The 72089-nt window shown below is 35.7% G+C and overlaps 1 protein-coding gene and 1 pseudogene across 1 annotated transcript; one reads left to right on the forward strand and one right to left on the reverse strand.

The window, feature by feature from the left end:
• Positions 1-30383: 30383 nt before the first annotated feature.
• On the forward strand, positions 30384-34724 carry LOC113303069 (ACD11 homolog protein-like). Its single transcript, XM_026552056.1, has 4 exons — positions 30384-30810; positions 33252-33424; positions 33639-33784; positions 34289-34724. The coding sequence occupies exons 1-4, from the start codon at positions 30580-30582 to the stop codon at positions 34393-34395; spliced, it is 657 nt and encodes a 218-aa protein (XP_026407841.1). The 5' UTR covers positions 30384-30579; the 3' UTR covers positions 34396-34724.
• A 460-nt stretch (positions 34725-35184) lies between these two features.
• Positions 35185-40110, reverse strand: LOC113303071 (annotated as a pseudogene).
• Positions 40111-72089: the final 31979 nt, after the last annotated feature.

Here is a 72089-nt window from a genome sequence, read left to right on the forward strand (position 1 = left end):
ACATGTAAACATTGTTCCCTAGGATGAAATCCTCACCTCATACCCATACATAATCACAATAGCATTCAAATGATTATGGCTATGTATTATCTACAAATTTTAATGGTTAAGCAATAAACCTCGTATTGTATTCCTTAATACTATGTCTATCTAGAGTTCAATTATGCTTCGCAGTTGTGTTTTCAATATGCACGACTTGAAAGATACGTTAGGGAATGAAACAGTTCAAGTCAAATATCACTAACCTCAAGTGGAAGGATAATTGTTGTCGTTGTAGCTCCTTGATTCTTCACATCTTCAAGACTTCGCAATACTTGTAATGTCTCATATCCTAATACTTTCAAGCTAACCTATACGAAGTTGACTCTAGTACATAATCAAGCGACTCTTAACATGAGTTTTCATTCACTAAAATATGACAAACAAACTTGACATACCAACGCTTGGTGTGTTCAACCGAGCAATGCTCTAACAGAGTACTTTGGATACAAATTAATGTTTCATGTGATTTGTTAATGTCCAAAGAAATCCTTCTTTTCTTTTGAAAGTAAGGTCGCTCTTGTTGTTCTTTCGGGAATGAAATTTTATGGGGGAGAGTTCTTAATTGAACTTGTGCCTAATTGCCAAACCTTTGTGGTGAATGCGGCTGTGGAATATTGTAGGGGTTATCTTGTATCTTTATAAATTCCTTGATGAATGCATTTAGTTTCGGATATATGATGCCATCTAAACAAGTTGATATGTTGTTCTCTTTTGGTCATGAAGCATCTCTATGGAAATTTCATCAGGATCCCACTAGTTTTCGTACCTTTGCCAATTTTTATTGAAAAAAAGGGGGAGAATTAATGTGTAGTTCACACTACAAATACATATGGTTTACGGATCATTATGTAAGGAGGAGTGGTTTTCATGTGAGATGAAGTATTGACTAAGGGGGAGTGATACATATCACCATAGTATTGTTGTCAAAGTTGGGATACTATTGAACTTTGATGTTATGTAATAATACTATGACACTGTATAACAATGATTGAGAGCTATTGTTTTCTCATTGTTATAGCTACGAATATTCAACAACTATGATGCTGAGTTTTAACACGTTCAGAATCATTGGAGTACTTGGAAGCGGCGAATATTTCGAGTAATGTTAAAGAACCAAGGAAATCAAGCATTTGGATTGAGAGCTACAAAGTTTATCTATTTTGTATTCCATATGTATTGATAGTTTTGTCACTAAAATGGAAAAAGGGGGGAGATTGTTAGAGCAGTACTCAGTCGAACTCGCAAGCGTTGCTATCTCAAGCTTGTCATCAAGTTTAGTTGTCAAAACTATAAGTCTTGATTTCTATTATACTTATAGCTAAGTCTCGGATTAGGATAGAAAGTGTAGTTGAGCATTAGACTTCACGGCATTCATCGATTGAAGACGAATAACTACTAAGGGGAGCTTGTGGAACTTCATCAACAAAAGGTATGTGGATACTTGAACATATCTATCACTCAAAAGTCTATCTACTCTATTTCTTATTTGAGACAAAAGTCGTATAGCTATATAGACTTCATTTATACACATTTGTTATTTCGAGCTGAGTTTAACTCGCTTACATATTTCTCAAAATATGTGTTGGTAAGCTTTCGCTTTAACCAAGTTCATCTTATACTCTTAACGAAAATCAAAAGATGATCATATGAAAATAGCATGGTAACATCTTACATGATTTGTGTGATACAGTCATTTGATGTAGACTCAGCATGTTTCGTATTTATTATTTCAATAACTTGAAAATTTCTTTGATGCTAATAGTTAGTGAAAACAACTATTGTCATCCTCTAAGAAAGTTTCAATGATTGAAATAGAGTTTATAACAAATGGATTTAAGCATAGTATGCGTACTTGCATGTATGTAATCCATGTCCGGGAACCATGGTATGCATACCTGTACGCATACTTATTGGTTTTGAGAAAGTCCGGGAACCTGGTATGCAAACCGGTACGCGTACTGGCGTAAGGTTCAGGTCCGGGAATTTATGATGAGTTTTGGATGGTATGCGTACCAGTTCACGTACTGGCGAAACCAAAACTTGGTCTGGCTACTTAGGTACGCATACCTAAGTGGATGATGTTCTAAAATCGGTTTGTTCATGAACTAATACATTTATATAATAAGGAATGCAATATTTTTCAAACAGTGGCTATAATGTTCATGATTTAATTCGAGTGAATCAAAATTGATTTTGATTCAATTGTATATTGTACATTTCTATGAGAATATAAACAATTGAACAACTCTAGAACTAGTTTCATTTGAGTCATTTGAACTAGTTATGATTAAGATGAATAAGGTTGATATGAAAGTATTCATATGGCTAACTTCGGTTAACTATTGTTGAGCCAACAAGGTGTACACGTTTAGGTACGGTTACTCATAACTAAATGAATGTACATTTCATTTGTGTGTAACAAGCTAAGTTCGATCTAACGGTTGAAAGATATTAGCTTGAGTCTAATCAGGTTTTCATCTAACGGTGAATATTGAATGCTTTGTTACCAAGGTAACATTGATTGCAAATCCTGATTTGAAGACTATATAAAGGAGAACTCTAGCAACTGGGAAACCTAGTTACGACCAGAGTCGATTCTCCTTTAACCTTAGGTTTTTTACGAAACCCTGTAGGTTAACGACTTAAAGACTTCATTGGGATTGTGAACCCAGACCCAACTATTTTCTCTGTAGTTGCGTGATCTGATCTTGCATCTTTTATGGTGATTGAGTACTATCTTCTTTAAGATTGGCTCGAGATTTATTCTCCGGTAGGCAAGATAAAAAGTAATCACAAACATATTCTTGTGATCGTTTGTGATTCCACAATATCTTATTTCTCTACCATACAATTAAGATTATTGTGAGGCGATTGATATTTTTAGGCTGTTCTTCGGGAATATAAGTCTGGTATATCAATTGGTTCATGTTCACCTTGATTTATCAAAAGACGGAACAAAACTCATAGGTTTATCTGTGGGAGACAGATTTATTTATACAGTAGACTTTTCTGTGTGAGACAGATTTGTTTATTAAGTCTCTGATTTTGGGTCGTAGCAACTCTTAGTTGTGGGTGAGATCAGCTAAAGGAATCAAGTGCTTAGAGTCCTGCTGGGATTCAAAGACGTAAGGAGCGCAACTTTACGTTGATCAGTGTGAGATTGATTATGGATCAACTACATTCCAGTCCGAAGTTAACTTGGAGTAGGCTAGTATCTTTAGCGGCTTAATACAGTGTGGTGTTCAAATCTGGACTATGTCCTGGGGTTTTTCTGCAATCGCAGTTTCCTCGTTACAAAATTTCTGGTGCCTGTGTTATTTCTTTTCCGCATTATATTTTGTTATATAATAGAAATATCACAGGTTGTGCATTAAGTTCAATCAGTTCTTGAATACGGAATTTGGGTTGTTGATTGAATTGATTGACACTTGGATATTGGTCTGTGATACCGTCGAAGTTATTTCTCTTATTCAACCGGGCTCGCAAATTCGTATTTGTTTGATTGCGGATTGAATTGAGAAATCGAGATACAAACTCTTGGATATATTTCCATTGATTAAGTCTGACTGTCTAGTTGATTCTCTTGGAATTATCTTGGAGTTTGTCCATACAGATTTCTAAGCGAAATATTGGGTGTGGTTGTTAGACCCCCGCTTTTTCAGTGTATTAATAATTTTGTAAATGCTCAGAAGTATCAATATCTCCTTATTTACAGTCAACAATTTAGAGAGGTTCTACTGTAAGAGCAAGTCTTATGGTGGAATCCAACCTATTCCAAGTGTGGGAAAGCTGTGGAATGTCAAATCTAGTGACTTCTAAGTTGGCGTGTTCTACGCTTTTTGTAAGACATGTTCTATAGTATGGTGGAATGCTGGGTGTAATCCAGAAAAACGGTAATCAGATGAGCGTCCAACACTATTCAGAATAGCGTGCTAAACGACGAAATATGTTAATCAAAATAGTGTCAACGCTATTTTTATTAGCTTCCGTTGGGCGCTATTCTTAGTAGCATTGAACGCCGTTTTAAATCGCATTCATCGTCCATTTATTTAAATAATTATTTTGGTTCATATTTTTCTAAAAATTGAAATAAATATACAACTTAAGAAATTCAAAATAAAATTTTAGACCTGAAATTAAATATTTAAATTAAATTAATTTAAACCAACAACATAAAATCATGATATGTTTTTCATTTCATAGATCAAAATTACATGGATTGAAACAACTAAAATTTAGAATTAAATTACACTTAAATAACTAGAATTAAATATTTAACTAAACTACATTTGAACCAATAAACTTAAAAAGCATGATTTAATTCAATTTATCTGATTTTCATTCTCAAGCTTCATCATCGGTATGACCGCGGGATTTAAGCTCCGGGAAGGTTCTTAAGAATTTAGTAGACTTGATCATGTGTGAATTCTCTTATCTTAAATTCAAAATATAGTGTTTTGGCATGCGCCTCCTACAAAATAAATAAATATAATCTCTCATATTTAGAAGATCAGTGATTTAAAATAACTGAAAATAAGAGGTCTCACTGAATAATACTTACAACTTCTTCTAATCCATCCTCCTGTAGGCATACTTTTATAAATTGACTGTATGATGCCTATACAAATTTTAGTTTCATTTTTCATCGTTACAAACCTATTTTATATACCATGCCTTGTTCTTCCGTTTTCATTTCCAAAATATTCTACAAAGGATTGAAACATCCTCTCCCAAAAGTTGTTGATTGTATCATGTCCAACAATTGGATGGATGCTAACTCTCGACCAAGCTATTTTGATTGCCAAATCTTCATTTGTATTGTATGCCATACTTGCAATGGATTGAAAGAAGGTTTGAAATAAAAAAATTAGAAGAGATAGAAAACAAAGAAAATATTGAGATTTTAGGATGATTTAGTTTGAGCTGAAGAAGCCAATTTATAGAGAAGATTTAAAAAACTAGTCGTTGAAACGTTATTTTGATTAACGTTTTTTATGATCCGTTGATTAAAAGGAGCCGTTGGAAATCAAATGGATGAGAAGAAAACGCTATTCAGAATAGCGTTAAGACTTGATAGACACATTTTTGTGACCGAATTGTCCTTAATTTTCAGTATTGTTGGTACTCGATTTTCTACTTATTATGATGTTTTATGTGTTTGTAGGTATTTTTGGAAAATAAACATTTTTGGAAAATTCGGCTCGAAAAGTGGTATAGGCACCCGGAGGACACATGTTATTCGGACTCTCTGTTTTGGATAAGGGGCACCCCAAGGAGCCAACTGCTAATCGCTCCCCATTACTGGTTAAGGGAGCTCTATCTTCTTCCTTGATTTGAAAAGAAAAATTGACGGGAAATTTGGTATCAACGGTAAAGGATTTATTATCTTTAAGATAAAAATATCTTCTTGCCTTACAAACATGAAGTTTTGAAGAAAAAGGAAGTTATCTTGTATTAAACAAGAAAGATATCCTTAGAAGATCATATCTTGGATTCTGCGAATTAAAGAAGATATGGGTTTAGTAAAGACATATATAGAATAAAGAGAAGGAAAAATTCCAGAAGATATTTTTAATTAAAAAGAAGAAGATTTTGGAGTTATGGAAGAATATATTTGAGTGTTGTATATTTGTGTGTATAAATAGAGAGCTAGAGAGCACCTTTGAGGGGAATTTTTGGGAGAGAAAAGAAAATCACTGCTTTAATAATTTTCTCACATTTTCATCATTTGTAAACCACTTTTTGAGCCATGAATAAATATTTTAAGTGTGTTTTCGACGTGATGAGCTAATCCCCAACACTGGGACGACGGAGGAAGACAAGTGTCATACATGGGTAAAATTATTTAATTCTTTTTAAGACTTTTGCGTTAATTTTAATTGAAATATGATTTGAATTAATTGGTTGTCATTTAATTTGATGAAGTATGCTTAGCTTAAATGTTTTGATACATCATGCTTAGGATTTTACAACTAATCTTTTGAGAATCTACCATGGCAAAATCAGAGTCCATGTTAATTTTATTTATTGAGCTTTAATTGTTGAGAATAAATAAATCGAACCCTATGTTAAGAATTCGACGAAATCCTAGTCCCAGTAACTCTCTTCATCTTGTGACAATATTTTGTATATATGTTTCTTTTATTTTAGTTTATTAATTCTAAAAATCAATCTCATCAAGTCCGAGTGAACGACAACTCTATTTACCACTATATAAAAATCTCATCAAGACTCAAATTTTTGGCGCCGCCGACGCGGGCTTGTTTATAGATTTGTTTTTAGGTTTTATTTTTATTATTTTTGTTCTTTTTTACGCCTTTTGGTATTTCTTGTTTGTTTTCAGATTTGGAGCTGAGCTAAAGAAAAAGGGAGAAAGTGTTGAAAACAAAAGCGAAACCAAAGAAGGAAAGAAAAGAGGAATCCAAAAAGAGTGAAGAAGAAGATTTTTTGTATATAGATATTTTATTTTATTTTATTTTTAGAAACTGTAAATAGAGAATTAATTTTTGTAATTTTTTATTTTTGGACCTTTTGAACTTTATTTTTGGAACATTGGACATTATTATTTTTAAAACCCTAAGGAAGGGTTTATTTAAATAAAACTGCTGCAGGGAAGAACGACAGTTACGATACTGTCTCGGCCCCTCAGGTTCGTATACTGACATTGGAGTCGATGGCCTGAGTCGACTTCAACGGTTCATCGCCCGTCTGGTACGGGAGGTAAGACTCTACCCACCCACGAATCCCATGTCAGTGGGTTTTATTTTGTGTTAAGAATGTCGAACTGGTATTATAATAGCCAATACAACGAATATCCAACTGAACAAAATGGACATTACTACTTTGACCATAGTGTGAATAGTGATTAGGAACATCAACCTATTTAAAGTTGCTCATACCATGGTGAGCCCATTATTATTCGCACACCCCCGGGTTATACGAGCAAAACAATCCTCCTATTTTTCTAAAAGAGTCTCTCAAGAGTTTCAATGGGTCAACACAGAAGTTTCACTTATTTATTAAGGAGACTTATAATATTCCGCTTCCAGAAGAGTCCATAGAGCAGTCAACTAAGATGTCTCTAGAAGAGTCCCTCAAGCAATTTACTGAGAGTACAAATAAGATTGTGGAAAAATTTGCTCAAGATAGTCTTAAATTCCAATATAGTGTTCCAATACCACCCTTGAAAATATGGATAGTTTTTATTCACATAATCAAGATGACGAGGTTAGAATTGGTAACACTACTTGTTTAGATGAAGTTCGATCATTTTCATATAATGATGATTATGATGAGGATAGTATTGATGAAGAATCTGAAATATGTAGGCATAGTGATCAGGAATTTGTTACTCCGGTTGAGCTTTATAATGATAATATTATTTCTAGTACAAATCCAAATAATTTTAATAATAATTCACCTATTCAAAAGGACGAGGATTTGACTAGAAATATCCCTGTTTTAGACGATGCAGTTTTTCCTTTTCACGAAGCCAACGAAGGTTTAGAGGAACGAGTTTATTTTGAGTCTAGAGATTTAGAAACAATAGTCTTAGACAAAGAAAGTGAACTCATAGAGATGAGTGAGGATGAACCTGACTTAGAAGAATCAATTGACCATTTCCAAGAATCTGATGACCTAGAAATTAGGGAAGTTGTGACTAGTCTTTCTAGAGACACTGAAAACTCTAAGTTTGGGGGTGATTATCATTCTATATGTACTTTAACTCTTAGAAAGGTCCCTCAATTGGGAATTGATATATGTGCCTCGACCGTTGTGCCAGATTACTGTCATACTAGCTCTCCCGAACCTAATAATGTCCAGGAAGAAGTTCAGTTGTTAGAAACCCGTCCTCTGGTTGATGTGGTTTACCCAGGCTATGATACCCAGATTGATTTTGTTTTCCCACCAAAAACTTTTATTCCAATTGTGGGAACATATGAGTTTCAGATGTGTCGGTTATTGAGTTTTGAGACTAAACCTAAGTACTTTAGGGGGTTAGAATCGACACATTTGTTTACGATTGACCACCACTTTCATCGTGGTCAGTTGTGTGAGTCAAAACTGATTGACTTTAAGGGTCCGCAATTATTTAGGTTATTATTTTGTGCTTCTAAGTTTTTACTTGAGTTTTTCCAGAATCTGATACCTAAATCGGATCTTAGCTACGAGGAAATGCAGTCCATGAAAATGTTTTATGTAGACCCAATTATAGAACCTGAACCTGAACCACATCTAGATGTAGTTGTCTTAAACATGAAACTAGACAAGGTTGTGCTTTATTTGTTAATTTTCTTGGCATGTTGCAGATTCCTTTTACTTGTGATAACTCTATTTGGTTTTGGTGATCCGCAGTTATTCCGGCTATTACTTTATGATTCTATAAGGTGACTGATCCTTTCTTGGTCTGGCTGAAGACGTTAAACTTAGAAATTCTTGGAGGTAACCCAATCTCATGCAACACGGTAATATCTTTCTTTAACTCTTTTGCTTCAAATGGTAACAGTTTCTCCTTGTTCATATGCTTTTAATTTTATCTTTAGAACATTGAGGACAATGTTAGATTTAAGTTTGGGGGTATGGGAGAAACTTTTTAGTTGCAATAAATAAACTCCAAAGTCTATAAATTTATGTTTATTAAGGATGGCACTAACCAATCTAAGTGGATGGAAGCATCTTGGTCATAGGAGTTGAGGAACCAATCTGATTATATGGAAACATCTAAAGAGTCTATTCATAAAAGCACGGAGCTCGGGTGTTAGAATTTAAAAAAAAAACATGGTAGTTTCGCCATATATCGTTGAATCCTTTTCACCTTCTGTTTTTATTTTCTTATAAGTGATTGGGTGAAATAGAGTGATTGAGATTCAAAAAAAAAAAAAAGTCGAGACCAGACCATCAGACCAACCGAAATAAATTCAATAAAGTCGACCACTGGAGCCCTTGTATATGCCAGTTGTGTTGACCTAGAGTTAGGATTATCACCCGCTGGTTCCCTTGTATATGCCAGCTGTGTTGATATTAGTCAGACCGGTATCTCAGTCCATTAGGACAGGTTCACCTTAGTCAACATCAAAACCATCTATGTTTTTCTCTACATCCATCTTCTTAATCTTTCTATGTGATTGGTTGACTCCGGTTATGATGTACAGAAACTATCTGAGTAGAGATTTGTCACTTATATGAATTTTAGTATGCTTGAGTGCAAACTCGTGTACATCAATTGGAATTTCGCAACAGGGTACTTCCTCCTGTAATCAATGAGAGTATGCCAACCAAGGAGATTCTTTAGTGCCTTCCAAGGTTTTGCGTAGATAGCTAGGGTCCGGAGTAAAGGTTTTGTGGGTACACCTCTGGTAAACCCTCCGGAGACAACACTCCGCCGCTAGGGCCACCTAGCGGTTTAACGGCTTGTTGCACGTGCTAAGTGTAGTCATTTTTATTTTTCTTGATTAGATTTGCTCGAGGACTAGCAAATAATAAGTTTGGGGGTATTTGATAGACACATTTTTGTGACCAAATTGTCCTCAATTTTCAGTATTATTGGTACTCGATTTTCTACATATTATGGTGTTTTATGTGTTTGTAGGTGTTTTTGGAAAATTCGGCTCGAAAAGTTGGTATAGGCACCCGGAGGACACATGTTATTCGGACTCTCAGTTTTGAATAAGGAGGCCTAACTGATAAGGGGCACCCTAGGGAGCCAACTGCTAATCGTGCCCCATTACGGGTAAAGGGGGCTCTATCTTCTTCCTTGATTTGAAAATAAAAATTGGCGGGAAATTTGGTTTCAACGGTAAAGGATTTATTATCTTTAAGATAATAATATCTTCTTGCCTTATAAACATGAAGTTTTGAAGAAAAAGGAAGTTATCTTGTATTAAACAAGAAAGATATCCTTAGAAGATTTTATCTTGGATTTTATTCTGCGAATTAAAGAAGATATGGGTTTAGTAAAGACATATATAGAATAAAGAAAAGGAAAAATTCCTGAAGATATTTTTAATTAAAAAGAAGAAGATTTTGGAGTTGTGGAAGAATATATTTGAGTGATGTGTATTTGTGTGTATAAATAGAGAGCTAGAGAGCACATTTGAGGGGAGTTTTTGGGAGAGAAAAGAAAATCATTTGTTTAATAATTTTCTCACATTTTCATCATTTGTAAACCACTTTTTGAGCCATGAATAAATATTTTAAGTGTGTTTTCGACGTGATGAGCTAATCCCCAATACTGGGACGACGGAGGAAGACGAGTGTCATACATGGGTAAAATTATTTAATTCTTTTTAAGACTTTTGCATTAATTTTAATTGAAATATGATTTGAATTAATTGGTTGTCATTTAATTTGATGAAATATGCTTAGCTTAAATGTTTTGATACATCATGTTTAGGATTTAGAACTAATCTTTTGAGAATCTACCTTGGAAAAATCAGAGTCCATGTTAATTTTATTTATTGAGCTTTAATTCTTGAGAATAAATAAGTCGAACCCTATGTTAAGAATTCGACGAAATCCTAGTCCCAGTAACTCTCTTCATCTTGTGACAATATTTTGTATATATTTTTCTTTTATTTTAGTTTATTAATTCTTAAAATCAATATCATCAAGTCCGAGTGAACGACAACTCTATTTACCACTATATAAAAATCTCATCAAGACTCCAACCAGAATGGTGCCCGAAGCTATTCAGTATAGCATTTTCGTCCAAAATTATACAGAAAACTACCCGAGTTTTTCAATTCTATACTTAAATTTTTCTAGTCTTTCTCATTTTTTCCTCTTCAACAAATACATTTTTAGATTCATCTCAAAATTGAAATCAAATCAAAAGAAAGATATAATGAATTCATCTCAAAATTAAAAGAAATATATAATGAAATTAAAACTGGATTGATTCAAATACTTCAACTACATTGATTCCACTACTTTAAATTAAAAAAAAAAAAAAAAAAAAAACATAATTGAAACCACATAACTCAATAAACATTGATTCCACTACTTCAAATTAAAAAAAAAAAAACATAATTGAAATTACATAATTCAATAATGTCGAACATTAAGATTACTAGGATAACCAAAGTTTACACCAAGTGTTCTAGGAGGATAACCATGTTTTTCCAAAATCCTATTCAGCTTATCCAATACAAATTGCTTCTTCCGTTCCGGCAAGGTCTCAACCTCTACGTCCAATAATTCGAGTTCGTGTTTTTCTAAAGCCAAATCCACGGATTTCTTATTTGTCTCTGCAAGAGTTTGTAATTATTCTTCTTGTGTATCTTTCCAACTTATTTGCATTCTCGTCACTAAAATGTTTCAATATACGGTCGGTTCCATCGTTGATAGCCGATATCTCCGAAGTTTCCATTTGTTGAGATCTTTTCCCCGGTCGTCGGCGAGGGCCCTCCTCTTCATGCCATCTTGGGTCGCTCCTTGCCAGAACACTACTTGAGGCATCACCACTAGGAGCTTCCAATTTCGGTTCTTGATGTTGGGTATGATCAATTTCTTCGGGATTGAATCCAGGAACATGCTCTTTGAAAATTAAGTACACCTCTTCATTTCTAAATGGTTTTCCATTATGAATACTTCTATATTTTAATCTCGCATTTCTCTCCTACAAAAAAAAAAAAAAAAAACAAAAAAAACAAGCTATAAATGCAACAATAGAATATATTGATATACATGTAATTTATAAGAAATATAACACTTACGAAGTCCTCAATTCCGCATCCGCTTGCATTGTTTTTATGCATATTTCTTAAGATACCAACAAAAACTTTGACATCTTTTTTCAAGGTACCAAAGCTATTTTGCAATTTATGAACGGTACTATCATTCTTATTCCACAAACTGCTTACATAAACTTTGAATACCCACTCCCAAAACTAGTTGGATTTTTGATCAACTCCGGCAACACCATCAAGTGTAATGCTTATCCAAGCTTTGGTGATGGAAACGTCTTCAGCTGTTAAATATTTTGCCATAGTGAAAAATAAAATTGGATTAAAATAAGATATGCAATGAAATTTTGAGAAGATGGAGAAAAAAATCTTGCGATTGAAAGGTTTTGGGATGGTTTGGTTTGAGCTGAATAAGCCAATATATAGAGAAAATTCGAAAAACTAGCCATTGAAAAGATACTTTGATCAGCGTTTTTTTAATTATCTGTTGATTAGAAGGAGCCATTGGAAATCCAATGACTTAGAAGGAAACACTATTCTTAATAGCGTTTGGCGCTATTCTCAATAGTGTTTTCCTCAAAACTCATACAAAAATAGAGACAAGTCCTTCAGTTCCATATTTAGTTTTTTTCTTAGTCTTCTTCTCTTTTAAAAATAATGTAAACCATGACAATAATAATCCAACGAAAATCATAATATTTCATAAATTTAAAGTTTAGAAATCATAGTATTGCAACCAAGTTACGAACATATTGAAATTTCATTCAAAATCTTAGAAGAAAAAAAAACGATTAAATTTATTCTTATGGGTAAACATTGGTTGGATCGATTTTACCGTCTGATTCGTCAAGATTATCTGCCGTAGGAGGAGGATATTTCGGTGGCATTTCACCATCTCTGATACCTAGTCCATGTCGTGTCTAAATGTGTTATAGTAGATCTTCGCGGAGTTGGAGATAGGCCTCATCATTCCTCAACACGTTGTATGACCTCGGTATTCTAGTAACTTGTGGAATTGGTTAATTCACGACTTTACCCCAATCTAAGCCACGTTTTTCATTCTCAACGACTATGTTGTGCAAAATCATACAAGCCTTGATAATAAAGTTTATATCCTTCATATCCCGATACATAGCCGGATTTTTTGTTATCTGGAACTTGTTTTGGAGAGTTCCAAAATCCCTTTCAACATCTTTTCTCTTTGCTTGTTGATATCTATTGAGCAGCGTATTAGCATGCTGATTTGGAAGGAGAGTTTTGAATGATTGCAAGATACATGACAATCGAAGATATATATTATCCGCCAAGAAATAACCCATGTTGTAGTTGTGTCCATTGATGCGGTAATTACAAGGATCTTCTAAACTATTAACCATCTTATCAAAAAGTGGTGATTGATCCAAGAAGTTCAAGTCATTTTTCGACCCTGGCATTCCAAAAAAACCATGCCAAAACCACCGATTATATGATGCCACGACTTCCAAGATCATGCTGGTTTTTTTTTTTCATGTCTGGGGAACGTACATGCCCATGCTGTTGGATAATTTTTCCATGGAAAATGCATATAATCAACACTCCCAAGCATCCCAGGAAATCCTCTAGCCGCATTTTTTGCCAATAATCTTTCGGTATTTATTCTCTTGTAGGAAGTCGCATGTACCTTGGACCAAAGTGCCGAAGAATTATCCTAGTAAACCTCTTCACCTACGTATAGACGGTCGATGCTCACATACAAACATAATCATCTGTGCTATCATCGGCTATACCTTTACACAAACATTTCATCACGGCATACATCTTTATATGGAGAGGGTTGCAAAGTTTTCCGGTGCAATAAACTTGAAAATCAAAAGAAGGATCCGCAACAACAATCTCACTTAGAATACGTAAGAAAAGAGGTTGATACATACCTAAACGTTGGTGGAACTTTATGGCCCCAAGTACTATTAGGTCCAAAGTATTCATGCATCATTCTTGCATCTCCATCCTCTCGGAGCCTTTCCACCATTTGTCGCGTTAATACTTATTGAGGCACCCGTTGTAAGAGCCTATGGATTCTTTGAGTCATATATTGGTACACCAAAATTGCTCTTTGCTCGCTATCATCACCAATGGTAAGATCGACACCATATATCATTAGTACACACCTCCGTAATGGACTGTCATCGTCCATTTTGCACCTGTAAACAAAACTCAAACACTATATATAAGAATTTCATTATTTTTTAATTCATACATTCTATTGAGAAAAGACATTCATTAAGGAAAATGCTTTGCAATAACCATTTTATAGACTTTTGCATAACATAACATTCTAATAAGTAAAAATAAAAAACACCGCTACTATCCAATATAGACATTTGTATTCTCAAAATACCATAGTAAACCCACTACTCATGTTGATCATATCCCAAAATCCTATTCATATCAGCTTCATTAAAACCCTCACTAGTTAACAATTCAGTGAATTGTGTATTTTGAACTATTTCGTCTGATGCAACATAGTGACCATGTGTATCATCTAGTGCAGCATCATGACTTGTGGCTGGTGTTTTACGGCTTAACCGTTGGGAATTTTCTCCAAGATCATAACATGATTCTTCCCCCACGTAGTGTGATTTCCCAAGAGCATGTGCACGATCTCGTTCATACCAAAACAACAATCAATAGTGGTGAGAATTTTTAATGTGTAAAGAAAATCATAAAAATATGGAAAACAAAATAATTGAAGAAGTTAAAACAACAAGTTACTAACCTTTGTTCCCAACTAACATTATACATAATTGGAGGAGGTCTTGGTGGTTGTAAAGGCACATGAACAAGGTTTCCATTACTGTTTAAACATTTCGCCTGCCACTGAATTTTTGGAAATTCTGGTGAAAGTCATGAGACGTTGTCATACGGATACCTTGATGGATATATTGGGGGAACCTGTAGATTCACAACAAATGTTGGATCTTGAGTACTTGCAGCTCCAACTCCATCTCTATTATCTTGACATTGGATGTCTGGAAGCAAAAAAAACAATATATTTTCTCTTCCACCGCACCTTATAAGCGGTCTCATCAACAATTGTATAGTATTGTCCTTCTACCACATCAATAGGTTCCGGGACGTTAATAAGGTTTCCAAACATTCTCGTGGACTTCTTGGAATTATTATATCTCCTTTCATTTGCCTACAAAATTGTTCACCAAGATAAAATATACTAGTTTCGGCTTCCGGATCATAAAAAACCACTCCTTGCATGGAGAATTCACGAGCATGTCTTTTATCAGGATGTTCCCCAAACATACTATTTGACCATGGTTACCATTCCGTTCCACTAGTATTCTCAACTCAATTTGTTGGCGAGTTGTAGTAAGAGATTTTCTAGCGTTATCCCTTTGCAACTCCTTATATTTTCACGCTTAAATATCATATCTGCAGGCCATACATCAAGGTCTTCATTGAACAAAGGCGTCAAAGTACAGAAATATGTAAAACCAATACTCTAAAATCATCCGCATTCCACCAATGTTTTTTCCACCTCTAGTAATCGAATTCATGTCATGATACAAACGACTAAAACAAGTCGAACCCCAATCATAATCACCAATTGCATTCAAATCACACAAGCATTCCATCCACCCTTTGAATGTGCCATTAAAACTTTTGAAATCACCCATAGTAAGAAATATCGATTCACATGCTCCCAATTTTCTCCATTGATTGGATTTTCCTTAATATATATTGTGATACAACTAATATGAAAATACGATTTGTTCTTGCGGTAATTTTGATATCCATGCAAAGGGAACATTAAAGCATCCTTCATTTCTTGATTTTCTCTATGAGCCCATCCACCTGTAACGGTGTGTCTCGAGGTTTTACAACCATTTCCAATATGAACGTCGAATAAGTTAAAGAAATCCAAAGGGGTGAAACCAATTCCAAAGTTTGGGAAACGAAATGAATTAGTGGTATACCACCACCTCTCTAAGATTCCATAAAATAATTGTTGATCATTTATCTTCGTTCTTATTTCAAAAAATCTGGCAAGCCCGTACCTTTGAAGAACATCTCTAGCATTATTATTCGTCACCACAAGATCGTAAAAATCGTCTAGTTGTTCACAATTACTTCTAAACTGAATGTCATGGGATTTATAAGCTGGGTTTATACGTTTAGCAATATATTTCTCTTCCCAATCCTTTCCACTCAATTGCATATAATCATCCATAATCTACATGGGACCATCAAATGAAAGTAAGAAAGCATGCAAAGTAACTATGTTGATCATCTAAACCCTAAGTTTTCATGTTAAATTCGCTATATTTGGGGTTCAACAATCATCTATTTTTATCAAATCATGAAAAAAATTCAAAATAAAAGGAGAACACAAATTAACTTACCTCTCTTTGGATTGTCAACCAAATTGAGAAATTGAAGTATGATTAGATTCTTTATCAACCAACGAACAAACCCTTTGAAGAAATTGGTTTGATTTGATTCATGGTGGTGAGAAATCAAAAGGGGAGAAACTATGGTTTTTTTTCTTTTGGAGAAGAAGAAGAGAGTTGTGAGTGATTTGGAGAAGAGAGTGGAGCCCGTCGGTTTTCTGTAAGGAAAAATAGAAAAACGCTATTATTATTAGCGTTCAATGCTATTCTAATAGCGTTTGGCGCTGTTTTCATTAGCGTTTGACCGTTGACAAAGTCAAGGGCAATTCATACTAGCGTTTTTTGTAGGCTATTCTCATTAGCGTTCAACGGTTCCACCACTACACTCGACTTTCCAGAACCATTCCAAATGTTTAGGTGGCGTAGAAGATGGATTTTCTCCACCATAAGACTTGCTCTAATGCGTGGAAATTCGCGATGATTCACCTTTCCTCAATGAAGTGGGCGAGGGCACAAGTCATTAAATGTCGATATGTGTCCTGATTGTTTTGAGTCGGCCCAGATCAATACTCATCTTGAGCCGCAAAACAATAATATGAGTTTAAACCAAGGTTTGAAAAACACCCGTTTTTTTCTGAAAAAACGGCCGTTAAAATGGTCACACCCGTATACCGTGACCGTGAGGGTCTCCGAACCCCATGCCTATATAACGCCGACAAATAGGAAATAATGATAGTTTTTTAGGAATGTTTTTCCGTTTTAACACATGTTATAACTGTTTTTCTAAAATTGAATTTTACATTTTTTCCTTCTAAATAACATTTTAACGCGAGTTTTTTAGACCATTTTTCCCGTTTCCACACCAGTTACAACCGTTTTTTTAGAAAAAAAGAATATAAAAATATATTTTTACAATTATTTATTTTTTAAATGAAAGAATAAAAAATTACAATAAAAACTTTGAAAATAAAATAATAAAATAAGGAATGCGCGATTGGGGGATATAAAAAACAATTGGGGGATAGAGGAAAAAGACAAAAACTGGATTCAAATATCAAATCAGGGTCACTCCTTATCTATTTTTTTAAATTCCTAATCTACCCCTCACTAATCAGGTTTAGTGGTTAATTAAAATTAGGAAAAATCTTAAATATTTGTTAAATGATTAGTGTGTATTTTTATTTGAATTTTGGTGAGTGAGGTAAGAGTAGAAGGGGGGGAAAATATTTGAGAGGAAATTTTTTTTTGGTGAAAATGGAAGATGATTGTGAAGAGAGAATTGTTGCTGCTGAATCTTTAGCTCAACTACAACAAGGAGCTTATCTTGAATCTTCAGCCAATGACAACAACTCACAATTGCAATTTTTTGTGGAACCAACACCTTTGGAACATGAATTTTATGAGCATAAAGTGTTTCGTGAAGAACCAACCCAAGAGAGTAAACTAGCTCAACATATAAGCACTCCCAATACTCAGGTAAAGTTGCGAATAGGTTGAAAAATTGATCTTTTTTCTTTGAATCCACCATTGTTGCTGCTGTAAAAGCTCGATACCGACATGGTCAAAGTATGAATACCATGCCGGAACCACAAGTACCCGCATAGTATTCATACTACGACCATGCCGGAACCTTGATATCCCCCATTTTGAAACTAAAACCGCAATAGTATGCAAACAAATTACTATGCCGGTACAAACGTTATTTTTTACTTACCACAGAATATTCTACGGAATATCCTACCGGCATGGTTGAATTCTAAGGTTACCATGCCGGTACTGCATGAAAAACATACATGAAGCAGTGTCTTCCGAAGCTAAATACTGACATGCAAAAATTATCTATAGTTTCAAGCCGGAACTTTGTACCGGCGTGGAACCATGGATAACAAAAGCATGCCGGAACACATTCCGGCGCAGTTAAAATTTAACATACCATGCCGGTACCTACAAAAAAATATACAGGAATGAGTGTTTTGCAAAGACAAATACCGGCATGGTATAGTAAGTATGTGCCACGCCGGAACCGCCTACCAGCGTGGTCACTTAGATTACGATCATACAGAACCATTATTTCCGGCATTGCTTTTAAATATATTGAGAATGCTGGAAGCATCTCAAAATTGGTCTTCAGTTCCGGTGCAGTTAGACTATGCTGGGATTGTGATCAAGCATGCCGGAACTGCATACCGTCATAGTATTAAATTTTTCTTTTTTGGAACTAATACATTTTCTTTTCGTTCGATCCTTAGGTTGTGACATATATTAATCCAAAAAATGCAAAACCGCTCGGTCGGGATACGTCGGAATACTATAAAATGCCTCCGATATGTTACCAACGATTTCTTTTCACCTAGTATCTTGAATATTACCAATGGATTGCTTTTAATGAACCTTATAATCTCCCATTGTTGTATTTATGTAGGGAATAAAAGATCCAAAGGACGCAATTGCTTGGGATAAAGAGACTTCTCTTAAGAACATGTATGTGTTGGTGAGGAATACCCAAGGTTCAAAAATCCGTTTTGAGATGGTTTGCGAGAGAAGTGGTCAATACAAGGAGAAGAATAGCCACAAGAGAAAGGATTATGTATATCCAAATAAGACTAATATGGTATACAAGACTCATACGAGGAAGGATATTTTCCCTTTAAGCTTGTATTCTGTTTAAATGACAAGAACAATGAATGGGATTGTGAGTTTTCGTTCGGCGGTCATAACCACCGGGATCCGAAAGATTTTACTGGTCACTCCCTAGTTGCGAAGCTAAAACCTCATGAAATAGAGGATGTAAAGAGATTGACCAAAGCATTTATCAAACCGAGACAAATTCTCAAAGGCTTCAAGTAAAAGGATAAGACGAACGTGTCTTCTCTAAGTACAATTTATAGCTCCACAAGCAAGTATTAGAAGGGTGGAATGGGAAGGGAGGAGCGTTATGTAAGAATTTGAGAAGATAGTTTAGGATCACAACTACACGCGTATCGTTAAAAGAGGGACGGACAACAAGCCCCTTCAAATATTCATTTCGCATCCTTTGCTTTCACAATTATCTCATACATGTTGTGGAGTTCTTATGATGGATTGCACCTACAAGACAAACAAATAAAACATGTCGTTGTTCAACATCGTGGGGCACACATCGGACAAGATAACATTCACGTTGGCTTGGTGTTTAATGGAAAACGAGAGGGACTATAATTATCATTGGGAATTACGACAATTGAAAATGTTCTTCAGGGAAAATAAACTTCCGAGGGTCATCATAACCGATCAAGATGACGCATTAATGAATGCAATATCCGACGTCTTCCCGGATGCACAAAATTTCCTATGTACATAACATATACGTCAAAGTGTGATAAAAACTTGTCATGCCTTGTTTGAACCCACAAAGGAGGATATTAAGAAGAGAATGATTGTTCAACTAGAGGAAGATGTTCGCAAGAACAAACTATCACCTGAAGAAGAAGAAGAAGATGTGAGAGGCAAGATCAAAGAGAGAGTGGACAAAGAGCACGAGGAAAATCATAAAAAGTGGTTGGAATTTCTAAGAGATTGAGAGAAAGTTTATTGGTCTCTTACCGAGGATATGTATGAAAAGAGATTGGACAAGTTTATTGCCGATTGGAATGAAGTTTATCCGACTACAGTCTGGTATTGTCGGACTCAATGGTTGGATAAGTTCAAGGAAAAATTTATGCGTGCATGGACAAACCGATATAGACACTACGGGAATGAAGCAACTAGTATAGCGGAGACCGCTCATGGGAGATTTTAAATATTTAATCCGGTCCGACCAAGGAAACGTGGTTACGGTCACCGAGGCAATGGAGCAATACTTTAAGAGTGATATCGATAGGATCAAGAAGGCTTTTGAGAAAAGCTCAATGAAAAGGATGAATTCATATTTACCATATGTTAAGTTTCTCCAAGGAATAAATTTCAACGTCTCCCAATGGGTAATAAAACATATGATGAGACAAATGATATGAGAGATACACTACGGCAAATCGGGTGATGTGTGTATTTGTCCCGACATGTATTCACTGGGTCTTCCGTGTCGTCATATGCTTGTGAAGTATGAAGAAGTGATACCTATTGAGGTTATCGATCCGTTTTGGAAGCAACTATCTTTCGACCCTCCCCCTATGGAAGATCTCGGACAATCACCTTGGGACACGAATGAAGCAAAGGAATTCTATGAAGCTTACTCACGTGGCAACTCGGTTAGCCGGAAAGTCTTGTTGGGCCAACTAAGGCTAATTACATGCGCATGGACAACACAAAGTGAAGATCCAAAAAATGGAGATCCTCCCGGTAGACCACAAACCAAAATATCAAGGAGAAAACAAAGGAAAGAATTGAAAGAAATAAGTCAACGTGAAGATGAACTCCGTGCAAGTAAGAAACGAGATCTAACCGGATGTGAGATTTCGGAAGCAAGGCTCGCGGAAGCGCCGGTTCCAAAGAAAAGGGGTAGGCCGAGGAACGAACTGCTATCAAGTCAACAACAAACGACGGATCTGTATCCACACCTATAGTCGATGTAGCGGAGGTTCCAAAGAAAAGGGGTAGGCCGCCAGAGGTACCAACATCGAGCTACCAAGAAAAACAAGGTGAGCATTCTGTATCCATACTTATAGTCGATGTAGTGGAGGTTCCAAAGAAAAGGGGTAGGCCTCCAAAGGCACCAACGTTGAGCTACCAAGAACAACAAGGTGAGCATTCTGTATCCACACCTATATTCGATGTAGCGGAGGTTCCAAAGAAAAGGGGTAGGCCGCCAAAGGTACCAACATTGAGCTACCAAGAACAACAAGGTGAGCATTCTGAAGCCCCACCCATAGTAAGTGATAGCAAATGTAAGCGACCCATATATAGTCAACAACAACACCATGGTGAAAACTCCGTAGGCACGACCAAAGTTTATGTAGTTTCGGTTCCAAGGCGAAGGGGTAGGCTAAGGAAGTACAGACTCCCAACACATTTATTGAAGACATTGGAAATGTAAAGATTGCATAGGATGGATTGGATATAATTAAGCTAAAAGTTGGTGATATGAAGATGTTTAAGGATTCCAAAACAGGTAAGACTTATAGACATTACCATACCAAAATACATTCTTATGTAGAGCAACTTCCTGAGGTTATTCGCGAGTATATTGTGTATACAGATGATGTCGATTGAGATGGAAATTGTGGCTATCATGCCGTGACCGAACAATTAGGAATCTTCGAGACGGCGGTTAGTAGAGGAATGACACCATGCCGATATGCTAGAAAGAGGATTGCCGAACAACTTGTGAAAAACAGGAGCTTTTATGAGCAATTGGTTGGTCAAGGCAAGGGGTTTGATGATATGTATGCTCAAGTGTTAGGACCCGAGCAGGAGATGAAGTTTCTTCCTTCTGAATATTGGATGAGAATGCCGCTTTGTAGGCATCTAGTAGCGGATACATTTAATTGTGTTGTTCATTATTTTACCCCCACCTTGGAAGTAACATTTACACAAAAGTGGCAAAAATGCGAAGGATCCCTTAAGAAGAGAAGAGTTGTTTTGGCATTCGTGGACGGTAATCATTTCTTTATTCTAAAACTAAAGGAAAGTTGTCCATTGCCACCTGTTTGTGGGATGGTTAAAAATAAGGATCTAGATCCCAATATATGGAATGGATAGATGGCATTGTATGAGGAGAATCACCAATTTTGGGATGCGTTGGCCTTATCAAAGAAACCTCTCCAAGAGGAGGAGATACAACTTCATAAGTGTGGAAGCGATGAAGAGTAATTTGGATATATGTGGTTCACTAATACGCAACATTTTGTTTTCTTTCTGGAAGTGTGAATTGTAAACATTAAATCATATATTGATGCCAATGACGGCATGATTATGTTTCATTATGACAATGTCGGGAGTTAGGTGACGGCGTATAACTTACCTTTTGAAACAGTGCCGGAAATCCTGAAAAACATCCAGAGATATTAGTAAATGTTCCGGCATTGGAAGTAGCATAAAAACAATGCCGGTACTCAAACTGCCGGTATGGTTGGAAAAAATACATTCAATGCCGAAATTCTGCAACTGTTGGGATTTTGAAAATTCTTAGTGCCGGCATTGATTTTATCCCTTTCGAACATGCCGGTACCTAAGAAAAACTTGGAAATTTGTTAAGTTTTGGCACATTCAAACTCTGTAAAATAGGTAATTTGACACTGGTTTATCAACATAATAAATCAAATAACAACACTAGATTGTATAAAAGGACAAACTCCAATTTAAGAGGTTCCAAACCTAAAATAAATCGAACATAAACCAAATCAAGCAAATAGTTTAGCAAGACACACAAACAAACACAATGTTCAAGACACACAAACAAACATAAATCAACACTAGATTGTTCAAGACCAAACTAACACTATAAAAGAAACACACGATCACTCGGTCCTTGGCTTCTTGTGTGCCCTCTTCTTCTTTTCGCCCCACAATTCTTTTGCCTCTGGATCTTCATTTTTTTCAAGCTTTTCCTCGACTTTCTCCATTTCTTTCAGGGTTAACACATCTCCTTTCTTGTTCTTTTTCTTAAAGAACTTTGGCAAACTTCCTATCCGTTGACGTTGTTGTCATATTTTTAAAAATATAATTAGTATGTGTAGACTTATATAAGTTCATAGATATAGATGGAAAGAATAGGAAATGAACAAGAAGTACATACCAACAACGTAAGGATCTTTTGTAGTCCGGGAACAGTAAGTTCAGCCGCAGTTGTGGAGGGAGGTGCTGCTTGTGGAGGATTAAAACTCAATGCCGGTTTTCCTGAATTTTATACAGATAATTCTAAAAAAATCAAGGGAATGAAAACCGGCACAGTATGTAAACATATCGACATTGCCGGCACGGTTCCGGCATGGTAAAATAGAGATATTCTACGCCGAAAATAGGGGAATTTTGTGCAGAGTTTTTAACAGAAGAAGCAAATAATGACGGCATGGTATTGATCAAATATACAAAACCGGCACAGAAAACCGGCATAGTATTCAATTAAGTTCATATGCCGGTAGGTTCATGCAATAAAATAGGGATACAACACATATAATCCGGCATGATTTTCAAATTGAATTCTACCGCAAATCAAACATGTAACTGAATTTAAATTGACTAAACTTCAATTTAAATTTTTTCGTTTACTGTGGTAGAAATACTAAACAAGCAAGTATGGGATAAACCCTAAAAATACCTCAATTCAACATAGACATCACTTACCGCATCAAATTTGTTACTTCCGCCTCACCAACAAACTCTTCAGGCACTTGTTGCTCTTTTGATTTCGATTTACCACCATCATCAACGGATTCTTCAGGATTGGGAATTGGTTTTTCACGAGGTTTGCGACGACCCATTGTCTTTGGTATATAGAAGATGAAAAAAAGGGAGATCGAATACAAATAGAGATTGAATACTTTCCTTTCTATAACCGTCACTTAAATAGAATTAAGGAGTTTGTAACCGACGCATAAATGGTATTAAGGGATTTGTAACCGTAAAATTAGTGGGATGAAGGAGTTTGTAACCGTCACATAAGTGGAATTAAGGGGTTTGTAACTGCCACATAAATTGAGTTTGTAACAGTCATAATTCCGGCATGGACAAATGGTACAATTCTATGCCGACATTCTGACAATAAGTTTAAATTGTGTCTAAAATGCACGCACTCGTAACGATATAGTTTTTGGTTCTTTTTCAATGCCGGCACTGGAAATAAACTCAAGTAAAACAACAACATTAACCACATAATCTTAAGGAAATAAATAACATTAACCCAAACAGTCCCTCATGCTAATCTTAAGGAAATAAAATTAGAAACATTAACCGCATAAACAACGTTACACATGAAATGAAATATCTTAAGATAATTGCAATTAACATCATTTCTTGGGACGAGATTCAAGAAACAAAGCAGCTTCGAAATTCCTAAAAGGCTCTTTTCTCCACTTGGTATATGCGTCCTGAGCTTGATACCTATTCCCTCTGAATCTTGCGAGAAACTCGTTGTATTTGCGACATAATTTTATGAGGCAATTGTTCGATTCGCTACAAGCACATTCCCGTAATCCATTTTGCGTTTCTTGCACTTACCGTCTGCAGACTTCAGCATATAAGGACCATCCTCAACAAGACCCCAAAAAAGGTTTGAAGGGCGGTGATCTTCTGGGAGATACGATACTATGTAGTAATTTTTAATCCATTGGATTTCTTCCTCAACATCCGCTTCTATCTTCGCTTGTTTTACACGTTCGTTTATCTCTTTAGTTTCTTTGCAATATTTTGCTTCTATTGCTGCCTCTTCTTATTCTCTTTTCCTTCTAAGTATCTCTACTTCAATTGCGGCAAGTGACTTGGTGGTTTTCTCCTTCCTTCTAAGTTTTTTTAGTATAATGGGAATTGAGTTGGTGGTGGATGATGATTGATTCCCTATCGGAGTGGATAATTTGTTCTTCTTAAGTTTTTCTTTTTCCATGGCAATGATGAAATCGGTAGTTGGTGATTGATTTACCATAAGAGATATGTGTTGGAGCTTACCTATTTTTTTTTAGGTATCAAGTGCAGTGGGTGTATCCACTTTAAATAGATGAGGACACAACGGCTCTTTTCCACTTTATCATTCCGGCATGGTCAGTAACTTAGATCCCACGTCGGAAATGATCTTTAGTGGTTTATGGTTTAAAAAAATAGCCATTGTACATCGAATGTTAACTTCCGTCGGTGAACGGAAGATATTCGACCATGCCGGCAGTGCGTACCGGTATAGCTTAACGTTCGATGTTTATGCCGGTACAAGTGAATTTCTTTACAGAGAAATATACAACTATTACCGGCATGGTTGAACAACATGGTTCAGCGCCGGTACGTTGTACCGGCATTGAATATATAATTGCCACCATGCCGGTATTTTTGAATTTAAAAAAAAAACGGCTAATTTTTTGAAAAATAAAACCGTTGGAGATTCATTTCTATATAATACCCCCCATTCCTTTAGAAAAATCTACACAAAGCACCCACCAAATAACAAAAATCCTTCTCTCAAGAAAGCAAGCACCAAAAAATAGATCAATCAAGCACGGTTAAAGCTTCACAAGCGATGGGAGATTCATCATCAAGCTATATTTGCAAAGCAAGTAGATTGAACATTACTAACAATATGTGGACAGTTAAAATCTTCACTAATATGACGCATAACTAATATAACCTTCTCTTACAGAATCATCATTGCAGGTGTCAAATTTGCAAGTCACCTTCTCATCTAGCCATGGACTGTCTTTTTATTTATTCAAAGTGTAGAAGTTGTGATGGGACACGCCGGTTTTGGATTGCAAAAAATGATGATACTGAAAATGGAAGAATGTTTCTAAGGTGTTTGAATCACCCAAAGTGCAATGAGTTTCAATGGTTTGACAAAGATGTTGAACTAGCATAATCAAGAGAAAACCACAAGGGCCAATGCAAGCCTATCGATGGGTGTGATGGGTGTTATATGAAGGGAAAAGAATATGTTGAAAGAGATGAAGAACCAATGAAGATGGTCCTTGACACCCCCATTCCGGACGATGTCTTTGAAGAGATTCGGGAAAGGCTCAAACGTTCCGCAATTGTTGAAAAGGGATGGAAATAGATTATGAGATCATCTCTAACCAAATTTAATCCATTCCATGTTTTTTAGTATGTTTTAATTTAAAGTTTCAAATCCAATGTAATAGATTACTTAGGAATGAAATAAAAGATCATTCGAAATGGATTTATAATCAAAACCGGCATTGTAATTTTATCCTAAGCAATGTTCCGGCATAGACTTAATCAAGTTTACACTGCCGGTTTTCTGACAACTATGAAAATCTGAAAAAATCATAATTCCGGCATAGATTTTTGAATATACTACTATGCCGGTACCTTCCAATATCTATACAGGAACATGGAATTTTTACCTTTTAGTTCTGGTATGGATTTATAAAATAATTTCATTGCCGGTACCAAAAACCGGCATGGAACCATAATCATCTTTCATGCCAAAAACGGTACCGACGCTGTAGAACCTAAACTTATCTATGCCGGCAACAGTCGTAAATAAATCTTACAAAGATAACATTTCACTAGAAATCTAAACATGTTCAACATAAACCAAACAACTGGATTGTGCTTAAATGTTCTTAATCCAGGTATCATAAACCAAAAGCAAACCAAACAGCTAAAGAGTTAATCATGAGTACAAACGAAAACAAGTTCGGAATTGTTCAAGACGTAACAACCACTATCCAAATAAAGAAACACAACTAAAGAGTTAATCACTTGGTCTTTTGCTTCTTTTGGATCGGTTTCTTCCTAGTTTCCCCGAACAAAACTTTTGCACTAGGGTCGGTTTCTTCAATTCTATCAAGCTTTTCCTCGACTTCCTTAATTTCTTCAAGGGATAACACTTCTCCTTCTTGGTACTTGCAACCTAACATCTTCTTCAACTTTCCAAGCCGACATCAAACACATAATTAGTATATATATGCTAATATAAGATTATGTGTACATTAAACGACTAAGAAATTAACAATACTTACTAGCAATCCAACGGTCTTACTAAGTTGGGTCATCGTAGGTGGTGCCACTGCATGAGTTGGAATGGGAGGGTTTTCTTGGGGTGGAACTTGGACGTCATCCGGGCGCACGACATAAGGATGTGACCATTGCAGGTAATCTTCCATGTAGTCTGCATCAACTTCATCACCGTTTTCCGCAATCTCCCACTTACTAATATCTACCAAACGACGTGGTTCCATTTCCGTACAATGTGTTGGTTCAGGATTTGGATCATACTCCACCTGCAACCTATTGGGAGTTGAAAAGCACCGTGAAAGGTCAAAAACATAATCTTGAGGAGAGGTCGACTCAAAAGGTGGTAATTGCTTATATCCAAGTTGCCGCATCACACGTCGAGGATCATCCACAACGTATCCCTTTGGGTGGAACAAAGGCCCATGGTAAAATGCAACGTTACCAAACCTCAAAAGTTGGTGGTTTCCTCGATCCTCCCTGTAAGGGTCGAACACAACATCTTTGGTACTCATCGCGTCCAGAGCCAATCTCATATCGATCAGTCGATGATTGTTACCGGGCTTCAGAATATTGTTGAACTCATATCTCTTGGATCTAGGATCCTCGGAATCGTCAATGTGTGTGATCTTCAAGAAGGGGCAGTCCTTGAACAATGTTGGGAAGTGTTCATAAGCCCACACATATACCAGTGTGGAATGATACATATAAGAATCAGTAAATTTTGTTTCTAAGTTCATGATAAGGGTACATGTGAACAATATACATAAGAACATAAGTTTAAAAACAAAATTACCTGCAGTAGAGTGAAATTCCTGACAAATTGGTTTCTTTTAGCCTTAGAGGCCCTTCTCATCTCCGTCATCAAATGTGTCATTACCACGGTGCCCCAAGAATAGTTATAGACATCTTCCAACGGATCCAAGCACTGAAGGTAGTTTGCACTAACTCTGTTGCCACTAGTGTCAGGGAATACCTTAGTGCCTAAGATGTATAATAGGTACACAACGGCTGTATAACGAATTTGCACAGGGTCCCATCCATCCTCCAAACTTCTTTCCTTTGTTTTTTCAAACTTCTTCTTAAGCAGCGTCAGCTTGAATGTCTTTGTCCTACTAGACTTGGATATATAGAAGCTCTCCACAGAAGTTTTGTAGTCCCAACCAAACAACTTGTTAGTCAGAGCGTGCAACTTCGACCATTCTAGGTCCAGACACTCAACTCCTTCTGCAATTTATTTTCCGATAACATTCAAGCCTAGAATGTTCCGAGCATCTTCAGGGATGAAGGTCATCTCCTCAAAAGGGAAGTGCATGGTATCAGTTTCACCATGATACCTTTCGGCGAAGCAATTGACAGTCACAGAATCAGGCTTCACATAATTTTGAACCAAAGCATATAGACCAGAATCCCTTACTATTGTTTGGACCTCTTCACATTCCTCAGACAAATTCCAACCATCCGTGGCTTGGTTTAGGCAAACACGCACATCCTTCTTATGATCCTACAGTTAGGAGACAATACAATTAAGAGATTTTACATAAATACACAACAATACCTATGCACAAGATAAAAAAATGCTTACATATGTTTGATAGATAGTACGATCCCACGAGTCCTTGTATCCAAATAGCATTTTCAGTTAACCACGTTCAAGGTCGGGTATCATGTCATCAATGTGAGGAAGGTGATAACCTTTAACTTTTACTTTGACTATGCCCTTGCCATTCTTTCCCTTGCCTTGTGTTGGTTGTTGACTTGGACCACCAACTTCGTTGTGGCTTGCTAATTGACTTGGATGAACCTCATCATCTTCCTCCTCGCTTTCCTCTTCATCATGCTCATCGTCCTCAACAGTTCCAGTAGGTTCACGGATTACAAGTCGAGTACGGTCACCACCACTCTCCCAAATTATCCCTCTTGTATCAGCTCCCAGACGCATCTTGCGACCTTGATCTTTCCCTCGAGGAGGCAGAGACTGAGGAGTATCAAGACCGTCCTTCCTTCTTCTCTTAGTGACATCATCTTTAGTTTTTATTTTCTTAGCTTCCTTGGCTTTTGACCTATATCATAAGCACACGAAATGAATATAAGACAAGTCACTTTCAGTTCTAGTCCCGGCATAGACTCATTTAAACAAACCATGCCGGTACATAGCTCCCGGCATAGAAACTTAGCAAATAACTCTTGTTGGTACACTGTTCTGGCAGTGAACATTAACTATTGACAATGCCGGTAGTCCTATGTAATTCTCCTGGATACCAAAAGATCACTATTGGCACTCTCGAAATAAATCAATTCCATGCCGTAACTGGGTGTCGGCATACAATGCAACCTAAAACCTTTGCCGGTACTGGTGACAAATTCATAGGTGTTCCTGTAAGTTTTAAGTCCACTACCGGCATACTCGAATTATTATTAAGGAATGCCGTAACCTAAAACCGGCATAGTATTCAACCCAATTTCTATGTCGGTACATAACATTCAGTTTCATGGTTTGAAAACGGCATTGCATTCATGCTGACATCTAAGTCGTAACTTAATGCCGGCACTGTATTCATTCTAGATTGAATGTCGTAACTCAGTACCGACATTCTATTCATACATATTTCAGTGTCGGTACTCTCTGTAACTCAACTATTTGAGTTAGGGTTCGCGATTCAAACCTAAACCCATTGCTATAAATCGATCTAAACACTCATAAAGTAGTTGAAAATCACTCACCTTCTCACAGAAGCCATGTTTGCGAGAGGTTGATTGTCCGAGTTCGCTACTTCTTCTTCTTCTTGCTCTTGAGCAATCTTAGCAAGTCTTTGTTTTAATTTCTGTTCACCAATCGATTTTGAGTTCGATTGGGCATTTGGTTTCTTTCGTGGAGGCATTGTTATGATTCGGGTAGGTTAATCGATAAAGAAAATTTTGAATCGATGATTAATCGTCGATGAAGAATGGATGAAGAAGAAGAAGATGGAAGAATTTTTTTTTTTCAAAACCCTAAACCCTAAGAGTGCCGGTACTGATTTGAGAGAATGGAGGATATTTGATTTGGTTTTTAGATTTTAAGTTTTAGGGGAAAGGGTAGTATAGTCTTTTCATAATGTTTTTTAATTAACCAAAGGGTATTTTAGTATTTCATACCCAAAAATCACCCCTTAACAGACACTACTGGTTGGGGGAAGTAGTGCATATCCCCCAATTGTTTTTTTATCCCCCAATAACGCGTTCTAAAATAACATATATAAAAAACGATGTAACATTATTAGACCCGTTATAACTGTTTTCATGCACGTAACCGTTAGATAGGAATATCATATCATAATTTTTTATTTTTTTTTATTTAACCGTTATAACGCTCGTTATTTTAAAATAACTTACAAAAAAATGTGTTTCATTCCTAAATAACATGTTGTTTGCTTCAAAAAAACATATTTCTTGCCCAAAATGTATTCACACCCGTCAAAACGCGTTATAACGTTCACACCCAGTAACGGTGACCTGAGCCGTGAGCTGTTTTTCAAACCTTGGTTCAAACTACACCACTCCAGTGTATCTTGTCTTGGACAATGAAAATCAGAATATCGATTCCCACCGACTGTTCTTTCTCATTCTCTTTGACAGGTGTTAGCGGGCATTAGACGGAATGGCCTCCATGGTTATTTAGTGATTTTGCGTCTTTGAGAGGCGACCCGCATCTGTAGCGACAGCCTCGCACACGACACCAACGACGTTTCTCCTTCTCCCATGAAACCAGGCATCTTCATTTTCACATTCATACTAATTATGTTAATGGGCTATTATCATCATCTTCCTCCTCTTAATCTTCCTTTTCCCCGTTTTTCGCTTCACCTGATAAAACAAAAAACCCTAGCACCACCAACACCATGGATGATCCTAATGACAGAGGAGGAGGAACCACACCATCAAAAGAAAATACATCAACTCCACTCTCTCTCATTGCAGAGGCCTTTGAAGAACTTGCAAGAACTATAAAATCTAAAGATTTTCAAGATCTAAGATTGGGTACTTTTTCTGAAGCTTGTTCTCTCGTTTCTGTTCTTTTTGGTTGCCTTGGAATCGCTTTCAAATTTGCAGAGATGGAGTACGTTGCAAAGGTGCCTAATTTTTCCAACGCACATTTTTTATTCTTCATATTTTGTTTCATTTGCTGTTAAACATTGTTCTACGTTCACGATGGACAACTTCAAAAAGCCCTAATCTTTAATCGTACTTCGTTCTTACGTGTCTGAGATTGTTAATATTTTTATTTTATTTTGATCATGTGTGAAAATAAGTTTGGAATTCGTCTTCCCTATTTGGTTTTCATTTTGAGGTGAAGAGGGCTTTAGTTACCAATCTTCTCTAAAAGTCATATGAGTAATAATCCAAACTATGAAATTGCCCGTGTTAAGAAGTTTTGAATCGTCCATTAGCGTTTTCCTGTTAGGTTAGGGAAGGAGTGGAGAATTGGTGATATTGCTAGATATGGTACAGCCAAGTAGTGTTATCAGAGGTGCTATAGGGCCTTGGGTAAAGTAGATGGTTGAATGAGAGAGATCAAGGTACGACTCGTTAGAGTAATAACTCCTATCTTCTTTGAATATTCAGCTTTAAATCAGATATTGGTGAACTTCTATAAGCCAAGTTATTTGTGAGTACTTGCTAGTTGGCCGAGCCTATTCCGAATTCCTCACCAAGGACGAGTACTGGCTAGTAAATAGCCGAGGATGGCGGAGGTTTGTGTGTGCTTGTGTTTGAATTTTTACTGGTTTGTTTGTTTGTTACTTTGTTTGGAATGATTCCTTTAATGTTGAATGTATGCTACGTTGTATTTGCATTGTTAAATGGCATTAGTGTTAAGTAAAATTTTATTTTACTTACGTATAAGTCATGTTGGCATGGTTAGAGTGTCTCTAAGACTCTAACTAACGAGTCTAGCCGAGTGTTGACGAGTTCCTCAGCCGAGCTTGTCACTCCTCGCTCGAGTAGGATCCGAAGATCGAGTTCAACTACTTCAGATTATGGCTAATTTTAGAACCTTCTTTATAAAAGAGATAACGCCATCTCTAGTATCTTATTTGAGTTCATAGCGGTTCTCCTTAGCATCTAGGCAGGATCGCTGCTGGACAACTTTTTTGTTTTCATTTTCATTATTTCCTGGTTTTTCTTTTATTTTCTTAATATGTGACTCCGGTGATTACAGGTCCGGATTACATCTTGCTACGTGTCCATAATTTAGTGGTTGTAGAACTCTACCCCTTGCTTACCCTTTTCTCATTTACTTCGAATTCATTCCCCATTCTATGCGTTAAGTTTTCTAAATTTAAAAGAACTCTTCATACATTATTCACTGGATAACTAGCTGGGATTTCTTGATTTTTCTTATCCTTAACTAGCTTGAAATCTTGAGTATGTACAGATTAGATCATGAAACATGGGGCTGTAATTGTGTCATTAGTCGCCGTGATTTTATTGAATTTGGTGTCTCTTATACTTTCCCGAATAGTCTCAGCTTGTGTTGTGCCATTCGCGAGAGTTTTTTGGCTACTAACAAAAGCATTCATATCTATTTAGTAGTATACATATTAGAAGAGGGTGCCAAAAAGATTCATAAGTCATGATAATATTAAGTACACTCAAACTAGCAGCTTAGGAGCAAAGTAGCCTACCTCGTTCTCATACTCGTGCCAGATTTCTGAGAACTTGTACTATATGTAACTGCATATGTATATAGAAACAGTGTTGAGAGAAACCTGGAATGTTCAGTTACATGGTTCCCATATGGATATGTGATATATGCATGTCACATATACTAGGGTATATGTAATCAGTATGTGGCTGGCTTTTGAACTCTTATTTGGTGCACTAATTAATATTCTCTATCTAATATGATGGAAATAATTGCATTTTAATCAGAACAGAACATAAAGCTAAATCCTTTTAACACATAAGTGATCACATCAGGAAACATATATATGCAGTTTATGTTTCTATTGTTCTATGCTCCAGATAAGGAGGGTTTACGAATCTCAATTATAGGTTTTTGTGTCATTTTTTACTTCATCGGACTGTCAAAACAAAAGGTTAGGTAGGATCGAGTTTCGATCCGCAAGCACATGCACAAAAGGCAAATGGTAGAACCCAGTGGGATATGCTGGGTAACCGACTATTAGTGTCAACACACATAGAAGAATAAATGAAGATTACGAGTTCGGGAAAAGTTTCAAGGAACTATCCATTAGACTGAATTTGATGAGGGAACCTAGCAATTACAGTCAAATTGAGTGCTCTTGAGATTCAGCTGATGTCTTGTCAAGAAAATTCCTTCAACTTATGTCACATAGTTTCAGAGTAATGAATCACATCCTAGTACTTCTAGACACTTGATACCTTGTGCAGCCTTTTGATGAAACGAATAAGTTTCTGATACTTACTTTACTAGCTTATTTATTCCATTTTTCTGTATCTTTTTGTTTTTTTCCTTTCTTTTTTCTGATTGCTCTTTCAAACAAAGGTTCTCAGTGGAGCTAATAACACACATATTGATGCTATGCAGGTGCAAGACTTAGTCCAAGCATCAAAAACATTTGGTACTTTGAGGAATATAATTGACTATGATGTTGAGAATGATAGTGTGAGAAAGCCTGGTAGCTCTACTCGTAACTTACGTAGAGTTAGACAAGGTCTTGACCTCATCAGAGCGTTATTTGAGCAATTCATCTCATCAGAGTATGTAACTAATACAGCCTACTTTTGATTTTACCCTCAAATAGCTCAAAATATTGGCTGATGTTAAATGCAAAAATCTGTGGCAGAATATTATGAAGTAACTTTTTGTGCTACTCTATACAGGGCGCTAATTTGACGAATTGTGCTTACTTGTAATTTTTTGTGTTGCTAATGGTTTGTATGAATTACATCTGTGTGACTGTGTCTCTTCCAGTGAATGCTCTCTGCGAGAAGCAGCTTCATCTGCTTATGCAGAAGTCTGTGCTCCATTTCACACGTGGGCAATTAGGACAGCGGTTTTTGCAGGGATGTATGCACTCCCGTCAAAGCAACAACTTATACTGAAGCTGAATGAAACAGGTGATCATCTCTTTGAGATGAATTAGATAGGTTTTTCTTTGCTTTGCACATTAAGCCAGCCCTTGGGGATGGTCTATAGCTAGTTGGTACTTTTATACTCATCGTATTTAATAGTATTCAAGGTATCAACCAAAAGGAAGTATAACTGGTTTAGGCATGCAATTTCTACTAGACAAGATTTATGGGGTCGTCAATAATAATGGACGAATATCAACCAAAATTAATGCTGACGAAACTCTCCCCTTCATCAAATGGTCCATTGTTAAAATGAGATGAGTTTCGAAGAACCTCGAGCTGGATGGCTCTCTTATTCGACTGTCCGCCTACCCCTTTAATACCGAACTGGATTTTCTGTAGAATGTTTCTCTGTTCCTACCTGTTGCTTAACCTCGTCAATTGCATATAATTTTCTGATAGATGATTCAGAGGGTTAGTTGATTAATTGTTTTCTTTTACGTCAGATGGTATTCTTAGAAATCTCAAGTATAAAGTCATTTTTTGCAGACCAGTCCGTGGAGAGGGAAATGAGAAGGTACATTGACGCCTCAATTCCGGTGATAGAGTACATTGATAAGCTTTACATCTCTAAGAACATCACTTTAGACTGGTAATGTTGCCATTTCATTTGCAAACACCTAGAACCGATATTGTGCGGAGCCGAAATTCTTTACTGACTTGTTTTCAGCTTTGATAGTGAACTAGATAATTTTTGCTCGCATTCAATTTGATTCTGCCACAGCTTAGTGTAAATTTTTCTTCTTGTTTTTAATGTATTTAATTATGTTGTACAAAATTGAAATTCGGTTGAACATGGTCACATGGGTACTTTGCTCTGCTCGCCAAGAACCCTAAGCAGATTCGTGAATGTATGATGATTTGCATCAGTGAGTAATTTGGATATGAAAAAGGACTTGAGATATACATTGAAATAGTTGGTTTTGTAGTTTTTTGTTACCAGTTTTTGTTTATTTCTCTAGATCAAAAAAAACGCTGGGAAAATAAGGGATTCATGTAAGAATTATATGTCGTTTACCTTTGCTTATGTTTAAAACGTAAATCGCAATAGGGGTTATATTAAGGGTGCTTTTCAACTCCTAATTGAAACAGAAGACAAAGGGAACACTCCCATTTTACCACCCTAGTTCACCTAAATTCCTATCTCACCTATATCATTGGTCCGAAAATCTAGGCTGACCAATCCTTCAGACCAGCTTGGTACAGTGCCATTTTGTCAAAAAGAAAGAAACGAAACGAAAAGCAATCAGAAGATTCGGAACCTTAGATTGAATGGAAATTAGTGTTTAGGGAATTAGGTTAAACGCGTTCGCAACAGAAGTTTATCCGTCAGCCATAAGCGTTATATGAAAAACTTCCTGAAGCCGTCTCTATTCTAAAGAAATTTTTACCCTTTATTACTTTGCTGCAAAATTTGTAAAACAAATGTTATTTCATTATTTAACTGCAGGTTGTAAAAAAGAATGTGAACAATGAAACATACTTTCTAAAGAACAGTTCCTAAAAACAGCAGTGGTGTAAAACCAAGTTTCCCAAGCCACAGACCGTTCAACTCTCGATCATAACTTTCTCATCCATCCAGAAAAATGGTAGACCCACCTAGCAGATATGAAGCTTGGCCACTCACTGTCTACAATGTGAGGCTTTCTGGGTTCTCTATAATTTTTGCAAATGTCTTGAGGAAGGATGCCAAGTCAGCACCGTAAATAACCCGGTGATGAGCTGTTACATTGACCTGGCAAAGATAAAAAAAAAACATATAATAGGATTCCAGCTCAGTCTAGAGATCTTGTAGTTACGGTTAGAAAACAAGATTCAAAAATATGCAGCTAAACCAAATGAGCTTGAAACATAACCATTATTTCCATGTCATCAAAGCATTTATGCAATGAGATGCGGTTTTCTTTTGAGAAGCGAAGAGGGGCCTCAAAGCGACCGCCTCGACTAGTAAGACAAAAGAAACAGCTAAATTTGTACAAATGACTGAAATATTGTAAATTTAATGTGTTTCATTAATGCAGAAAAAGACTAAGAAATATTTCATCCGAAATCAAATTATAGCCCACAATTCAAACAAGTCATCTTAGTATCCTATCATATTTAAGAACAAACTAGAAACATGAAATGCTAACTTCAAGAAAACCTCTAAAAAGGTGTTCTGACTTTGTAGAATAATTTAGGGTTGAGGGCGTATGCTGGTTGGAAAAAGAAAAATGCGTAGAACCATCCATGTCATGGGAGCACGATATAACTACAGGGCCAGCACCCAGTAGTATATACTATAAGTACAGTCCATTGTTCAAGTCTTTTTAAGTTTGTTTTTAAAAGACAATTCATTATTATTATTTATCAATCGCTATTAAAAATTTAACCTACAGAAAATACAAGGAATGAAGGTTATGACAATATTTATGAAATAAAGAAAAGCAAAATGCCATTGTGCAAATCCTATGTAAGTTCCAGGTTGTTTTTATAGAGTTATGATCACAGATAACATTTTTCATCTTCCCACAAGATTGGATCTGTATATTAGAACAGGCACGGCTAGACTGATAAGAAACACCACACTGAACTTACTGGTGAACAAGGAGATTTAACATATACTCCCTCCGTTTCTGGAAAAGAGATACTTTCACTTTTTCAATTTGGCCTATTTTTAGGCTAAAATGAAAAAGTGAAAGTATCTCTTTTCCAAAAACAGAGGGAGTATGTTTTAAGAAAAAAAAGAGAGAGAGAAAAGAAATCCATGCTAGAATATGATTACTGAAACAAAGACCATGGGAAATAAATAGAGTTACAAAAAATCTGGTTCTGATACATGCAAATCAAGTTTGGAAATATATAATGATTCCTGTTGTTGAACAATTGGTACATATAAATTAGAGAGAACACAAGAAATGCAGCAGATCGTGGAAATCAAACAGTAAAAGTGTCAAAGGTTTTAGAAGTGAGAATCATTGTTAAATATGATTTCCCCTTGGAAAAGTTAACCAGGTAGGTGTTTACTGACCAGGGAGAATAATATTGATTGGAACCTAATTTTGCAGTTCATACAATTACTAAGCTGGCTAGCTGATATTCATCAACTTGGGAGAGCTCGTGATGATTTACCGGTTAGAACTACCAAAATTTAGGGACACCTGACCAAAATGGGAACACCAAACAAATGACTAGTATGACACCAACATGGCAAGCGGAAGCAGTTCACACTTTCCATAAAAGAACCAACATAATATGATATGTACTCGAGTACAGGTTAAGGGTATATCTAGACTATATCAAAGGCTTGATGGGCTGAAGAGTTTGAAAAACCTAAAAGATATGAACAAGAGAACTTTCACTGAATGAAATTATGGATCAAAGCATGTGTATTTAGGTGTTTGGCTGTTTGCTTCTACCAGTACTACAGAGAAAGGTGATTAAAGGTAAGCTGGTAAAAATATAGCCTGCACCTGAACTAATTAGCTAAAATGGAGCGAGAAAACAGATAGAAGCAAAGGAGGGATAAAAATGGACCGTGTGAAGTATAGAGGACGGAAAGGATTGTTCTTTACATTCCAAAGCCATATTAAAAGCATTTCCTTCCAAGGGGAGTTTTTTAAGTAACAATTAGAGCTACATATGTTCTTTACTTTCCAAAGCCATATTAAAAGCATTTCCTTCAAAGGGGAGTTTTTTAAGTAACAATTAGAGCTACATATATACTGATGCAGGGGCATCATATCCCCTCTCTCAAGTGCTTTATTAGCATGAAATAACCAAAAAAGGCTTTTTTGCATAGCGCACACAAGCACTTAACGGTAGCCAATGCCAAATACATATAACAGATCATACAGTTTTGCATCAAACATAAATGCTCAGTTTTTTGCTTCAACTCGAGGAAGACTACTATAGCACCACCGATCAAGGAAGATCAGCACAAGGGAACAGATATCAGATATGAAACTCTTCTTCCCTTCTACAAAGATTTTTTATTGTTGGTAATTTTGTTGACAAGAGTTATGATAATATGAATTCTAATCTGCACTCTCTACAGTTCTGAAGCTTTAATGAAGAACAATATAGGTCTACAATTGGAAGCAGTCAGTCACTGTTCCAGCTAATAATTTGTATAAGAAGCAGAAATGAAAGATGTATCTAACCACATTTTGATGACTCTAGATATTTGTGCTTAGGCTTTGAACAACTGACCATGATTATATACACATGCGAAGTGTATGGGTATATAATACGAATCCCTTAGTTATTTTTTTCGCACAGACAATCAATGACAAGAAACTTCAAAGAAAAGCTTACCAGCATTTGATTCTTGACACTGAAATATCCATCTTCATCTGTCACAACTGTAGGCTTTGATGCCCCTACAGCCATAATAGCCCCCTGCACGTTATATACAGACTAGATGATTAGCAATTAGTTAAGAATAAGAAACTACACAAACCAGTTAGACAAAAGATAGTGGAGCGCATCACTCACTTGGCCTGGAGGAAGTATGGCATCGAATCTATCCACTCCAAACATGCCCAAATTGGATAGTGTAAATGTCCCTGCATATTCAACGGATTAGCATTGACAATTTTATCTTCTTCAATCCCTCAACTGCAAGTGAAAAACGAAAACAAAAGAAGAATGGAAGTTAAAAGCACCTGAATTGTATTCGTGGGGCTGAAGTTGCTTAGAACGAGCTTTCTCTACTAGTTCTTTCCATTTTTGAGATAGCAAATAAAGGTCCAACTAAAACAACAAGAAGGGTTTCTGATTAGATATTCAAAACTGGCACCATTCGAAAATCGACCAACACCTAACACATCATGGATGTAAATTAAACATGGTAACAATGTGGCTGAAGATATAAGCAGTCCAAATTCAGACCTTATCAGCATCCTGAAGCACAGGTGTTATGAGCCCACCATTAATCGCAACTGCCACAGCAATATTTATACTGGTGTTATAAGTAAAACTTTTCCCATCTTTGCAGCTAGCACTCACAACAGGATGTTGAGCAAGAGCCGTAGCTGCCGCTTTCGCTAACAATGCAGTCATAGTTACTCCCTTAGGCTTCACCTGAAATTTATCAAATCCCATCTAAAGTCAAAATCCAAAAAAAAAAAAAAATCAAAATCAAAATCAAAATCAAAATCAAAAGAATACAATATATATAAATATGAGAAATATAAAACACCTTTTCATAAAGAGCATCTAAGGCATCAGTTTTCATAGGATAACCAACACGGAAAGTAGGAACTGAAAGACTTTCCACCATATTTTTTAAAACTGCAGACTGCATTGTAGTAAAAGGAACAATAGTGGAACCTGGAATTTCAGGAAGAGAAGGAGCAGATGGTGAAGCTTTAGGAGGAGGAGAAGAAACAGGAGCAGAAGGAATTGATGAAGCTACATTGCTAATTTGACTAACACTCTTGGAGGAAGGCGAAACACCAGCAGCAGATTCAACATCTGCAGGTGTAATTCTACCAAATGGTCCAGTTCCAACAATTGATTCAACATTAACCTTATGTTGCTTAGCAAGCTTCTTTGCGTATGGTGTCATGACAGTCTTCTTCGGACCTTCTGAAACAGTAGGTGGGGCAGAAGAAGTAGGTTTTACTGGTGGAGAAGAAGAAGATGGTTGAACATCAGAGGTAGGAGGTGGAGGAGGAGGGGAAGGAGTAGAAGATGATTTCGATGAAGCTCTAGATTTAGCTTCAGCAACATCATCTTCAGTTTCAGCAAGTAAACCAAGCAGCACCAACAGGAGCAACTTCGCCTTCGCCAACAACAATAGCAGCAAGAATTCCATCATAAAAGGTTTCAACATCCATATCAGCTTTATCAGATTCGACAACGACAACACTTTCACCTTTAGATAATAGATCTCCTTCGGATTTAATCCAAGATACAATTTTACCTTCAGTCATTGTTGAACTCAATGCTGGCATAAAGATCTCTCGGATTTTCGCTTGAATTGCCGGGATCTTTCGATTCGGTTTACTTGGAAATGGAACTGTTAATAATGATAAGCGACGACATGGAAATGGTAAATTGTTGTTCAGAGAAGAAGAAAATGAGATTGTGTTTGTCGCTGTTGTAGGAACCCTTGAAAGTAGTGACGACGCCATTGCTCAAGGTTTCTTCTGCAGGCGTATTCTGGTTTTGATTTCTGTTTAAAGAGACAAAGGAAATGCAATGAAGTAAACCAGAGATACAATGCGTATTGCGGAGAGTGAGAGAAAGAGAGAGGGACGGAGAAGACGAGGTTAGAGTTAGTTGGAAGTGTTTCTTTGTTATCGCCCATCCAATCCTAGAGCCAGCAAACGCCGATGATTCAAGCAGTGTAATAAAAACACTTCCACCTAGAAATGAAATATGCATTTCTTTTTTATCACTTCTTTTTTCCCACGAAAAGTTAACATTTTTGAACGGTGTATCCAAACTAACTTTTAACTTTTTTGCTTCCACCGATTCAAAAGTAACTTCTAAAGTCCAAACATAACACATAAAGACCTAAAATTAACAAGTTTTGATGTAAAAATACCAATAATATCATTCTAAAAAGCATAAATAATAAATCTAGGCATGTTTCTGATCCAAATTCTTTCATTTCTCCAAAAATATCATTTTTCGATAGTTTATCAGCAACATAATTAGCCTCTCTGTATCTTTGTTTCAATATCACTTGATCAAAGTTATCCTTGAGTTTGATATTGTCTTGAATAAGTCTGTAAATGTCGCAATGCGGCTTGGATTCTAGCATAGTAGTAGTTACTATCTACTTCCACGCGACATAAGCCCAACTCAGCATTCAAACTAAGGCCATTTCTGATTCCCCAAGCCTCGGCAACATTGTTGTTCATCAATTCCTACAAAGCCACAACCATTAGAAGGCATCGGTGTTATTATTATAAAATCTAAGATTATGAGCCTACCAAGCTATGTTGATCTCCTTCATATTCTTCTTCTTGCAATATTCCTAAGTTAACGTGGTAAAACTCATGTGTTAATCTCAAAGCATTAGATATAACCCATTGAACCCTAATACAATTCTTCTTTACCTGATAAAAAACAACAACAAACAAGTGGCTCAACATGTTCTCCGTTTGATGGCTCAATATGTGCTTCGTTTGATTCTAGTTGGAAACTAGTCTCATATCCCCATGTAGGCTATCTCCCTGTTAAAATTTCTCTTTGCTTTATATTTTCCCTTATTACCCATCGCCATTTATTTACTTGTTACCATTGCTCATGAAATCCTCTCTTAGTTTTATAAATAGTGAACATCCCTAGTGAAAGACAAGAACAATAAATCCTAAAAAATGAGAAGAAAAACTAGCAGAAGGCAAAGAGGGCATTGATTAGCATGTGAAGGATTTAAATTAAAGAAATAAATGTCACACGGATGACTTGAAGATCTGAGGAAACGTCGAGACTTTGCCATATATTTGAGAAAACAACAAGGTTAAAAACACCTTTAAAACTTGAAATGACGATGGTATCAAGTACACCACAATCTTTTCGATATCAACATACTACAAATACACATTGTGTAATCTAATACAAACAAGAACTGTCAATGAGAATGCTTAAACAAAATGTACACTTGTTATATAACGTAAATTCGAAACTGAACCAATAATGTATGCGATCAAACCAAGTGTTGGTTAACGTACAATGCTATACTTTAATTTTAACCACAACAATAATTTTAATGTGGAAAGTAAAGTAAAGGCACACAACAAGATTTTGTTAACGAAGAAAATTGCAAGGCAAAAAAACCTTTGGCCCTAGTCAAGTTTTGAATACTCTTGGAATTAAGACACTATGCAAATTGAATATAACAACTTCGTATAGTTGGGACCAAGTAAACTAACTCCAAGTTACTCAGTTCCTTCAATATCCGTGTGCGCACAACCAATCTGGTCTACCCACGTGAATCCTAAGGTAGAGTCAACTATCTTAACTTGCTTCACCTGATGTGCAGACTTCAACAACTCAACTCCTTTAGATCGTAACTCGAAACGTTAAAGGACTAATATATTTCAGCAACCTCTCTATTAACCTCCTAGATCAACAAGTTAATCCAAGATAAATTGAGCATAAAGGTTCTTTCGTTTAAATAATACAAGTTAATATCACGTGAATCGCAGGGTCGCTGCCGCAATATTGGAATTGTATGGGTGAATTACGTTTCTAAACTATTAATACCATATGTTTTCCATAGATTTAGGAACGCCTACAACGTTAAAGTAGGTAAATCATTTTGACCACAGTTTCAACAACATATATAAGCGTTGTATTTTAAAAATTGTGTCTAACTGTGGGAAATGAAAAATAAGTGTGGTGTACGAAAAATGTGGCGGTACACAAAAAATACTACGGTACACCAAAATCATGTTGTCATTAAAGATGGGGGGAGACAAACTCTTTTGTTTGGTTAAATCAACTAAGATAAAGACTATCGAAATATTCAATCTTGATTTACAAACTATCAAAGTAGATTTCAAAGAGAAACACCTAGATAGATTGACGATCTATACAACAAGATTTAAAGTCTATTCGAGATAAACAACTTGTCAGATCCCAGTCAATCAAGTGTGCAAGAAGTATATCACAAAGATCATAATACCATTTATTTTTTTCCAGGTCTTCAATTTTCAAAGTACCTGCACAAACAATCCACTAATGATCGATCATAAACAAAACAGAGTCTATTAGCAATCGATGATCGCTAGTCTATCTTCGAATCTTAAATTAATAAAGGAGATTTGAGATCGTCGATCCTTGAACTAGTTCAAGTGACCTTATATCAGAAGAGATCACGATCACAAGGTAAACAAACTAGATCAATCAAGGTTTAACTTTACCTTTAGTCAATCAAACCAATAATCGAAAATTAAAATAATAATACAATTCTTATTTTCCTACTGAAAATGCGGGGGTCTAACAACCACACCCAACAATTCGTCTGGCAATATGAGAGGACTTACTCCAATACACTTTTTAGAGAATCAACTAGACGGTCAGACTCAATCTAGAATAAAGTGTATCAAAGAGTTTAATATCTCTAACTCTTAATTTAATCTGCAATCGACAAATAGAAATCTGCGAGCCCAATTGAATATAAGAGGAATTACTTGAACGGTACCAAAGACCAATGTTCAAGTGTCAATCAATGTAAATCAACAACCAAAGGTTGGATATTCTAATTGATTGATCTTAACGCACAACCTATGATATTTCAATTATATAACAAAATATAATGCGGAAAAGAAATAACACAGACATTATTATTTTGTTAATGAGGAAACCGCAAATGCAGAAAAACCCCGAAACCTAGTCCAGATTGAACACCATACTGTATTAAGCCGCTACAGACACTAGCGTACTACCAATTAACTTTGGACTGGACTGTAGTTGAACCCTAATCAATCTCACAGTGATTCAAGGTACAGTTGTGCTCCTTACGTCTCTGATACCAGAAGGATACTACGCACTTGATTCCCTTAGTTGATCTCACCCACAACTAAGAGTTTCCACGACCTAAATTCGAAGACTTGATAAACAAATCTGTCTCACACAGAAAAGTCTATAGGATTGAATAAATCTGTCTCCCACAGAAATACCCAAGAGTTTTTGTTCCGTCTTTTAATAAATCAAGGTGAACAGGAACCAATTGATAAAATGGACTTATATTCCCGAAGAACAGCCTAGTATTATCAATCACCTCACAATAAACTTAATCGACTAGCGAAACAATTTATTTGTGGAATCACAAACGATGAGACGAAAGTGTTTGTGATTACTTTTCTATCTTGCCTATCGAAGATATAAATCTCAAGCCAATTTTACAATTGCACTCAATCACGGTAGAAACATCAAGATCAGATCACGCAACTACAAAGAGAATAGTTGGGTCTGGCTTCACAATCCCAATGAAGTCTTCAAGTCGTTAACCTACAGGGTCTCGAGAAGAAACCTAAGGTTAAAGGAGAATCGACTCTAGTTATGCAACTAGTAACACACATGAGGTGTGGGGATTAGGTTTCCTAGTTGCTAGAGTTCTCCTTTATATAGTCTCCAAATTAGGGATTGCAATCAATGCTACCTTGGTAACAAAGCATTCAATATTCATTGTTAGATGAAAACCTGATTAGATTCAAGTTAATATCTTTCAACCGTTAGATCGAACTTAGATTGTTATACACAAATGAAATGTACCATCATTTAGATAAAGGTAACCGTAATTAAACGTGTACACTTAGTTGGTTCAACAATAGTTAACCAATGGTTAGCCATATGAGCACTTTCATATCAACCTTATTCATCTTTATCATAACTAGTTCAAATGACTCAAATGAAACTAGTTAGAGAGTTTTTCAATTGTTTATATTCTCATAGAAGTATACAAGCCACAATTGAAGCAAAATCGATTTTGATTCACTCGAATCATTTCATGAACATTATAGCCACGGTTTTCAAAAGATTTCATTCCTTATTATAAAATGTATTAGTTCATGAACAAACCGATTTTAGAACATAACCTACTTAAGTATGCAAACAGGTACGCATACCTAAGTAGCCGGACTGAGCTTGGTTATGCCAGTACGCGTACGGGTACGCATACCATTTATTCTTCCAAACTCCAGTAGAAATTCACGGACTTGAACTTCCGCCAGTACGCGTACGGGTACACATACTTAGTTTTCGGACTTCCAACAACCAACCAGTACGCGTACAGGTACGCATACCTTGGTTCCCGGTTTTGGACATTACACAAATGTGAATACATACTATGTTTATATCCAATCATGGTTACATTTCTAAACCCTCATTTCAATTATTGAAACATTCTTGGAAGACGACAGTAGCTGTCTCACACAAACTATTAGCTTCAAAGCAATTTTCAAGTGATCGAATTATCAATACGAAACATTTCGAGTCTATGTCATATGATTGTCTCCAAAGAATCATGTAAGATGTTACAAGGCGATTTTCACATGATCATATTTTGACTTTCTTCAAGACTAAAAGATGAACTTGGTTAAAGCGAAAGCTTACCAACACATATTTCGAGAAATAGATAAACTCGGCTCGAAATACCAAATGTGTATAATTGAAGTCTATATAGCAATACGACTTTTTGTCTCAAATAGGAGATAAAGTAAGTAGTTTTTTGAGTGATAGATGAGTTCAAGTCTCCAATACCTTTTGGTGATGAAGTTCCACAAGTTCATGAGTTCAAGTCTCCAATCCAAGTTACCTTGGTAACAAAGCATTAAATATTCACTGTTTGATGAAAAACCTGATTCAACCAAGCTAATATCTTTCAACCGTTAGATAGAACTTATCTTGTTACACACAAATGAAATGTACCCTCATTTAGGTTTATGTAACCGTACTCAAACGTGTACACCATGTTAGTTCACAAATAGTTAACCGAGGTTAGCCATATGATTACTCTCATATCAACCTTATTCATCTTAACCATAACTAGTTCAAGTGACTCAAGTGAAACTAGTTAAAGAGTTGTTCAATTGCTATATTCTCATGGATTTATACAAGAACACAATTGAAGCAGAATCGGTTTGGTTCACTCGAATCGATACATGAACATTATAGCCACGGTTTGCAAAGATTTCATTCCTTATTAATAAATGTTTTAGGTTCATGTACAACCGAATTTAGAAAGTAACCTACTTGAGTATGCGTACTTAAGCAACCAGATTTGAGTTTGTTTTAGTTCTCAAACTCAGCAAAAATTCACGGACGTGAACTTTCCGCCAGTATGCGTACTTTAGGTAATCGGATGAGTTTGGTTTTGGTTTTCAAACTCCGCAGAAATTCACGGAAATGAACTTCCGCCAGTATGCGTACGGATACGCATACTTACCCAGTCTCCTACAACCTTTTTGTATACACACAAGTATGCATACTTTAGGTTGCCGGTTTTGGACTCATACACCAATGTGGGAACACACTATGCTTATATTCAAAGATGGTTACAGGATTCTAAACTCTTTATTTCAATCATTGAAACATTCTTCTATAATGACAATAGCCATTTTCACACACTATTAGCATCAAAGCAATTTTTAAGATATTGAAATAATCATTATCGAAACATTCCAAGTCTTACACCAAATGATTGTATCACACAAACCATGTAAGATGTTTCTCGGCAATTTTATCATGATATAAGATGAACTTGGTCGAAGAGAAAGCTTACCAACACATATTTTGAGAAATATGTAAGCGAGATATACTCAACTCGAAGTCTCAAATGTGTATAGAGAAAACTATATCGTAACACGACTTATGTCTCAATATAGGAGATATAGTAGAAATAGGCTTTCCAACTGATAGGTGATTTTAAGTCTCCACATACCTTTTGTGATGAAGTTCCACAAGCTCTCCTTAGTAGTTCTTCTTTTTCAAAGCGCCGTGAAGTCTAAGCTCAACTACACAAACTATGTCCTAGTCCGAGACATCTATAAATAGGCTAGAAATCAAGACTTATAGTTTTGATCACTAATATTGACAAACATGCTTGAGATAGCAACACATGCGAGTTCGACCGAGCAGTGCTCTAACAATCTCCCCCTTTGTCAATTTTAGTGACAAAACTATCAATACATCTGGATTACAAAATAAATAAAAATTGTAGCTTCTTATCCAAATGCTTGATCTCCTTGGCATCTTCAACGCGACTCGAAATCTCCGTCACTTCCAAGTACTCCATGATCCTAAAGGTTGTAAGTTCAGCATCATAGTTGTTGAAGATCTGTGGCGATAACAATGAGAAAACAAATGCTCTCGATATTGTTATACAGTGTCATAGTATTATTACACAGCATCAAAGTTTAATTGCATCACAACTTTGACAACAATACTATGGTGATATGTATCACTCCCCCTTAGTCAATATTTCCTCTCGACATTAAAATCACTCCCCCTTACATAATGATCTGTAAACCATATGTATTTGTAGTATCACACTACACATTAATTCTTCCCTTTTTTGTCGATATAAATTGGCAATGGTAGGAAAACTAGTGGGATCCTCATGAAATTTTCATAGAGATACTTCATGACCAAAAGAGAATACCATATCAACTTATTTAGATGCCATCATAACACCGAAGCTAAATGCATTCATCAAGGAGTTTATAAAGATACAAGATAACCCCTATAATATTACACAACCGCACTCCCCACAAAATTTGGCAATTAAGCACAATTTCAAAAAATAACTCTCACCCATAAAATGCCATTCCTGAAAGAACAACAAAGGCGACTTTACTTTCATAAGAAAAGAAGGATTTCTTTGGACATAACCAAATCACATGAAAATACGAATTTGAGTCCAAAGTATACAGTTGAATTATTCACAAAAGAATTCATGATTAATCCAATCGAAATGTGCAATTTAATTAGCCACAAGAAAACCCATGATTAATTCAATCGAAATTACACAACTAAATTAACCACAAGAAAATGATCAATTTAATTGGACACGCTCGTCATAAGAGAACTTACTGAGCAACAACTAAACTGACCACAAGATAAATCAATTCAATTGGTCATGCTCAAACATAAGAAAACTTATGGAGCAACACAATATATGCACAAAAATGTGGATCGAAGATCGACCAATACTGCGGAATAAACAAGGATTCGTTCTATTTTCCATCACTATTTGCACAATGACATACAATAGACTTAATCCTTGTAAACAAAAGTTTTATCCTTTCTTCCATCAAAAGAATGATATAAAAGTCTTTAACTTTTGTAATGTCAAAAGTTCATTTTATCTTTTATCAATACTTTCATACCGACATAATAGAGATAACTTTTGAACAAGTATGGGACAGTCACAGGTTCACGGACGTAAACAACATATCCCATAACAATTTGCAATATATAAAATTATAAAGATTAAAATTGTAAAAATCATCTTCCAAATAACTTAGAATTTGAATAAATAAATCTAAAAACATTGGAGATGAAAATCGTTGGACATAGCTATGTGTACTCACAATAATGGCTATTCCAAACCCTAGTTATTCTTTTAAAAACATAAAAAATAAGATTTACTAGACAAAAAGAACAAATCAAAAACACTTCTCAGACAGAGATCAGAGTTCGGGTACGGAGGCTTCACTGGTATATAGACTTTCAAGTTTTTGACTGATAGAATTGACAGCATCTTCAGACACGGCATTGAGGCAATCCTTAAGTCGTGTCCTCATAAGAGCAATTTCAGAGTTGACATTTATCAACTCGGTTCTTAACACATCAAGATATTTGAGAGTATTAACTAGTAAAATCTTTACATCATTAAAATGATCAATAAAGTTTCGAATAACTTCATTAGAAATCTCTTCATCATCCTCAATATCTGAGAAGTTATTAGGAGATTGAGAAGATGTGTCATCAACTTCCACTAGAGAATTTTCCTCCTTCTCTTCGAGACAAAAACCCTTATCAATAAATCCTCTTGGAAAATTACAAGTTCTCGACAGAGAAGCCATTCTTGACGAAAACGCAGCCTGAGTATGCGTACTTTTTAAACAGGGATTGGTATTTAAAAGGTTTCACAGGAACCAGGAGATTAGGGTTTCTAAAGTCGGTCTGTAGTATATAAAGGATACCCATACGAACACAAACTTGGCCCGTTATCCATAAACATCTCAAGAAGAGAAAAGGCTCAATTAAAAAACTTTTCAACAAGGAATGTTTGCTTATGTGAGAAGTTTCACATATCTAAGCTCAATAAATTTTGTATACTCATATGAGAGAAAATTTAGAGCATAAGAGTAGCAATTTTTGATATACAAAATTTCAAAAAAATTAAAAACTTTGACAAGACAAACACAAATACTTACGCAAAAATGTTTGTGATTGATAACCAAGCTAAGATCGATAAGAAAATAGCTAGATAGTCACAAAACACTTTGCCATCAAGTATACCTGACTATATCTCACTCAACCAGGATTTTTTTTGTGAGTCAGATTTCAACCTTGTGATTAATTAACACAAATATGAGCCTTGAGCTCATAAAATGACCGTTGTTTATGGTTAAATCTCTTTCTCCTGATCTCTGAGGAAAAACCGTTATGATGTGAAAAGTTATCATAAAATTTTCTATCATCAAAATATGACGCATAGTGCTGATTCTTACCTGAAGAATTTTGCCCAGAGGGAATAGACATCATGTCGATAATTTATTTATATCCTTCAATTATCCCTTTTAAGTTGTCTTCCATATCTCCATTTTTGCTTCCTTCTTCTGATACCCTTTTCACATCATGTACAACATTATCTCCCCTTTTAAAAGAAGAAAAACCATGAGTCATTCTTGATCGAACAACATTGGGAAGTCTGTTAAATTCTTGAACGTTCAAAGAACATCGAACTGACTTTCCTGGTAGAATACACAAGGTAAGTACTAAATCCAATTGGTTTATACATACGAATGTCAGTTAAACCTTTGAGAATTAAATCTAATGTGTGTTGAAGACGACTGAAAGAATTGTCATTCAACCTAAATTTCTTCTTTTGTTCACCATGACCTTTTGAATCACAAAATAGACATACTTTCTGATCACATGAGTGATTAGAAGAAACAGACTCAACATTATTGTTGGAAGACTTCTTCCTTCTAAGAGATGTGGATATTCCTTGATTAGAGGAAGATGCGACCACATTATTTCCAACATGAAGGGATTTCTGTTTTGCTTCTAAGACAGAAACTTTTACATTTTTATCAGAGGCACTTGGCATTGTGGACTCTTTGGAACATTCTTGAACAGAGAGTTTGCTCAAGAGATGTTCAATTTCCAAAGCATCCTTTTTAAGGTTTTTCTTAATGAATGAGGTGTTTTCCTCTCGAAGGGCCTTTAGAAGAGAGTCATGCTTATTAGCCATACCAATAAAGACATTGATTTTATGTTTCAAATGATTGACATTATCATCCTGGATCTTAAAAAGTTTTAGAATCATTGAGCTCTCTTTGGATGCATTTCTTTCAACTTCCGAGTCAGACTCGTCAGTAAGGTAGTCGGGGAAACACTTGTCAATGTATGTCTGTTTCATTGGAACACTAGGTTCATCTATATTCGAGATTGACAAATTTTTCTCTTTAATAGACTTCGTAGAAACATAATTTTTATTTCTGGCGATGCGTTTATCAGTGACAATATCTTCCATCCTCATATCGCTACAAACACGAACTTATAAGGTCTGTAACGTTTTTGCCTGCTCAGATACCAATTGAAAATACGGGGGTCTAACAACCACACACAACAATTTGTTTGGCAATCTGAGAGGACTTACTCCAATACACTTTCTAGAGAATCAACTAGACAGTCAGACTCAATCTAGAATAAAGTGTATCAAAGAGTTTAATATCTCTAACTCTTAATTCAATCCGCAATCAGCAAATAGAAATCTGCGAGCCTGATTGAATATAAGAGGAATTACTTGAACGGTACCAAAGACCAATTTGCAACTGTCAATAAATATAAATCAACAACCAAAGGTTGGATATTCTAATTGATTGATCTTAACGCACAACCTATAATATTTCAATTATATAACAAAATATAATGCGGAAAACAAATAACACAGACATCATAATTTTGTTAATGAGGAAACCGCAAATGCAGAAAAACCCTGGGACCTAGTCCAGATTGAACACCACATTTTATTAAGCCGCTACAGATACTAGCCTACTACCAATTAACTTCGGACTGGACTATTGTTGAACCCTAATCAATATCACACTGATTCAAGGTACAATTGCGCTCCTTACGGATCTGATCCCAGCAGGATACTACGCATTTGATTCCCTTAGATGATCTCACCCACAACTAAGAGTTGCCACGAACCAAATTCGAAGACTTGATAAACAAATCTGTCTCACACAGAAAAGTCTATAGGATTGAATAAATCTGTCTCCCACAAAAATACCCAAGAGTTTTTGTTCCGTCTTAAGCAACCAGATTTGAGTTTGTTTTAGTTTTCAAACTCAGCGGAAATTCACGGACGTGAACTTTCCTCCAGTATGCGTATGGGTACGCGTAGTTTATGTAACCGGATGAGTTTGGTTTTGGTTTTCAAACTCAGAAGAAATTCGCGGACATGAACTTTCGCCAGTATGCGTACGAGTACGCATACTTACCCAGTCTCCTACAACATTTTTGTATACACACAAGTATGCATACTTTAGGCCCCCGGTTTTGGACTTATACACTAATGTGCGAACATACTATGCTTATATCCGAATATGGTTACATGATTCTAAACTCTTTATTTCAATCATTGAAACATTCTTCTATAATGACAATATCCGTATTCACACACTATTAACATCAAAGCGATTTTCAAGATATTGAAATAATCATTGTCGAAACATTCTAAGTCTTACACCAAATGATTGTATCACACAAACCATGTAAGATGTTACTCGGCAATTTTCTCATGATATAAGATAAACTTGGTCGAAGCGAAAGCTTACCAACACATATTTTGAGAAATATGTAAGCGGGATATACTCAGCTCGAAATCTCAAATGTGTATAAAGAAAACTATATTGTAACACGACTTATCTCTCAATATAGGAGATATAGTAGAAATAGACGTTCCCAGTGATAGATGAGTTTAAGTCTCCACATACCTTTTGTCGATGAATTTCCACAAGATCTCCTTAGTAGTTCTTCGTCTTCAAGTGATAAGCGTCGTGAAGTCTAAGCTCAACTACACAAACTATGTCCTAGTCCGAGATATCTATAAATAGGCTAGAAATCAAGACTTATAGTTTTGATCACTAACATTGAAAAATATGCTTGAGATAGCAACGCATGCGAGTTCGACTGAGAAGTTCTTTAACACCTACTAACAGTAATACTAAAGCTTCTTGATCCCACAGAAGACTTTAAACAAAGCGCACGTAAGAGATTTCATCGAAGTAGGATACTCTCCTCTCTGATAAGTATTACAAGAATACTGCTAGTCCGCTTCCCACACTAACAGTTAAGCAGCGTGTCCAACGGATGAGTTTGTGACAATACAAGATCTACTAGTTATAGTGTAATGACCAAAGCTTGTTTGGACAACAAGGAATTACCAAAATTTTAAATTTCTTAGTATATGCAATGAATTTATGTTTTTTGTTTTGTTCTCTTCCAACTGTAATCCAACATATGTACCGAAATCTCTCTTAAATGAGAACCAATATTCTCTAGTATATAAATATATTATACTAATATATCTACATATGATATATATGCTTCTGAAATATGGAAAGCATATAAATTCTAATATCTAAAAGATATTTAAAATATTTCGATCTTAGGGTCTCTCCTTGAGTATCAAGGATAATACTTGGATGTTAAGTAATAAGAGGTTAACACATGTTCAAATTATGTCAACATCTTGTGAACTTTCCTTTTTGACCAAATACATTTTGGGTATCTATGCAAACCCCAAGACAAATGAAAATGTAAACTTGGTTAATTAAGGATCGGTTATACTTGAGACCCGTAGGATCAGTCCAAGCAGAGATCCTTGGTAAGGAATCGGTCCTACTACATATTTTTAGGATCTGTCCTAGTAAAGATCCTTATTTAAGGTATCGTTCCTACTAGAAATTTTTAGGATCGGTCCTAATAAATATCTTTGTTTAAGAATAGATCATTTGACTCCTTTTCAACTACGAAACAAGTTCCGTAAGTCTACTTATTTAAACCATGATAACATAGTTTCTAGATATAGAATCAACCCGAAAGTTCAACATACTAAATAACAACAAATTACCAAATAGTGTTATGTCGAAACCTATGAAGTTCAATAGATAAACTATACTTCTTAACTCCATATACCAAAGTTGTATGAAACAACTAGTATATCATTCTTTAACACTTTAATCATAGTGAAATGGTCAAGTCACGAATACTAGAGACACGTAAACAAACTTCGCGCGTTATGTTTTCAATATAAACGACTTGAAAAAAACATAGATAAAAATGGAACAAGTCAAGTCTATGTTACTAACCTCGAACAGAAAGATGATGTGTTCGCTAATGCCGATACGACTTCAGGTTCTTCGGAATAACAAGAGCAAGTCTCAACATTTCTATTGTTCATAGTCTAACTAAAAAGGTTGAATCTAGTAATCTAATAAAAAAACTTCAAGTTTTTGAACTAAAATATGACAACCAAACTTGACATACCAACTTTTGATGGGTTCAACCGAGTAATGCTCCAAAATACTTATGGTTAAATGATGTGAATTATTATAACTGCGAGGATATATTGATTTATTTTTTATACGGTAACAATAATATTTTTAGTGGTATCTATATATGGCAAATATCTGCTTTGAGTTTTCTAGTTAGTCGGTACTTGGTTTATAACTTATGGTACTTTGAAAAGGTAATACAAAGTATATAAATACAAATCAATATTGTATACCTAAAAAAAAGAGGATGACATGGCGATATTACATCCTTGGTCATCAACACTTAACGGTTAGTGAAAAAGCGGGGGTCTAACAACCACACCCAATATTTCACTTAGCAATCTATACGGACAAACTCCAATATAGTTCCAAGAGAATCAACTAGACAGTCAGACTCAATCAATGGAAATATATCCAAGAGTTTGTATCTCTGTTTCACAATGTAATCAGCAAATCAAACAGATAGAAACCCGTGATCTTGATTATTATGTGAAACAACTTTAACGGTACCAAAGACCAATGTTAAAGTGTCAATCAATATAATCAACAACCAAAGGTTGGATTTACTAATTGATTGAAATACGCACAACCTGTGATATTTAGATTATATAAACAAATATAATGAGGAAAACAAATAATACAGACACCGGAAATTTTGTTAACGAGGAAACCGCAAATGCAGAAAAACCCGGGGACCTAGTACAGATTTGAATACCATACTGTATTAAGCCGCTACAGACACTAGCCTACTACCAAGCTAACTTCGGTCTGGAATGTAGTTGAGCCCTAATCAATATTATACTGATCAAGGTACAGTTGCGTTCCTTACGCCTCTTTAACCACGCCGGATTCTATGCACTTGATTCCCTTAGCTGATCTCACCCACAACTAAGAGTTGCTACGACCCAAAGTCGAAGACTTGATAAAAAAATATGTATCACACAGAAAAGTCTATTGAATAGATAAATATCTCTCCCACAGATATACCTATAAGTTTTGTTCCGTCTTTTGATAAATCACGGTGAGCATGAACCAATTGATAATTTGGACTTATATTCCCGAAGAACAACCTAGTATTATCAATCACCTCACAATAATCTTAATCGATTAACGAAACAGGATATTGTGGAATCACAAACGATGAGAAGAAGATGTTTGTGACTACTTTTCAATCTTGCCTATCGGAGAATAAATCTCGAGCAAATCTTAAAGAAGATAGTACTCAACACGATAGAAAACAGCAAGATCAGAACACGCAACTACAAAGAAATAGTTGGTTCTGGATTCACAATCCCAATGAAGTCTTCAAGTCGTTAACCTACAGGGTTTTGTGAAAAACCTAAGGTTAAAGGGGAATCGAATCTAGTCGCAACTAGTATCACACATGAGGTGTGGGGATTAGGTTTCCCAGTTGCTAGAGTTCTCCTTTATATAGTCTCCAAATTAGGGATTGAAATCAATGCTACCTTGGTAACAAAGCATTCAATATTCATTGTTAGATGAAAACCTGATTAGATTCAAGCTAATATCTTTCAACCGTTAGATCGAACTTAGATTGTTATACACAAATGAAATGTACCATCATTTAGATAAAGGTAACCGTAATTAAACGTGTACACTTAGTTGGTTAAACAATAGTTAACCAATGGTTAGCCATATGAGCACTTTCATATCAACCTTATTCATCTTTATCATAACTAATTCAAATGACTCAAATGAAACTAGTTAGAGAGTTTTTCAATTGTTTATATTCTCATAGAAGTATACAAGCCACAATTGAAGCAGAATCGATTTTGATTCACTCGAATCATTTCATGAACATTATAGCCACGGTTTGCAAAAGATTTCATTTCTTATTATAAAATGTATTAGTTCATGAACAAACCGATTTTAGAACATAACCTACTTAAGTATGCAAACATGCACGCATACCTAAGTAGCCGGACTGAGCTTGGTTATGCCAGTACGCGTACGGGTATGCATACCATTTATTCTTCCAAACTCCAGTAGAAATTCACGGACTTGAACTTCCGCCAGTACGCGTACGGGTACACATACTTAGTTTTCGGACTTCCAACAACCAACCAGTACGCGTACAGGTACGCATACCTTGGTTCCCGGTTTTGGACATTACACAAATGTGAATACATACTATGTTTATATCCAATCATGGTTACATTTCTAAACCCTCATTTCAATTATTGAAACATTCTTGGAAGACGACAGTAGCTGTCTCACACAAACTATTAGCTTCAAAGCAATTTTCAAGTGATCGAATTATCAATACGAAACATTTCGAGTCTATGTCATATGATTGTCTCCAAAGAATCATGTAAGATGTTACAAGGCGATTTTCACATGATCATCTTTTGACTTTCGTCAAGACTAAAAGATGAACTTGGTTAAAGCGAAAGCTTACCAGCACATATGTCGAGAAATAGATAAGCGAGATAAACTCGGCTCGAAATACCAAATGTGTATAATTGAAGTCTATATAGCAATACGACTTTTTGTCTCAAATAGGAGATAAAGTAGGTAGTTTTTTGAGTGATAGATGAGTTCAAGTCTCTAATACCTTTTGGTGATGAAGTTCCACAAGTTCCCTTGAGTAGTTCTTCGTCTTCATTTGATGAACGCCGTGAAGTCTAAAGCTCAACTACACTTCCTATCCTAATATGAGACTTAGATATAAGTAGACTAGAAATCAAGACTCATAGTTTTGGCAACTAAACTTGACAAACAAGCTTGAGATAGCAACGGTTGCGAGTTTGACCGAGCAATGCTCTAACAGTTAGAGTGACACATGAACAATCAAATGAATAAACATTTTGTTTGGCGAGAGATGTGAAGCACAAAAAAAACCACATTTAAAACCATTTAAACAAAATAATAAATAGAATAGACATGTACAGAATACGTCATATGGTCAATAGATACAAGTTTTTTCTCCAAATCACCTTAACTTTTATCCTAGTTTTTACACCAATTTTTCCTCTAAACCCCAAAACTAACTCATTGTTTCCCTATAGTTACAACTATATAGTATAAATAAATTTGATTAGACGACTCGCATTAAAACCTAGATCTCTCAATTTGTATATTATGTGACAATATGTCCAAGTCAATTGCATATCATATATTGTGGTTTGTCACCATCTAAAGATGGAGGGGGTGGTGCAGAAGCTACAAAACTACCAGATTTCTGCACTATGGACATGTATCTTCCTATAAAATTAGGATTATAAGGTCTTCTTCCTCTGTAATTGGGACTATGACCATCTCTCATAAAAGTTAGCACTTAGTAGTTATCAACATAAAATGGGCTATGCGTTTGAGTGAGAAAAGCCTTGTTCTCAGATTCACAAATGATATATCTAGGTGTAGCACCAAACATAATTTCCTCACTCAAAAGTAGGTTATGTAATTCTACACTTATTATTAGTGGATTTCCGATTCTAATTAAAGTAGCAAATGAACCATAAGTAGATAATAAACCATAAAAAATAGTAACCATATACTCACTATCACTTATTATAAAACCAGCAGCAACTAAAGGATTACTGATATTTCTAACTTCATTCAAATAAGTAATGATGGAATCATTACCGAGTTAATTTATTGAAATATTCCAAAATTGAATAATATGAATTGTAACCTTAAATAACCTTGTAATAATGCTTTTCAAGAGATCCTGAGAAGTAGAGGCATCAACAAGATGTGGAAATTTAGTGAAGAAGATGAAGAATATGAGATAGGAAATAAGGAGGAGAGTGGGACATGGAGAAGAGAGTAGGGTAATTGAGATTGTATTTTTCTACACTAATGGTTATAATTGACTAACTCTCACGGCTCTTACTAATCAGTTTGAACCCGATGGTCTCGATTCGGATTTAGGTATAAACCAGAACCGAACTGAGATATCTTGGTGTTCAATCATCTATAACAGGTTATTATTGTATCTATTTAACAGTTTTGTTTGGTTTAGAAAAAGTTGGTTCAGCGCGGTTCGCTTTTGTGCAACCCTAATAGAAATTACAAACCACTCAGATTGAGACAATTTATTAGGAGTAGCGTAAGTAGGAACCGAATAATTGGCAACCAAAACTGGATATAAGTAATTTTATTTATTGAATGTAAAATGTCTGGAGATACATACTTTCCAGAATTTGGTTTCAAACATTTGTAACCTTTTTTTTTGCACCGTAAATAATGAATATGCAATGTAAGCTTCCAGCCGCAAGTTTATGAGATGTATGTGGTCTTAACCATGGAAAACAAGAACATCCAAAGCTTAATACGCTTTTGGATACAAATCTGCTTCTGACCTTTGCTTCTCCAGAAGTAGTCAGAAGAAGAAGTCAAAAAAATCTGACTTTTCTGCTTCTAGAAGTCATTCTGAAAAATTATTGCCAAACTGACTTCTGACTTTTCGACTTCAAGAAGTCGAAAAGAAACTTCTGAGTGTACATCCAAACACCGTATTAAACCTATTGTGATCATGCTTTTTGTGAAACAACAATTCAAAAAGAGAAAGAGACTTATGGATATAGAAGGTAGTCTATTGATAATAAAATCAAGGGTGAGAAATGTATCAACCCAGAAATATTCTGCAAGTTCGCTTGAATTAGAAAGGTTCTACCAGCATCCAAAAAATGTATATATTTTGCTTCAGGTACACCATTTTGTTCACTAGTATGTGGGCATGTAATTTCATGTTTAATACCATGAACGTAAGTTAAATGAGCCACTTCCTTGTTTATAGTCACAACTTTCAGACGTAATTTGTTTTCAACTTGTCATTTAAAAAAAAATCTCGAAATCGAACTTTGCATATAGTGGACATAACCAACAAAAATTGTTATAATCATTAATAATGATGGAGATAACCAATATTAGAAGCAATTGGAGAAGGATCCCGACGATCTAACTGCTTGGAAGTAAAACAAGAAGACAAACTAAATGGTACTTTGTTAGATCTATCCAATTAACAACATACACGGAAGAATAAAATATTTAATTATTACACATTTTTCTACACAGTTTTTACAAAGTTTGAAATGAGGGATGTGCAAGTTTATTGTGCCGAATTGATGAAGGTGTACTAATGGATTAAAGAGAATGAAGCTTGTTGTCGAAGTGGATAGCAAAGGACTTTGACATGTGGTCCTTGGAACAACCAGTTTGAAGATCCCGAACAATACAACTAATAGATGATAAGGTTATGGCACAATTGTTGTATGCGGTAACAAATTTATGAAAAAAAGAAGCTTGGTGGATGCTCTAGGGACATGAAGTATATTTTATAGATTAAAATTCCTAGTAGCAGTATATTAACATAATTCCAACATAAGAGATAGATATACCTTCAACATTAGTTATTGGAATGTAGTCGTATTCATCATAAGAAGTATAATCTTTTGTATGATGTGCATCAGGAAAGATATGTTGATTGACTCTACTATCAACATACCAAGGATTATTTTCAAAAATTCTAGTTGTAACAAGCATAACATGTAGGTCATGTGGTGGACTACGACCTTGATAAGAAAATTTCAGTAAACACATTCTGAGGCAATATGTGCTAATCAACTGCTTTACATTATGGCTTATCACTAGCTAAAGGTCCAAAAGGAGGTGCAGAAGCAACAAAAATACCACATCTCTACATTGTGGAAATGTATCTTCCTCTAAATATTAATATTGTAAAATATTTTTCCTTTGTAACTGCTACTACGCTCCCAAGAGTTAGAACTCAATAGTTATGAACAGAAAGTGGCCTACGAGAATGACAGAATTAGATCTGGCATTAAGCATAATTTTCTCATTCAGAAGAAAATTAAGCAATTTTATACATGTCACTAATAGATTTTGAATTGTGATTGAACAAGCAAATAAATTACACGAAGATAATAAACCAGATATATTAGTATCCACATATTCTCAAACACTAAATATAGAACCAACAACAACCAAAAGATCAATAATTGTTCTAATTACATTCAAATAAGTAGTGATGGAATCATTACCGATCTTAATCTATTGAATTTTATTCTTCAATCATATGATATGAGTCATAACAACCTCAAATTACCTTGTGTTGATGCTTTTTAGAGATCGTAAGAAGTATATGCATCAACAAGATAAGGAATCATTTAATTAAAAAATGCTGACTTAAGAAGCAAGATAACGGTTGAATCTTCATTTTGCCAAGTCGTATACGCCCGATATCAATTTATTATTCCGAGAAGCAGACATGACATTCAGTAGATCTATCTAAGTAGCCAGTATTTCAAAATTTGGTAAACGATGCAAGAACTAATGATTTCCAAGTGAGGAAATTATCTATAAACTTCTGAGGGATTATGTAGATTAGTAAATTAACAACAATACTTGAAACTGATCTCGTATTTGCCATTAAAACGAAAAATTGAAAGATTGAACTGATATCTTAGATAAAGTGTTCATAATAGAGATGGAAAAGAGAATCTAGATAAATGTGACCAAAGAACGAATAACTAACAGGTGGTTAGTCAATTAGGAATCATGGGATTTGAAAAGAAGGATTAATCGGGGGCATACCGGAAATAACCAGGGGATATTTTACTGTACATGACGGCATGGAAAAACCAGTCCGATTTTGATTTTCGGAATTTAAAAACTATGCCGACATGAACAGTAAAATATCCCCTAATTATTTTCGGTATACCCCAATTAATCGTTCTTTCAGAAGACTTGTAGTATGAGAGAATTTGAGAGAGTCTCGGTGAATTTCATGAGAAATTTGTATAGACAAACCACATTGGTTTAATATTGATCAAATAATTCAAAAAAAAAATGATCACCAAAAAATAATTAAAATTCTTTCGTCTATGGAGATAAATATATACTATATTGAAAATTTTATAATGACAAATTTATGTGTTTGTTATTACCCGACTGTAATTTTTTTGAGAGAAGTTTTATTTATTATAAAATGTTATGTCTTAAGACGGTATAAAAAGTAAAAATTATCACTTTTCCCCCTTAATATATATGTTATCATTTCCGTTAGTATTTTTGGAGATATTTAATTATTCACGCATTGCTTAAAAGAAAAAGCCTTCAAAGAAAAAGAAAAAAGAATCTAAAAGTCTCAAAATATCACCTACTTGCGAGAGATTTCTTTCAAGCTTATTTAAACTAAAAGGTCTCTCAAAATATCCCCATAACTGAAATCCTTGATTTCAAAGCTGACATCCAATAACAGGGAATTTCAAAATATTTCCAAAAGTCTCCATTGATAACAAAGATTTTCAGAAACTTGAAAAAAGTCTCGATCCACTAACAAAAGATTGTATAACTCTCTAGAATTCTCTAAAAAAACTCATTTCATTAACCTCCCTCCCCCCCCGGAAAACAAGAAACTGAGAAATCAGGAAACCTCCTCCATTCATGGAGTTCGTAAAACTTGGATCGAGTTTCACATTTGATACCAAGATAACAAATAGACACGTGCGAGAAGTTGTCCACTAGACATTATTCGCTAACTGGAATATAAACCATTGGTGCTTATTTTCCGTCTTATGATTCAAAACAATGCAGGAACCTTTGAAGGGGCGGGACCTTGCAGAACTAACCCGTCAGAAGAAGGGGAAGATAGTTCTCTCCAGGCGGTAAGGAAATCCTACAACTACACCCTTATGGTTTTATGTAAATGAATCACAATATAGTAAACACAAATACCAAGTTTTATTATGAAGATGATAGTATTACAATGGAAGATATATGTAAACCTTAATTTTAGAACTCACAAAAGTTTCTCTCCATGGTATCACTTAGACTAGAAAAGATCTCAACCCCTCTTACAATACTCGCTTGCCCCTTATATAGGCCTTTACGTAGTGGATGACAGCTAATATTACATAATGGATGACAACTAATGAATCCCCCATTTTCGCCTATTACCTCGGCCATCTTCACGTGATTCCATCGTACTGATATGAGGATGTCAACCTTTCTTTTGCACAAGGTGTCACACTTATCACATGAACCTTATCTTCGCACGGTCATCACATGACGGCATCACTTACCTCAGTAGTGACTCATTAGGGTTATATCTTCGTGCTTTGATGCGAACCTTTCTTCCGCGTTGTCTAGCTCTTTCCTCTTCCCTACTTTTCCTTATTGATGTGGAGTTTGCGAACTTTGAGGATATAAGCATTGGTTTGGAAACACATATATGTATAAGTGCTTATTGCTTGAACCGAAGTTTGCGAACTTTGTTGATCAAGTGAACCGGAGTAGTGCGTCAGCTAAGTCCGTGAACTGGCGAAGTTCTCAAACCCGAGAATTTCTGCTGGAGTTTGTGAACTCCATCCGGGAACTTAAGTCCGCGAACCCATTCCGCGAACTTGAGTAGGTTATGTCTAAAAACGATGTTTAGTGAACTTATCTTTATAAACTAAGGAATGCAATTTCAAACCGTGGCTATAGAGTTCATGAATCGATTCATGTGAATCAAATCATTTTTTCTTCAATTGTGTCTTGTGTAGTACATATGATTTCCTTGCAATTGAACAACTCTCTAACTAGTTTATTTGAGTCATTTGAACTAGTTATGGTGAAGAAGAATATGGTTGATATGAAAGTGATCATATGGCTAACTATTTGGTTAATTATTGTTGAACCAACTAATGTACAAGTTTGGGTATGGTTACACAAGCCCAGGAATGTGCATTTCATTTGTGTAAAACAAGCTATGTTTTCGATCTAACGGTTGATAATTGAATCTAAATCAGGTTTTCATCTAACGGTGAATATTGAATGCTTTGTTACCAAGATAATATTGATTGCAAACCCTGATTTGAAATACTATATAAGGGAGAACTCTAGCAACTGGGAAATCTAATCCCCACACATTCTGTGTGATACTAGTTGTGCTAAGCTAGAGTCGATTCTCCTTTAACCTTTGGTTTCTTCTTTTAAACCAGGTTAACGACTTAAAGACTTCATTTGGATTGTGAAGCCAGACCGGTATTACTTTTCTTGTAGTTGTGTGATCTGATCTTGCTGTTTCTATCGTACGAGTACAATTGTAATAATGACTTGAGATTTCTATCTTCGATAAGCAAGATAAAAAGGAATCACAAACATCTTCGTCTCATCGTTTGTGATTCCACAATATCTTTTTTCGCTGCGTTGATTAAGAATATTGTGAGGTGATTGATAATACTAGGCTGTTCTTCGGGAATATAAGTCCGGATTATCAATTGGTTCATGTTCATCTTGATTTATCAAAAGACGGAACAAAACTCGTAGGTATATTCGTGGGAGACAAATTTATCTATTACCATAGACTTTTCTGTGTGATACAGATTTTTTTATTAAAGTCTTCGACTTTGGGTCGCAGCAACTCTTAGTTGTGGGTGAGATCAGCGAAGGGAATCATGTACATAGTATCCTGCTGGGATCAGAGACGTAGGAGCATAACTGTACCTTGGATCAGTGTGAGATTGGTTGGGGCTCAACTACAGTCCAGACCGAAGTTAATTTGGAGTAGGCTAGTGTCTGTAGTGGCTTAATACAGTGTGTGTTCAATCTGTACTAGGTCCCAGGGTTTTTCTGCATTTGCGGTTTCCTCGTTAACAAAATTATGGTGTCTGTGTTATTTCTATTCCGCATTATATTTTGTTATATAATTGAAATATCACAGGTTGTGCGTTGTTCAATCAATTAGAATATACGACCTTTTTGGTTGTTGATTTAAATTGATTGACACTTGGATATTGGTCTTTGGTACCATCTAAGTTATCTCTCTAGTATTTGATAAAGACTCACAGATTTCTATTTGCTTGAGTATATATCAAATCGAGAGATTGAGATATAAACTCTTTGATATGCTTTTTATCTAGATTGAGTCTGACTGTCTAGTTGATTCTCTAGAAATTATATTGGAGTTTGTCCATACAGATTGCTAAGCGAAATATTGGATGTGGTTGTTAGACCCCCGGTTTTTCACTAACCATTTGGTTAAATACTGTTGAACCAACTAGATGTACATGTTTGGGTACGGTTACACAAACCTAAATAAACGTGTATTTCATTTATGTGTAACAAGTTAAGTTTCGATCTAACGGTTGAAAGATATTAGCTTTAATCTAATCAGGTTTTCATGTAACGGTGAATATTGAATGATTTGTTACTAATCTAACATTGATTGCAAACTCTGATTTGAAAGACTATATAAGGGATAACTCTAGCAACTGGGAAACCTAATCCCCACACCTCCTGTGTGATACTAGTTGTATTAGATAGAGTTATCCTTTAACCTTAGGTTTCTATCGAGACACTGTAGGTTAACGACTTGAAGACTTCATTGGGATTGTGAAGCCAGACCGATACTACTTTCTTGTAGTTGTGTGATCTGATCTTGTTGTTTCTATCGTACTAAGTACAATCGTAAGATTGGATTGAGATTGATTTCTCCGATAAGCAATATATAAAAGAAGTCACAAACATCTTCGTCTCATCGTTTGTGATTCCGCAATATCTTTTTTCGCTGGTCGATTAAGATTATTGTAAGGTGATTGATAATACTGAGTTGTTCTTCGGGAATATAAGTCTGGTTTAACAATTGGTTCCTATTCACCTTGATTTATCAAAAGACAGAACAAAAACTCGTAGGTATTTCTGTGAGAGACAGATTTATCTATTATCGTAGACTTTTCTGTGTGATACAGATTTGTTTATTAAAGTCTTCGACTTTGGGTCGTAACAATTCTTAGTTGTGGTTGAGATCAGCTAAGGGAATCAAGTGCGTAATATCCTGCTGGGATCAGAGACGTAAGAAGCACAATTGTACTTTGGATCAATGTGAGAATGATTGGGGTTCCATTATAGTCCAGACCGAAGTTAGTTTATAGTAGGCTACTGTCTGTAGCGGCTTAATACAATGTGTGTTCAATCTGGACTAGGTCCCGAGATTTTTCTGCATTTGCGGTTTACTTGTTAACAAAATTTCTGGTGTCTGTGTTATTTCTTTTCCGCATTATATTTGTTTATATAATTGAAATATCAGAGGTTGTGCGTTGAATCGATCAATTGGGAAATCCAACCTTTGGTTGTTGATTGAAATTGATTGATCCTTGAACATTGGTCTTTGGTACCGTTCAAGTGATTTCTCTTGTATTCAATTAGACTCGCAGATTTCTATTTGCATGAGTAAGTATTGAATCGAGAAAGTGAGATATAACTCTTTGATATACTTTTATTAAGATTGATTCTGACTGTCTAGTTGATTCTCTTAAAAGTATATCATACATATTGCTAAGTGAAATATTAGGTGTGCTTGTTAGACCCCGACTTTTTCACCTTCACCGTCTGGATTTCTTCTCTCCTCATGAGTCGTTTGATCATCCTCTTCTTCAGTATCTGTGTCAGTCGTCACAACAAGTCCTTCATAAATAATCCTATTGATGTTATCGTCTGGTTGTACAGGTTGATCTTGGGCACGTCTTTCGCCTACAGCTGATGTTTCACCAACCTCTTTTCTTCCTCTCTTTCTGTTTGCAACCTGCCTACTCCTTCACATGACTATTACATGTTCTGATCTGGATGTTATTCTCACCATTTTTACGCCCAACTGGTACTTCATTGACAAGTTATCAACACCAACTCTAAGTTATGAAACTCACTGAGTTAACACAAACTTAAGACGATGAATCGTAAACTCTTAAAACTTGATGTTTTTCTTAAAAAACGCCAAGAATGGTGATAACTTCAACCAAGTTCCAGATCTGAAACTCAAAGATGATGAATAACTCTAAAATATGATGAAACCTTAAAAGAAGAGGCTATTCAACCTCTGATATTGTGAAAACACGATAATAAAAACTTTTAAAACACAACAATGAAGAAAATGATGAACTTAAATCATTTTTACAAACAACTCAACATGTGAGGAAAAATCCTCTTACTTTTCCAAGTTGTTTCTATGCGCCAAAATGTAGCTGCATAAAATCCTACAACTACGCCCTTATGACTTTATGTAAATGAATCACAATATAGTAAACACAAATACCAAGTTTTATTATGAAGATGATAATGATAATATTACAATGGAGGCTATATGTAAACCCTAATTTTCAAACTCACAAAAATTTCTCTCCAAGGTATCACTTAGGCTAGAAAAGATCTCAACCCCTCTTACAATACTCTCTTGCCCCTTATATAGGCCTTTACATAGTGGATGACAGCTAATATTACATAATGGATGACAACTAATAAATCCCTCTTTTTCACATATTATCTCGGCCATCTTCACGCGATTCCATCGCAATAATATGAGGATGTCAACCTTTCATTCGCAAAAGATGTCACACTTATCACATGAACCTTATCTTCGCACAGTCATCACGTGATGTCATCGATTACCTCAGTAGTGACTCATTACGGTTGTATCTTCTCGCTTTGATGGGGACCTTTCTTTCGTGTTGTTTAATCTTCTTAAGGGAAAATTAGGATAAGTCCCAACCCATAGATAACCCATAATATGAAGCCCTTACTTAAAAGAAGTTTAAATCTAGGCCCCGAAATATTAAAGGACGTTGATACCCTTATGCATGTTGTCAATCCCATAATTAAATAAAATTTAAATCTAGGCCCAAAATTATTAAAATATAGTGTGATGATGTTCCAACCACCTCCGACCACCACAACCACCTTCGACCACCGCTGCCTCCAACCACCACCATCAAACCACCTCCGACCACCACCTCCGACCACCACCTCCACTAACAACCACCGCCACCAACCACCACCGCCAACCACCTCCCGCCACCACCAACATATGAAATGTGTATCCAGAAGTTACACATGCATATGGCATGTGTAATGCAAAGCTACACTTGTATATAGATGTGTGATCAGTAATTACACATGTGTACCCAGAAGTTACACATGTATATGGCATGTGTAATAAAAATTTACACATGCATATGGATATGTCACCAACTTAAAGTAATCAGAAAAGAAGAAAAAAACTATGAAGAGAGACGTGTAAACAAAAATTACACATGCATATAACTTGTGTAACAGTGATTCAATCACTAAAACCAGAAGTTACATATTCAATCATTATGTGTAACTAGAAATTACACATCTATTTGGCTTGTGTAACCAGAAGTTACACATCTAATTAGCATGTGTAACTAGAAATTACACATCAATTGAGAAATTTCTATCATTAAAATCTAAGGTTCCAAACATAATTCGATGGGTGATAATGTGAAAACTCATCTTAAGACGACATATACCTGCTAGCTAAGGTTGGACATATAGACACGATATTCCAACAAAACAAAACCAAGAATCAAACAAATTAGACGATAGATATGAGATAAGTTATATGGATAAGTAAGGAGTAGAAAGAGATTTACTAACCACGTACCAAGGGACCTCTTTACTCGTGGATAAAATCAAAGTCGAATCTTGTATCTACGAACCAGCATCATTATGCTTCAGAAAAAGTTGTTCTGCCTGTAAAGAAAACATACACAAAAACATTCACCTCACTGAAAGAAATTAACTGAACAAACAAACACCACCAACACCTATTCAACATCATAATTGTACACAAAACCGTTCTCAATTTCATGCATTTATCTGTTAGTCCTACTGATAAATGTTTTTCAGTAGGAGAATGGTGATTCATCAAAGGTTTGTAACCAATCATTCAATCATAACATATACTTTATACTAGATGTTAGAGCATTGCTCGGTCGAAATCGCATGCGTTGCTATCTCAAGCATGTTTTTCAATGTTAGTGATCAAAACTATAGGTCTTGATTTCTAGTATACTATATATAAGGTCTCGGACTAGGATAGAAAGTGTAGTTGGCTCAAGAACTCCATGGAAATCATCATACAATACGAAGGACTACTCAAGGAACTGGTGGATCTTCATCGACTAAAAGGTATGTGGAGACTTGAACTTATCTATCACTCAAAAGTCTATTTATCTTCTATCTTGAGACAAAAATCGTTTTGTTATATAGACTTAGATTATACACATTTGGTATTTCGAGCCGATTCTACCTCGCCTATCTATTTCTCGAAATATGTGTTGGTAAAGCTTTCACTTTAGCCGAGTTCATCTTTACCTAGTGACGAAAGTCATGTTATGTTTCAATCACTTTGAAAATTGCTTCGACGAAAAATGGTTTGTGAATAACAACTATATAACGTCCTCTGAGAATGTTTCAATGATTGAAATGAGAGTTTAGACTATATAACCATTTGGAGGATATAAGCATTGTTATGGAAACACATATATGTATAAGTCCTTATTGCTTGAACCGAAGTTTGCGAACTTTGTTGATCAAGTGAACCGGAGTAGTGCGTCAGCTAAGTCCGTGAACTGGCGAAGTTCTCAAAACCGAGAATTTCTGATGGAGTTTGTGAACTCCATCCGGGAACTTAATTCCGCGAACCCAGTCCGCGAACTTGAGTAGGTTATGTCTAAAAACGATGTTTAGTGAACTTATCTTTATAAACTAAGGAATGCAATTGCAAACCGTGGCTATAGAGTTCAGGAACCGATTCATGTGAATCAAATCGTTTTTGCTTCAATTGTGTCTTGTATAGTACATAAGATTTCCTTGCAATTGAAAAACTCTCTAACTAGTTCATTTGAGTCATTTGAACTAGTTATGGTGAAGAAGAATATGGTTGATATGAAAGTGATCATATGGCTAACCATTTCGTTAACTATTGTTGAACCAACTAATGTACAAGTTTGGGTACGGTTACACAAGCCCAGGAACGTGCATTTCATTTGTATAACAAGCTATGTTTTCGATCTAAAGGTTGATAAATATTAGCTTGAATCTAAATCAGGTTTTCATCTAACGGTGAATATTGAATGCGTTGTTACCAAGATAACATTGATTGCAAACCCTGATTTGAAAGACTATATAAGGGAGAACTCTAGCAACTGGGAAACCTAATCCCCACACATTCTGTGTGATATTAGTTGTGCTAAGCTAGAGTCGATTCTCCTTTAACCTTTGGTTTCTTCTTTTAAACCAGGTTAACGACTTAAAGACTTCATTGGGATTGTGAAGCCAGATCGATACTACTTTTCTTGTAGTTGTGTGACCTGATCTTGTTGTTTCTATCGTACAAGTACAATTGTTATAATTGGCTTGATATTTCTATCTCTGATAGGGAAGATAAAAAGTAATCACAAACATCTTCGTCTCATCGTTTGTGATTCCACAATATCTTTTTTTGTTGCGTTGATTAAGACTATTGCGAGGTGATTGATAATACTAAGATGTTATTCGGGAATATAAGTTCGTATAATTAATTGGTTCATGTTCACCTTGATTTATCAAAAGACGGAACAAAAATCGTAGGTATATTCGTGGGAGACGGATTTATCTATTACCATAGACTTTTCTGTGTGATACAGATTTGTTTATTAAAGTTTTCGACTTTGGGTCGTAGCAACTCTTAGTTGTGGGTGAGATCAGCTAAGGGAATCAAGTACGTAGTATCCTGTTGGGATCAAAGACGTATGAGCATAACTGTACCTTGGATCAATGGGAGATTGGTTGGGGTTCAACTGCAGTCCAGACTGAAGTTAATTTGGAGTATGCTAGTTTCTGTAGCGGCTTAATACAATGTGTGTTCAATCTGGACTAGGTCCTGGGGTTTTTCAGCATTTGTGGTTTCCTCGTTAACAAAATTCTGGTGTCTGTGTTATTTCTATTTCCGCATTATATTGTATAATTGAAATATCACAAGTTGTGCGTTAGGTTCAATCAATTAGAATATCCGACCTTTTGGTTGTTGATTTAAATTGATTGACACTTGGATACCTTTGGTTTCTTCTTCTAAACCAGGTTAACGACTTAAAGAATTCATTGGTATTTCGAAGCCAGGCCGACACTACTTTTCTTGTAGTTGTGTGATCTGATCTTGCTGTTTCTATCGTACGAGCACAATTTTAATAATTGGCTTGATATTTCTATCTCCGATAGGCAAGATAAAAAGTAATCACAAACATCTTCGTCTCATCGTTTGTGATTCCACAATATCTTTTTTCGCTGCGTCGATTAAGAATATTGTGAGGTGATTGATAATAGTAGGATGTTCTTCGGGAATATAAGTCCGGATTATCAATTGGTTCCTGTTCACCTTGATTTCTATCAAAAGACAAAACAAACTTGTAGGTTTATTCGTGGGAGACGGGTTTATCTATTATCATAGACTTTTCTGTGTGATACAAATTTGTTTATTAAAGTCTTCGACTTTGGGTCGTATCAACTCTTAGTTGTGAGTGAGATCAGCTAAGGGAATCAAGTACGTAGCATCCTGCTGGGATCAGATACGTATGAGCATAACTGTACCTTGGATCAGTGGGAGATTAGTTTGGGTTCAACTACAGTCCAGACCGAAGTTAGTTTGGAGTAGGCTAGTGCCGGTAGAGGCTTAATACAGTGTGTGTTCAATCTGGACTAGATCCCGGGGTTTTTCAGCATTTGCGGTTTCCTCGTTAACAAAATTCTGGTGTCTGTGTTATTTCAATTTCCGCATTATATTGTATAATTGAAATATCACAGGTTGTGCGTTAGGTTCGATCAATTAGAATATATGACCTTTTGGTTGTTGATTTAAATTGATTGACACTTGAATATTGATCTTTGGTACCATCCAAGTTATCTCTCTAGTATTTGATAAAGACTCACATATTTCTGTTTGCATGAGTATATATCAAATCGAGAGATTGAGATATAGACTCTTTGATATACTTTTTATCTAGATTGATTCTGATTGTCTAGTTGATTCTCTAGAAAGTACATTGGAGTTTGTCCATATAGATTGCTAAGCGAAATATTAGGTGTGGTTGTTGTACCCCCACTTTTTCAATTGGTATCAGAGCAGGCAAACACGTTAAAGACTTTATAAGTATGTGTTTGTAGCGATCTGATTATGGACGAGTATATCTCTAATAACGTACCAGTTCAGAAATAACTAGATGATTCTAAAATCTTGGATTCACCTGAGAGAGCTGTCACATCTAAGTCAATATCTAAACATTCTCTTGATGTAAAAACTGTTGATTGGGAAACACTCCTAGAAGAATAGTTGGATGAACTTTCTGATGAAGGTGATTCAGATATTGATAGAGATGTTGATGAGGAAGACTCAGAGTATGTTAAGTTTTTGGATTCACGGAATATGAAGAAGATTACAACTTCTCATGTCTCACCTCTTCTGACTCCTCTCTGTCGAGAAAACAAGAAATTGAGAAGATGTTACGCAGGTGTTTATTTTTCGAATCGTTCTAACGAATCAATCCTCAAGGATTCTGAGGAAAACCTACGTATGAATTCACTTGAATGTGATAATCTTTATCAAAAGTACTTTTGTTGGAAGAGAAACTTGCAGAATCTGAAGCAAGGTTTAACTCTCAACAAATTAGTTTTGATGACAGAGAAAGTGCTTGTCTCGCTCGAGAAAAACGCCTTGAGGCTGATTTAGATGATGCTCTTGATAAAATCAAGATGTTGGAAGATGACTTGAAAAAGTTCAATACTAGTTCAAGAAAATTAAACACTATGCTAGGAGCAAGTAAAAATCATCGTGATACACGAGGATTGGTCTATAAGGGAATAAATGCTCCAAGTATTAGCAAAGAGGTAAAATTTTTCAAGGCTAATGATTCTTCTCAACAAAAGGTCTCCACTGATGGCAAAAGTGAAATACCTTCACCGACAGTTAAGGTTCAAAAGAGCAAAGTATATCAACCTCCAAAACCAGCACACATGAATCCGGGTAAGAACGTTCCTTATATTTTTCATTATTGTGGAAACAATGGTCACCTGCAAAGGATATGTCGTTTTCGTATAAGGAATGAAAAACTTCATGATATTCTTGTTTGGGTGTCAAAAGAAGTGATTAAACCGGGATCATATGTTAAGGCTAACACTCTTGACATTACGGGTTGTAAACGTCCAACCTTTAGGCAAATGAATCAGTGTTGTGATGATCCTAGATTTGCCTATAAACGTCATACGAAGTCTTTTCACAATTGTAATGATTATCAAAAGAATAACTTTGTAAAGACGAAGACAAGATCCGATGCTCCCAATTGGAGAAAGACTAACTTGCAAAAGAATAGTCAATCCAATTCTCTTTCTACAAATCTAGAATAGAGTAATGTGAAGAATGTTCTGATTGTTCCTAAACGCACTCAGAAGTGGTACCAAAGAAATCCAATGATGCTTTGAGTTTGAAAAGGAATGCTCTTCCAGAAAATTCCATGACTGTGAAGAAGGAAGTATCCATGATGTTGGAACTTAACAAGTTTTTTGAAAAAATGGAATTGGATGTGAAAGGTTCTAAAAGCGGTCTCTTTCATGATAATCCAACGGTCACTTATGGTGAGCAAGACATTGTTCACCCCAACGCAACTTGATTTTGTTGTAAGTGCATCCTCACTAAGGAATGCCCTTCTATATATGTATACGGTGAGGGAAGCACGAGAATTGGGGCACACAGATTATGTTCGGTAAGGCTGTAGAATTCGACTGGATTCTTCTACAAAGGTTTGAAAATACTAGTTCAGGATGTTTGGAGTTCATGGTACACCTACCTGGTATACATAACCTCATTTAAAATCAAAATCCAGAGGTTTAAGTACGCATACCCGTCTGCATACTGCTCCAGGATACGAAAATTCGTTTGCAAACCCGTATGCATACTTGACGTCGATATTCGGTAAATTTGTTTTGGCCGTAACTTCTTCGTCCGAACAAGGAATGACCTCATTCTTTTTGAATTATCTTCCTATTTGAATTCTCTTCAAAATGGTGATGAGAAATCTTAAATTTGAATGGGTTGAGGTTGGTATTTGTCCCGTATCTTGGTTTTGAGTAATTTGCTCCGTTTCGTCGCACTTGTTCTACTTCTGTTGGACTGGGCACTTGGATTTTTGGAGTAATTATCTTATAAGCTCATTTTTAGCTTTTACAAGAATGATGTTGGTGAATCACAAAGAAGGAAG

Source organism: Papaver somniferum, chromosome 8 (genome assembly GCF_003573695.1).
Source record: "Papaver somniferum cultivar HN1 chromosome 8, ASM357369v1, whole genome shotgun sequence".
NCBI classification, from domain to species: domain Eukaryota; kingdom Viridiplantae; phylum Streptophyta; class Magnoliopsida; order Ranunculales; family Papaveraceae; genus Papaver; species Papaver somniferum.

Bases quoted from the DNA above. Each gene is read 5' to 3' on its own strand.
- LOC113303069 (XM_026552056.1), top strand. From the start codon at position 30,580: ATGGATGATCCTAATGACAGAGGAGGAGGAACCACACCATCAAAAGAA. The intron at 33,425-33,638 runs GTATGTAACTAA...TGTCTCTTCCAG, and splicing joins GAGCAATTCATCTCATCAGA to TGAATGCTCTCTGCGAGAAG. The intron at 33,785-34,288 runs GTGATCATCTCT...CATTTTTTGCAG, and splicing joins ACTGAAGCTGAATGAAACAG to ACCAGTCCGTGGAGAGGGAA.